The sequence below is a fragment of the Pinus tabuliformis genome, chromosome 9 (genome assembly GCF_031772625.1).
Source record: "Pinus tabuliformis cultivar Carrire ecotype Pingquan chromosome 9, CPIR1, whole genome shotgun sequence".
NCBI lineage: Eukaryota > Viridiplantae > Streptophyta > Pinopsida > Pinales > Pinaceae > Pinus > Pinus tabuliformis.
This window is the reverse complement of record NC_142307.1, coordinates 190,617,250-190,689,338: the sequence shown is the minus strand read 5'-3', so window position 1 is coordinate 190,689,338 and position 72,089 is coordinate 190,617,250.

Here is a 72,089-nt window from a genome sequence, read left to right as displayed (position 1 = left end):
AAGTATCTCCTCCTTCCAGACTGTGTAGAATGAATGTATTGTTCTGCTGAATTTGAGCAATGATAAAAGGACCTGTCCATAAGGAGTCAAACTTGCCATGATTACCTTTCTTTTCCTTAAATGCATCCCATTTAAGCACCCAATCACCCACTTGGAAATTGTCCACCTTTGCCTTCCTGTCAAAAGTTTCTTTTATTTTCTTCTGATGAGCTTTTGACTTCTCAACCAACTACTCTCTGATCTGTTGTAGTTCAACCAGGTTATTCATTCTTCTTACCATATCATTCTCTTCATCTTGTTCTTCTTGCAAGAACTTAGCCACAGGAAGAATGAGCTAGATGGGGAAAACAACATCAGCACCGTAAACCAGTTTGAATGGAGAATTCCCTATGGATTTTTTGATGGTAACTCTGTTAGCCCATAGTGCAAACTTCAACTTGAAATCCTAGCTCTTTTTGTTGTCCTCTACCAGCTTTTTGATTACCCTTACCAGACTTTTGTTATATGATTCTGCTAGGCCATTTCCTTGAGGATAATATGATGTAGAATGCACCATTTGAATGCCCATGGATTCAGTCACATCCATCAACTCTTTTGCCTTGAAAGCTGCTACATTATCAGTGACTAGTATGGTTAGGCAACGAAATCTAGTGAAAATATTCTCATTCAAGAACTTTATGACAACTTGATGATTGGCATTCTTAGTGGGTATAGCCTCAATCCACTTGGTGAAATAATCGGTGGCTAATAAAATCCATTTGTGTTGGCCACTGGAATGTGGGTTGATCTCATGTATAAAGTCCAGGCCCCACTGCTGGAAGGGACCATTAACATGTATTGGCTTCAAGGGCAGAGATTTTAGCTGTTGTCTTCCTGCAAACCTTTGGTATTTGTCACAAGCTTTTACAAAAGAAAATACATCGGAAAATAGAGTAGGCCAATAATATCCAGCCCTCAAGATTTTGTGAGATGTGGTTTTCCAATAATGATTCCCTCTACAGATGCTAGAATGGAATTGGTGTATGACTCCCACAGATTGTTCTTTATCTAGACACCTCAAGAGGATTCCTGATGGGTCTTTCCAATAAAGTAGATTTTTATCAATATAGAATTTGGTTGATCTGAGTTTAATGGCACGAGCTTGACTTAAGCTAAGCCCGGGAGGGACTTCTAGATTTTGCAAAAAAAGAACTATGTTGTAATACCATTCAAATGTGGCTAGATTTTCAGCCAAAGATTAATTCTACTATTGCTCTTCCGCTGCTCCATCTCCCTGCTCATAATTTAAATTTAGACCCATGGAATTTATATCTAACAAGCTACAATTTTCTTCAGCCATAAGTTTAGCCAAGCCCTGGCCTTTGACAAGTTTAGTGGGCTTCACCTCTATGTTAAACTCTATGAATTTGGCAATCCATTCAGCCCTCTTCCCATCAATATCCGGCTGAGTTAAGATATATTTTACTGAAGTTGAAGGTACATATGCAACTACTTTGGAATGCAGAATATAAATTTTGAATGCCTTTAAAGATTTTATGAGAGCATAAGCTTTCTTTTCAATAAGGTCATACCTTAGTTCAGCATCCCTTAAAGTTTTGCTGAAAATGGCCATGGGGTGCTTTATGCCTTCATCGTTTTTCTGCAACAAAACTGCTGAAAGTGTATCATAAGAGGCAAAAGAGAAGATACAAAACTCCTTAGTGTAATCCAGGCTGATTAGAGTGGGAGCTTCCATGATGGCTTGCTTGATGGCTTCAAAAGATCTTCTTGAAGCCTCTGTCCATTTTATTTCTGATCCTTTCTTCAGCATGGAAGTGATGTGTTTTACTAACTCTGCAAAGTTTGGAATGAACCTCCTTACAAAGTTAATCTTACCCAGGAAAGATTGAATGTCCCTTTTTGACCTTGGGATGGACAATGTCTAGATGGCTTGAACCCTTGCTAGATCGATTTTTACACCTTCAGCAGAAATGATATGTCCTAGGAGTTTGCCTTCTTCTAGAGAAAACTGTGACTTCTTTGGGTTCACTAAAATTCCAAACTATCTGCACTTTAGGAAGACCTTCTTCAAATGTTGTAAATGGTCTTTGTGGTTGCTAGAGAAGACTGTTATGTCATCAAGATAAATAAGGACAAATTTTTCCTTCTCTCCCACAAAGGCTATGTCCATGGCCCTCTGAAAAGTAGCCCCAACATTCATCAGTCTGAAAGGCATCTTGGAGTACATGAAAGTGCCCCAAGGAGTAGTGAAGGTGGTCTTTTCTTGATCTTTAGGATGCACAAAAATCTAATTGTAACCTGAAAATCCATCTAAGAAGGACATGACTCTAGCCCCTAGAACTCTTTGCAGCAAGTGTTCAATCTTAGGCAGGGGATAGTTATCTTTTTTAGAGAACTTGTTCAGATTTTTGAAGTCAACACAAAGCCTGATTTCTCCATTTTTCTTTCTCACTACCACAAGATTAGCAATCCATTTTGAATACCTTAGGGGCACTATAATTTTGGCATCCAATAGCTTCTTGATCTCTTTCTCAATTAAAGGCAATAATAGAGGGCTGATAGGTCTTAGCTTCTACTTAAAAGGGGTGGTATTCTTTTCCAGTGGAATCTTATGCTGTATGACGTCTGTGTCATAAGTTTTAAGATCACTATATTCCCAGGCAAAAATGTCATTGAATTGCTTCGTAAGGGTGCAATACTCGGAATTTTTGGCAGAGGACATTTGCATGGATAGATTTATGTTTTTTGGATGGGCTGGGATCCCTATATTATGTTTACGAACAACAGACTCATTTTCTGTTTCGACAGGCTTATAGGGCACATCGTTTTGGTCAAAAAGCTTCTCTAGAGGCACCAATCCTTTTGGTATGTGATCACTGGGTAGCTGAATGATGCTTCCTCAGCCGATCTCACTTTTTAGCTTGGGTTGACCGCATTCTCCCATGGCTTCGTTTTCGTGATCGATATGTGTCTCAGAAAATTCCTCAACGACTTGCAAAAACCTGTTAATTTCCTCATCATCTTCAAAAACCCTCCAATATTTGACATTGTCAGGCAGAGACGGTCTGTATTTTACCTGAACTACATATGTCAATTTAGGAGGCAAAGGAGGGACAAACATGCTAGCAGAGACAACAAGGGAGTCGGCAAGCTGATTCTTCATTCTTGGAATATAAGAAATGCTGAAATCATTAAAAGAATCTTTGAGCCTCCATACCTCATCCCTGTATGCTTTCAGCCTTGGATGCTTAGCTTGGAAAGTTTTATTTACCTGCTGAATAATGAGATCTGCGTCCCCAAACACTTTCAGGCCTTTGATACCCATTTCTTTAGCAGTGTTCAAGCCCAAAATCAAAGCTTCATACTCTGTGATGTTGTTTGTGACCTGAAAGGTTAATTTGAAAGACAAATGAATGTATTCCTGTGTTGGGGACACAAGGACTACACCTGCCCCTGCAGCTTCTTTAGAGCAAGCCCCATCAAAAAACATATCCCAAATCTGTGGGTCTCCTTCCTCAGCAATTTGGCAAACTGGTTTTTTAAGCTGCGCGGTGGCCAACTGGGATTCTTCAATATGAAGAATACATGCTCCGAAATCAGTGTCAACAGCATATATGGGATGATTGGCAGGATTCTTTTCATCGTTGATTATATAAGCCAACTGCGCCTCTCTATATAATCTCTTGCTCTCACCTCTGAAAACTGGGACAATAGCATAAGACAGATCATTTTGCAATGATCCACCTAATCTCTTGATCCAACCTCTGGAAAGTAACATGCCAAACTTGGGAGGTACATCAGCTACCACAATATCCATGATCATACTTTTCATAGGCAGCTGAGACAAGGTGATGGCTAGGTCCTTGATTAATCCTAGACATTTCACTTTTCTAGAGTCAAAAGAAAACAGGTCATGATAAGGCTTAGTGATGTCAAGACCCAACTCATCCATGACAACCTTGGGCATTAGATTATGGCTGGCTCCAGTGTCCAGAAGGTAGTTGTGAAGGATTTTATCATGAATAGTCAGAGAGACATAGAATGATGGGGAGCTATCTTCACAATTTTCAATCATTAGGCTGAGAATAACAGTTGGCTTGTCATCTTGCAAATTCTCATAGTCAGTGAAGGCTTGGATGGATATTTTGAAGGACTCATTCTTCAATAGTTCAATCAGAGGCATGGGTATCTTTAGCTTCTGAATTTCAGATTAAAAATTGAAAGGAGAAGGAGACTTTTCAAGACCGCTTGCCTCATGAGCTAGAGCTGGGAGGATGATGGGATCAACTGCTGGTTGTTTTTGCTTATTAGCTTGCTGTACTGCAAGGACAACAGCTCTTTGAACAGGATTTTCCTTGGCATTATTTATCTTTGACCTCAAATTATATCTTTGCTGATCTATAGTTTGTAGAATAGCTTTACCATCCCATTCTTGGCTGATCTTGTCATTGCACAATGACTTTTATAGGCAACTGAGGTAAAAAAGGAAGCGTTGCCTTTGTCTTCTAGACAATGGATATCATCCTCTTCTTCAAACTGCTCTTCTTGCATGACTGCATTTTGAAAAGGAGCCCTCACCCTTTGGTCTTCATTTGCATATTTGTTTCTTTGAAAGTCTGCAACTTCTCATTAGCTCTTCTATATGGATTTGGATTTGGATTTCTAGGACCAAAGGTATTAGGCACTCTTCCTTTCCCTAAGTGCTTCTAAACCTTTAATTTGGAGAGTTCAGAGGCTAATGACTCTATCATCTTAGTCATTTTATCAATCTTGGGATCTAAGGATGATGAAGACTCGCCCCTCTGTCTTCTCCTATCAGTATTACCTTTGAGCTTTTCTACAGCCATGATGTTTTATTCTACTTCCAAGGCCGCATCTTGCATATCAACCAAAGTAGCACATCGCCTCTCCCTCAGCCGTAGGCAAAAGTTAGAATCAAAATCACTAGCATAGGTGAGTCTAGGAGAGGTAGTGGTGGGTTTTACTTCAGCCGATATCTTGCTATACATGCGGTTAAACCTCTTATTAAAATCAGACAACAACTCACCATTCTCCCTCTTTAAGTTGCCAAACTCGGTGTGGTAGTAGATTAGATCCTTCTTATCCCCCCTGTGCTTTAGGAATGCATCATCTAAAGCCTCAATATCTGCTATATATCTTGGGGTTAGTTCTCTGAACCATTTTCTAGCCTCTCCATCTAGCTTTGGACAAAGACTCTCATCCAGACATCATCTTCAGTAATGTCCAGGTTATCAGCATAGCTATAGAATGACTCAAGATTCTCTTCAGCAATAACACCTTCAGTCCCAGTGAACTTAGGCATATACTTTTGATATTCTCCAGTGGGCATGGCATTCAAAGGAGTGGGCAGTACAAGAGGACCATACCTAGCAGCTATGATTCTGTCCATTTTGGTAGGTGCTTGTGGACCTGCCATAGCTATGGTGGCTATAAGAGTACTGGCAATTTGAATGGTAGAGGGTTGAGGGGTGTCTGATAGGACTAAAGGAGTTTGATTTACAGGAGGTGATGTTTCCTTAGGGCTTAAAGCAAAAGGATAACCTAAAGAATAAGGAGCTTTGTGAATCTCTAAGAGCTTTTATTCATACTAGTATTCGATGCTATACTCTCAACATGTATTTGCTCTATTACAAGCCTTTCTTGAAGAGATATAGAAGATTTTTTAGGTTTACCTAAAACTGATGCTCCTTTCTGCAATACCTTTTTCTCTTTGATAATTTTTTGAGGGTCAGGCACTCGGTCCGCTTGTAGCTTTTGAGGATTTCTCTGAGTATGCTTGACAAACTGAGCCAGAACTATGAAGTGGAGTCTCCAAGAGGTTCAGACTCCAGAAGAGTCACCAGATAGATGATTACAACCAAAAAGGTGCCCAGAATTTGTCTATCATCAAATCTAGATCTATGTCATTTCCCAGGGAAGCTGAGCTTCAGTTTCCTCTCCCCGACAATGGCACCAATTAAGTTAGCACTCCAGGAAAATCTCCTAGGTTGCAGCTCGGAGATGCCTGGTAATGTTTAATCTTCAATATTGTTCTCAAAACTATTGGAATGGATGATGGTTTGGATCAAGTTAGATGACCATTTCAGCTCTATTCCCACTCAAGGCATGCATAAACACTCTCAACAACAAAAGGCTTTAAACCACTAATGATCAATAGTTTATAGATTTAATGGATAGATGGAGAATACTAACTGTATCAATAGATTGCATGTATAAACATAAATGAATGACTAGCTACAGGCAGTAAAAGAGAATACTGATTGTACTGGAAGATGCATATATGACCACATATGAATGGTTAGCTACATGCAGCAAAGATGCTTGCAAATGTAAGTTATCAAAGCAGAGATAATACGATAGTTATCTAGCCTTAGACACAAAGGAAACATGAACAAACTGTTCAAGTGCAAGCATAGAACGACGAAGAGAATGGATGTTGAACATATAATGGCAAAAGAGGCTTGTATTTCTAAAATGAAGATGAGAAGCTTGAAGGAACAGAGGAGGAATAATCTCCAAAAGTTGAACCCTTGTTACATCTTACTAACAGTTATTTATAGCCTGTTTATAATGATCCTAATCCATTTGAGGCTTCAGGGGTCTTAATCTATCCCTCTATCTCTTCAACTAATTGATTCCCTCAATAGGCAGCATGGTTCAGAGGTTTCTCCTTATGAAAAAAGACTAACCATATTCAGATATTTTGGGTAGCTTACTGTGATATTTGGGAGCTCTCTCATGCCAAAGACACCCCATAATGTTTGTTAGGATGGCTGTTGTGTTGTCTATGCTGTTGATGCTCCCTGATCTTGTATGATTTGGCTGTGTGGCGTACTGTGGCTCCATGACTACTTTGTCGTGGATTCGGCCTCTACTCTGTGGTGAAATGGCTCTTTGGGCCTATTATGTTAACACTACAAGAAACTCTCCTAGGTTGTAGCTCGGAGATGCCTGGTAACATATAATCTTCAATATTGTTCTCAGAACTATTGGAATGGATGATGGTTTGGATCAAGTTAGATGACCATTTCAGCTCTATTCCCACTTAAGGCATGCATGAACACTCTCAACAACACAAGGCTTTAAACTACTAGTGCTAAATAGTTTATAGATTTAATGGATAGATGGAGAATACTAACTATATCAACAGATTGCATATATAAACATAAATGAATGACTAGCTAGAGACAGCAAAAGAGAACAGTGACTGTACTAGCAGATGCATATATGAACACATATGAATGGTTAGCTACAGGCAACAAATAAGCTTGCAAATCTATGTTATCAAAGTAGAGATAAGATGATAGTTATCTGGCCTTAGACACAAAGGAAACATGAACAAACTGTTCAAGTGCAAGCATAGAACAACAAAGAGAATGGAAGTTGAACATATAATGGCAAAAGAGGCTTTTATTTCTAGAATGAAGATGAGAAGCTTGAAGGAATAGAGCAGGAATAATCTCCAAAAGTTGAACCCTTGTTACATCTTACTAACAACTATTTATAGCCTATTTACAATGATCCTAAGCCTTTTGAGGCTTCAGGGGTCTTAATCTATCCCTCTATCTCTTCAACTGATTGATTCCCTCAATAGGCAACATGGTTCAGAGGTTTCTTCTTTTGACAGAAGACTAACCATATTCAGATATTTTGGGTTGCTTACTATGATATCTGGGAGCTCTCTCATGCCAGAGACGCCCCATAATGTTTGTTAGGATGGTTGTTGCATTGTTTGTGCTATTGATGCTCCCTGATCTTATTTGATTTGGTTGTGTGGCGCGCTGTGGCTCCATGAATGCTTTTTTGTGGATTCGGCCTCTGCTCTGTGGTGAAATGGCTCTTCGGGACTAAGAAATCCCTTTAAGATGTGGATAGTGACTGTTTTCTGTTATGAATAGAAAACACAACAATTCTGAGAATTTCCGCCCCTCTTTGTCCTTTTCAGACTTAAGAAATCCTTAGAAATGGCTTATTTATCTCTAGGGTCCACCCCTGTCGCCAACACAAGTCGCGTTTTTCCCTGTTCCTGTGTATTTCGTTTATACAATGAAAACACTGAAAAATGCATGAAAAATGCTTTGGGCGAACTTCAAATTTCATATATTCCATGAGAGGGTCCGAGCTTCATTGCTATCAGTGCTGCTAGGCTTCCTTTGTATTTTCGTTATATAACAAAAATATAACAAATACATTGAAAGCTGCTTGGGCACGGATCCCAAAATATATGAATTCCCAACTATAATGCCATCGGGTCTTGCTCTTCGGGTCGCCCATATGTATGTGCATAGGCCCCACCCCTTGGTATATCGCCGATGCGATATAGCAATGCGATCCCATCGCAATTGTTGATCGCTCAATACCCGGGACTTATATATATATATATATATATATATATATATATATATATATATATATATATATATATATATCACCGCATATGTTCCCCACCGATGCGACCCGTCGATCCGATCATTGGAGATCACTGATCAGTAATGTCAGGTGCCCGACTTATGTCCGTCCCATCTGCTCGGTCGATAGCGATTAGCCGCCTAGATCTGGGCCGTTGATTGGCCAGATCTAACGATGGCTGTTCCTTCTCTTTTTAAGCCTGCGTTTGTGGGATTTTCACTATTTTCCTTTGGTTTTTGCCTCCCGATAGTGATTTTCGGCCCTTCCAAGGGCTTTCCTCCCTTGCTCATTTCGATCGATGGATGATTTTTGAGCATTTCTGAAGACTAAGGGAGTGCTTTGGCGTATATATGGATCCCTTGGGATAATTTTTAAGCAACTTTGAAGATTTTTACGACATGTATGGACCCAATTTTTGGCCTTTTGTTAGCGAAGCTAACAAATACCATATAACCTGATTGGGTTCTAAATATAAAGTTGCAATCTGTAACTTATGTGTGTGTTGCACATCGTGGAAATCAAAATATTGTTCCATTTGTTGTATCCATGTTACCAGATCCTTGCCATAAAAATTCCTCATATCGATCTTTGGAATGTGGTTGTTCTGAAATCTAACTTTAAGTCTCTAAAATCATAATTCATATCCCTTTTGTCCTCATCATGATTTTCATGGATTACCTTTTCACCACTGGGAAGTCTTTCTTCTAGAAACTTTTTCAAACCTTCCTTCAACCCATCTATATTGACATTCATTATTTCTTCCATGTTTGATTTTAAACCATCATTAAAAAATCCCATGTACCTTTTTATACCATTTATCTTAACATTCATCATGGCTTCTGATTCATTTTTTCTTACTTGGTTTCATTAATTCGATATATCATGTTGCATTTCTTCCCCTTCTTCCTGCATCATAGAAAGGCTTTCTGGTTGCTTACTAGGTGTGTCCATTAATTTTTTCAATGCATTTTGGAATCAAACAATGATATCTATGATTCACTATGCCCATTGAATCATTTCAAACTAATTTTTCAAAAAAACATTTATGCAAATTAAAAAATATATACACACCTTTTTTGGTTGTTTGTTGGATCTAGATATTGGAATTGTTGTATTTCTATAATTTGGGCTCTCTGAGATCTAAAATTTGGTCCTCTTGTAGTCCTCTAAGTCTTCTTTCCAATGCCATAAGTTAGACCAAATTTGGATTCTTTAGGATAATGTTCTTCCCAATCTCCTATGATGACCTAATTATGGACTTGTTCAGTAGAGAAAACTTGTATGAAGTTCCACATGTCACTATTTCGACCTTCAGCCCTGAAAACAATATAGGAAATACTACAGTCCGTGAAGTTTTAGTAAATTTTTACAAAATTTAAATTTGATGCTCGTAGCGAAAGTTATGACGATTTTCCCAAGGTCACCTATTTGAGACTGAATTCCGGTGATGAGGCTCAACATCGGGTAAAATATATGGACCTTAATACACCTCCAAGATTACTAAAATCAACTCTTCTCATAATCCTTTACATTTTTTTAATTATGTTTTGCTTAATGAGATGAGTAAAAGTTAGATGTCATGTCTAGTGGTCTAATGTGCATTGATTGCAGGTTTTGGGAGAAACATATGGCTAATTAGGGTGGAGGAACTCGAATGAGACAAGAAGAAGAGATTATGGGAGATAGGATCTCCCTCATTAAATCCTCACTCACTCAAATATCCCTCAATCAAATCACACCAGCTCAGAGTTGCAGGCAGCCGAGTCATGAGGATCATTGGCAACCAAGCTAATGATAGTTAAGAACTAGTTAATCTCAATATTAGGAGCCAAGCCTCCGTAGATTTAAGGAAGTTGTTGGCAACTTTAGTTGTATAAATAAAGAGGTCGAGAGCGTCATTAGGATTCATATGTTTTATGCAAAATAGCTAAGCAATTTTCGAGTTGAAGGATTGTGACCAAACACTGTTATGTATTTTTTGATATCTTAATGAAAATTAGTAGCATTCCCTTGATCCAGCACTGACTTGACTCAAAGGGTTGAAGCTCTTGGGTTAGGGCCCAACCCTAGCAGAAAAGGTCCCTCTTATTGTACTTGTATACTTAAGTTATCACATAGTTAGTTGTTAAATTCATTTGGTGTTGTTACATTGCAAGTATTGGTAGATTCGATTAGTTTGCTTCCATTTGTGCATAGCTTTAACAGTGGCATTATAGAGATAAGAAAATATTCAGAAAAGGGTGATAACAAGTGGACCTTACCTCATTCCTCCCTTAGGGACCATGGCTTGAGGAACAACTCCCATTTAGCCCAAAAAGACAAAATTTTGATTTCTTATGAAATTTAGGGTTTTTCTACTAATTAGGTCATCATCTTTCAGTTTTAGAAGATAGGTTGAAATTTTCATTTATGATATCTTATGTTTTGCATTAGATTTCATGTTGCTTTCATAATAGGTTTCAAGCATTTCCATGCATGAACTTGGAAAATAAATGATGCAAATTCTGTTTTCTTATATTTTTGTAAACCCTTCTTGTTTTGAAATGATTTATGGATAAATGCCAACAATGATGTATATGTTGCAAGAGTTTCTACATTGTAGGAAGACCTTATGTCATCAGCCTCAGCCAAACCATATCCACCCATGATCGCCAAAGGCCACTAAGTTCTCAATTAGAGTTATCATTTTGCAAGGACAACTTTCCATGCTTATTGAGCAAATCCAACCATCATAAAGCTTTGGTTTAAGTTATGAGTGAGTGCCTACCACTCTATTGTAGCGGCTACAACCACCCTCCAAAATTTTGGCCTACACCAATTTCAGAACCTCCCTTGTGAGTTTCACTTGATGACTGCACACACACTCGGTTTCACTCCGTGAGCTCGTGTGAGTCGTTACATCCACCTTGCATCTTCATTTCATTCAAGTTTTTGCATGTTGGTTGTTATCACTCCAAAAACCAACTTTGGAGATTAGGATCTAGCCTTCCTAATTCTCAAAAAGGGCTCTCTCTTTTTTATTTAACTTTGTTTAATTATTTGATTTTAGGCTAGTTATGATTGTACTTTGGTTTTGATTTAGATTTGGTGGTGGGATCACTTAGATGAAAAGAGGGGTGTCATTTACCATTGGGCTATGGGGTCAAATTTCAGGGAAACAGGAATGGATCAAGTTCTAAGAACAATGTCTATAGGGCAAGATAACAGAGTTACTTCAGAACTCAAGGCTGGATGTTGAAGTGGTTTTCAATCGGATCCAAAGAGAAATTAAGGGTTCCTTAGGCCGGATTATGAAGAAAGTGAAAAAGGTCAACCGGGATGGGAGAGCAATTAAGGATTCTCAAATCCAGATATCAGAATAAAACATGTAAATGATCAAATTTTCAAAACAAAGTGTACTTAAACAAATTCCGAGATAAATTTCCAGTTAATTCATTCAACTTTAGATAACATTTAAGTTTGTGGAAAACATAAGAAAATAAAAATTTTGACAAAGAAAATACTTTAGTGTAATAGCTCAACACATGAATCCTGTAGTGCAATCTCTTTATTACTTGGTCCAATCTGCTGACTCGAAAAATTGGTACAATAACCCTTAGGTTTATGATCAAAATAACTCTACAAATCTATAGAAATCCACCCTCAATACTTTGAATTATGAAGTATTTATACAAAAATAATTTACAAAATATCCCAAACTGTCTTGGGAATTAATCTAGGAGAAAGAAATATCTTCATGCAAGAAGATAGAGACAGCTATTGAACTGTTGTTTGATGTCCCTGTTTATTAGGTTGTGCTGTCTTTAATCTTTGATATTTTTCCTTTTAATCTCTGCTTTGTTGTTTGGTCTTCACGTTGGATGTTATATTCACTCTGACCTTTCAACTGATACACTTTCATCTGGGTGGCCTGTCATTTATCCTTTTACTGTGCTTTTCAATCTTACTGTAGATTTTTACATTTTGACTGTGTATTTCTACAGTAAGTCATTTAATTTCTCCCATGTTTTAGCATCTAGTAATTGGATATTTATCATCTTCCTATAAATCTCATCTGCCTCCGTGTACTTGGTAAAAGTAGGCTTATTCACAAAAAGGTGTTTTACCTCATGCCTGAGGTAAAACAAGTTCTCAAAAGTTTGGTATAGGACCTTGCCAGTTGGCACTCCTTTCATAGATGAAATGTGCACTTGATCTCTGGCCACTTCTTTGATTTTTCTATTGTAGTCCTCCTGTGTCATTAACTTTTCATTTATTACCAAGGGATTGGGCAGACCCTTTTGCCTCAAAACTTCAAACTTAACCATGAATCTGTCTATAGCTAGTTGCATGGTTTGGCACTTATCTTCAAGTTTTAACATTAAATCCCTCTTTGCAAGTACCCTTTTTACTTCTAATATGGTACCTATCCCGTCAGGTATCTCTAATTCCTGCAATTCATACTTAATTTTGGAGTTGAGGAAGTGAATGATCCTTGCAACTTCCTCTGGCATGTCTCTGTAGAATTTTCTCTACAAATCAGCTAGCTCACTGATATCATGTAGAAATTTCACCTGCAGATCAAACTGATATATGCAATGTACTAAAGCATAATACTAGATCTACATCTACCATAAACTTTGTGGAAGCTTAATTGAACATGAGCAACATCAAGCATGAACACATATAACTGATAAGAAGGAATCAATCACACATAACACAGAATATATCACTGGGGAAAGCACCAGCATAAAACCCCAACACTGTATTATCAATCAAGTGGAAATCCTCAACAACATACAAAAATAATCAGCTCAAAAGCTATCCTACTCTCTCTGTACTCTGATGATAAAGCTCATGGACTACCTAGCCCTGTATATAAAGGCTGCACCTCAGGTCCAAGCTCCTATTTCCTTGTGCAGTTTTGATTGGGGTCCAATTACAAAACACATGTAAATTGTCCTGATCATACCTGCTATCAACCTCAAGTCCAACTACGCAATACTTGACGACTCTAGTTCCTCCTGCATGCAAGGAATACTTAATAGAAATATCCTAGCAACTGACAGAACACTGTCCCACCATCTGATCTCAACTAGGTCTCTATCTGAACTACCATGCATCAGTTATCCATGAGAGAATACTTAGTTATCTGAAAATAATAGTTGTCACATGCATGCAAGCATCAACAAACTATATCTCATTAATTTAACAACTTGTTAAATTAATCTAACTGAACTTGACTAAGTTAAACTAAGTCAACTGATCCTCTCAATATAGAACTCATCCTTAATTCCTTAATTAGTGGAGCAAATCAAGGACACATTCCCCAATCAGTGGAGAAATTATTGCATGTTCTCACAAGGACCTCAAGTTTGATTTTCCTTAACTAATTAACTCATGGAGAATTAATTAATTAATTTTCAAATTGTTGTTAAGACCAAATTCGAATTTTACTTCCTATTTTAGTCCAGGGACTGACTAAAAATAGGAATCCAACCTGAACTGATAAAAATAGAAGTTCTATTTTTAGCACTTCCATTTTTCATTCCCTGTTGCCCAATCCAGCACTGGTACTCAAAATGCTATTTTTAGCACTTCTATTTTTAGCAATTTCTTGTTGCCAATTTTCAACACTCCCTCTCAACAAGAAAGGCTTCCTCTCGAACCTGATCCTATACCTCTGGAATTTTCTGCATGTAACACATCTACCAAGTGTGGTTGCTCCAGCAACTCTCGAAACAAAAAAAACTCCCAACTGACCTCTCTGTTGGGCTAGAAACATACTCTGATGCTGAATCTCTACCTGTTGCTGACAAGTGCTCCCTCTCTGACCTCCGTGCTACTGCAACATCTCCATGCATCTCGCACCATTGCACCCTTCTCTCTACTACCCTACACTGTGCCACACACTTGTGCCTCTCGCATTGCTGCACCCTGCATGCTTTGCGCTGTCTTGGGATTCCCTGCACTGTAGCTCTCTCTGCTGCTCCATCTGCATTTATCTCTACCCAATCAATCAGTTCCTGCTACTCCACATCGGGGCTCCTGTAGCAAAGTCGAATCAAAGAGGTTGGGTACCTCAAGGATCTTCCCATGGAGGCTCGAGACAATGTGATCTCACACTCCCTCCAAGAGAATTCTCCTAGCTCTAGCCACACATTTCTTCCATTCCGCCAAATGAGTAGCATCAGTAGGATTAGGGACTTCTTGATCAATGAAGTTCTTAAGGCCATTATCTTCCAATACTGCCTCCATGCGATCCTTCTAAGCTATATAGTTTGAGCTGCCATCAAGGGCATACTCAAGCCTCAAACCATAGAATGCCATTGGTGAAATAGATGTGATAAGAACTTGAAATCTATATCCTGAATAATAAAATTCAAATTCCTTCTTCTATACTGTTCTTCCTTGATCACCTGTGCTCCGATACCATGTAGAATTTTCTCTACAAATCCGCTAGCTCATTGATATCATGTAGAAATTTCACCTGCAGATCAAACTGATATATGTAATGTACTAAAGCATAATACTAGATCTACATCTACCATAAACTTTGCGTAATCTTAATTGAACCTGAGCAACATCAAGCATGGACACATATAACTGATAAGAAGGAATCAATCACACATAACACAGAATGTATCACTGGGGAAAGAACCAACATAAAACCCCAACACTATATTATCAATCAAGTGGAAATCCTCAACAACATACAAAAAGAATCAGCTCAAAAGCTATCCTACTCTCTCTGTACTCTAATGATAAAGCTCATGGACTACCTAGCCCTGTATATAAAGGTTACACCTCAGGTCCAAGCTCCTATTTCCTTGCGCAGTTTTGATTGGGGTCCAATTACAAAACACATGTAAATTGGCATGATCATATCTGCTGTCAACCTCAGGTCCAACTACGCAATACTTGAGGACTCTAGTTCCTCCTGCATGCAAGGAATACTTACTAGAAATATCCTAGCAACTGACAGAACACTGTCCCACCATCTAATCTCAACTAGGTCTCTGTCTGAACTGCCATGCATTAGTTATCCATGAGAGAATACTTAGTTATCTGAAAATAATAGTTGTCACATGCATGCAAGCATCAACAAACTATATCTCATTAATTCAACAATTTGTTAAATTAATCTAACTGAACTTGACTAAGTTAAACTAAGTCAACTAATCCTCTCAATATAGAACTCATCCTTAATTCCTCAATCAGTGGAGCAAATCAAGGACACATTCCCCAATCAGTGGAGAAATTATTGCATGTTCTCACAAGGACCTCAAGTTTGATTTCCCTTAATTAATTAACTCATGGAGAATTAATTAATTAATTTTCAAATTGTTGTTAAGACCAAATTTGAATTTTACTTCCTATTTTAGTCCATGGACTGAGTAAAAATAGGAATCCAACCTGAACTGCTAAAAATAGAACTTCTATTTTTAGCATTTCCATTTTTCATTCCCTGTTGCCCAATCCAGCACTGGTACTCAAACTGCTATTTTTAGCAATTTCTTGTTGCCAATTTTCAACAGTCCCCCAGTTCGGCTTTAACTCTCTGTACGGAACCTGTAGCCTGTTTTATTAAGTCAATATGCTCAAAAATTACTTGGATGGATGGCCAAATATCATTGACAAAGTCAATGATATTGGCCCACAATTTTCCCTTAGCCTATCCAAGGGGTTCCTTTAAAGTTAATTCCTTGTCCAATTTTTTTATTCTTTCATTCATCCTAGTGGCTTTTTGCACTTCTTCCTTGTGCATAATCTGGGCAAGCTTGTAGTCAGTCTCTAGACTAGTCACCTTTTCTTTGATCTTGTTCATTTCAGTGGTCTGAATGGACATGTCTTCCATTGCCTTGACCAATATTCTTGCCTCATCACCTGTTGACCCTGTTGGTGTTGACCTTGTTGTTGATGTAGACACTACAGAAGCTAGCAGTGCTGTAGCCATTGGAGCTGTAGGAGATAATGATGCTGCCATAGTGGAAGGTACTTTAGTAGTAATTGTTGGGATAATAATGGTAGGGGTAGTCTCTAGACTAGCTTGTTTTACCTGTATCAAGCTATCTAACTCTTTTTCCATTTCCTTCAGCTGATCGTTTAGTTGTAGAACCAAGTCCATCATCTCCTCCTCATTTGTTTGGCTCTTTAGGACCTCTTTTATCTATGGGTGCTCTGAATGAGGAAGTTTCAATTATTTTTTAAGAGTTGCAATGTCCTCATTCTTCTTCTTGATAAACTTCTTGGCAACTTTGATGTCACTGGGATCATGTCCTAGCTTAATTACCAAGTCCTCCAATGACTTGATCCTATTGTCCTTGGCTTGTGAGGAGGCCTTTTCCAATTTATATTAGGCTGTAGTTTTGTCTAATGAATTCTGCAGCTTATGTGCAGCCATGGCCTTTCCTGTCAAGGTGGATTAAATCATCTCTCCAGCCTGCTTGTGGAATTCTAACTGGTCAATGGGATGAACATCCCTGGCCAACACCTCAAAATCAGTTTTCCTCTAGTCAGCTGATGTTTTTGGCTGTTGAACAATAGGTTGCATGAAGGACACCTGCATTTTCCCTGCTTTGATGTCAAAATCTGACATCAACCTGCTCTGATTAGCTGGTGTGTGCTTGAAGTATTAGGCATATGTCTCAGCCTTCAACTTCTCATTTCATAACTTGATCTCCTTGTATATGTCCTTGATATGTTTTTCCTTGTCTACTGGCCTGGTGAAAGAAGAAACCTCAACATTGAGCTATCTCTCAATCAGTTGAGTGCTAGATGTTGATGGTTGTTTTGTTTCTCCTAAAGCAGTTGTGGCTTTGCTTCTTTCCACCATTGTAGCAGTGTCAATTATTTCCGTTGATTCAATGGTTTCTTCCTATTCAGTTACAGGATTCAGCTTGGGCCTTTTCCTGAGCTCAAAATGCTCATCTGTGGTCTCCATAGTAGAACTGGAACCCTCCTCCCCATTTCTATTTGGGTTTCTCTCCTCATTTGCTGGGGTCTGTAAAACATGAGGAATAGTCATGGGTTCCCCTAGTTCTGGAACCTGTAGCAAAGAACTTTCATCAATTTGTTTCTCTACATCAATCAGTGTATTTTCTACATCCAATACTGTGCTATCCATGTCAATTAATGTGTTTTCTAACCATTCTGATTGGTTGACAAACCTCTCAATATTCGGTCTAGGATGGTGGATGAAAGGTCCCAATTTGAACTTTATTCTTAACTTATTTATGACCCCATGAGGGTCATACTGCTACATAAAGCTGTTCTTGAATTTCATTTCCTGCAATATCTTGTCAGCCTCCAGTCCAGCCTCTCTGTTATTACAAATGAAGGGGCCCAATTGATTTTTCATTTTAAACTGGGTTTTCTTCCTAGCTTCTAGGAAGTTGAATTCATTAGAATTGATGATCTGCCTAAAATATTCCAGTGCAAATATCCTCATAGGGAGGTATTTGGGCAGTTTGTAAGGGGCAAGTTGGCATCCATAAATTCTAATCTTTGTGTGGTTCTGGTACAAATACCAGTCTCCCACCTTGTTGTTCTTGGCCAACTGTAACACCCTTTTGATGTCTTGGTTGATTCTGGGCTTAGGGCTACTAGTCAACATGTTCATGACTGGATGGAAAAATGAATCGATGAAGTCCTTATAGGTGGATGTAGTGGAGTATTTATGGATCAAGGGTGTCCAATAAATAACTGACCTTGGATTCCCTTTGGTATCAAACATCTGGATGCTGACAGGGAATTTATCTAATTGATCATATAAAAACATATGAAATAACACAGAGGAGTACTTGAAGACTCTCTCAGTTGGTAGTCTGGTGAACTATTCATGCATCATGTCTGCAATGAACTGAGCATAGTTGTAAATGACAGCAGGAGGCTTGCCTGGGCTAAAAATGGAAAGAAAGGCCAAGAAAACCTCATCCACATGCTCATCTGAGGTATATCCTAGGATGCAAGAGAGCATGGTAATAATCTGTCTACCTCTCTCTGAAAAAATGGTGGCAACATAAGGAGGACTATTTGTGGGAGTATGGCGGTCCTCTATAATGAAAGTCTGGAATATTTGGGCTATTTTGGCCAGGTCTAACTTGACATATAGGTCCAACAAGTCATGAATAGACAGTGGGGTCTCATTAGGGCTTGGTTGGACCTGCAACATTTGGTTGATAGACTCTACAGTGATGGTAAATAACAACTGCTGGTTAGGGGTGATAATAGCCCTTTGGCTAGGAATGTAATAGGCATGACAAAAGTGGATGATGTCAGGGAATGGGTGTACTTCTAGGAACAAATACTTGGGTAAATTAGATTCCCAAAGGTGGATGTCATCATTCTGGTTTAGGAATTTGTCCTTACTCCAGTAGTGGAGCTTTAGAAGGTAAGCTAGGGAAGTAGTATCCTTTATTTGAAAATCTTTGTCTACTAATGTTAGGTGGTTGATGTCTAGGTGAGGGGTTGACAGAGGTCTCATGTCCAGAGAGGTCTGGGAAGCCATGATTAAGTTTATGGATATGAACTAGGCCTGTAGAGATTCTAGAAGTGAGGTTTAGACACCTTGGAACAGTGGGATGGTAGTTACAGTCTGTAAAAGAGGGGTTTGGGGTATTCAAGTAAATTTCTCTTCAATTTAGGAAAGTTTATTGATTAATTTCAATTAATTAAGCTTTCAATTGGACTGTACGTTTTCAAATTGAGAGGGTCGTTCCGGTTTTTCTCAAGAATACCTGGAATTTGGTGGTCTGGCTTGAAAACTGGGTTCAATGGTGAATGCAGAGGGTACGATAGCTTGAGCTGTCAACTGGTTGCTTGAATTGGGTGTCCGGAGCTTCTTTAGGTGGCAGACAGTGGTTAATTTGGTTGTAAAGGTTCAGGGTGTCGCAGAACGGCTTGAGCAGCAGTTTTAGTGAAAACGAGCGAAAAGAGTGAATTGGGGCTTTTTCGGCCTTTTAACAGGTAACGGTCACATTTTGGCATGGAAAATATGAATGAATAGTGGGAAGTTTTCGGCTTTGGCAGGGAGGCGATTTTCTGGGCCATCACACCGGTTTTAGAGGGCAGGCAGTATTTTTTGTGAGAACGCAATCTAGCCTGGGGCTACCATGTCACAGAAAAGTGGCTAGACAAAACCACGAATCTCGCGTGCTCTCGGGCTGCTATTGGTTGGACGGTGAACCCACGCAATATGGATGCGCACTGTCGGATATGGGGGTAGGAGATTGGACGACAATCACATGGTTAAGCTGCATGGAGGGAATCGGGGAAGGGATTTGCGGGGTGCAGGGTTTAATTACAAATAATTGTAATGAATTAGTAAATAAGGTAGGTATTATATATAAGCAACGGATTTAATAAAGTAGGACTAGGGGTTACGTGGTGGGTTTTTTTAACTGCACCGAGGGTTAGTGGGTTAAAAGGGTTTATCGGGGAAACATGAAGTGGGGAGTTAATTAAATAATGCGGGGGGATAAAACTTAGGATAACAGGGTATTTTGGGTTTTTGAAGGGAAATAGGGAAATTAATAAGGGGGGAAGTTAATATTTGCAATGGAGAATGGGTTTCACACTAGGGAAAGGGGGTTGTGGGTAGGGAAATGATTTTTGAAGGGTAGTTACTAGGGAAATGTGTGAAAAGGGGATTCATAAATGATAAAGTGATAATGGGGAAATTAGCAAATAAGCATGTGGGGGCATAGTGAAATGAAGGGAAATTAGTTAAACCAGCTTGTGAACATATTTTGTTTCTCGTAAACACTCCTGCACATGAAACATAGGATTAAGCATGATAAATGTGCTTTTGACTCAGCAACCTTGTACATTTGCAACCTTTCTTCTACCTACCCTTTATTTATCCTAACATTTTTTTCTTCATTTTATTGGGTGCATTTGACCTTACTGACCCTTTATTTCCTTTTCTTTTGACAAGAAAACTATCTAATTCTAACCTTATAACTTCCAATGGCTCAGATTAAGCTGATGAGCTCATTTTTATTCTCTACCTAACTACTAACCTGCCAATGTTAAACAGTTTGGCTAGATCTTTATTCTCTATTTGTCAACATGAAATTTAAAGCATGAATGAGTCAAGATTAAGCTATTTGACCATCATGGATTGTGGCAATTTTGACAAGCTGCACACAACCTTATTTTTCATAGTAAAGTAAAAAGTAGTGGCATTTTAATTTGCACACTTTCATGATCTGTTTTATTTCTTTTTGGGGTTCATATTTTTCAATTCTTTGATCTTTTTCTCTTTCTTTTTGTCCTTTGATTATTCTTTTAGGACATACACTCTTTACATTTTTTAATTTTTAATATGGAAAACATTTTGCAGAAAGCAAAAGTATGTACAATATTACAAGACTAACCATAGCCAATTCAAAATTATGAATCCTATTATTATAAGACCCTAACACTGGTGTCTAGGTCATGTTTGCAACCATGTTCTAGTTATGCTCAAAGTCTTCGCTTTGTATGTGCTTTTTGTGTTCGCTATGAAAACATCTGTCGCACTCACACACGAAATCACATGCACTATCGTGCAATTGTTGTCTCGATCAATGAACGATTGATCATGAGTGTCGTGCTTATCACTTGCATCGTCAGCCAGTCATGTTGAACATGTGTGTCTGGATGGTTTGGGTTGTTTCATCGTCAAGTCATGCGAGTGTGTGTTTGTATGATCACCTATGCATCTTTCAATCACTCACACACTTAGTGACTTTTTCTAAAGTTTTGACAGCCATACCATCAACCCACTTTCGACTGTCAACCAGAACAACGCAAAAGCACCAAGCTAGTCTTCTAAAGTTGTGCTACCTGCAAGCATTTCAATCAACCCGCATGGTGGCCACCTAGACAGTCGGACCCACCAGTTACCTTGGGACTGACTCCCCTCAAAAATTGCACAGAGGCTACTGACCTTACTTGCTCATCTAACTGAGGAAATTGTGCAGATAGGCTGGACAGACACCAAGTGCCCGTCCATGTCTCCCTCAAAAAATTATGCAGTTTTTCAAGTTAGTCATCCCGACAGTCAACCGAATGTTCATCTCAGAAATTGTGCAGTGTTCATGAGCAGGCTTTCCGCTACCCATCAGTCAGCTCAGCTCAGAAATTGTGCAAAGATGACCAGTAGGCTGGCCTCTCGGCCTTAGTGTAGTTTCCCTTGCTAGTAGCCCCTAGCAGCAGCCTGCCAGTTCCCTCTAGGAATTATGCAGTTTATGCTGCCACTATCTCCAGCAGCTAACTGGAAGTTCCCTCTGGGAATTGTATAGTTTTGGCTACTAGTAACCCTTACATCCATCTGCCAATTCCCTGTAGGAATTGCACAGTTTTGGCTGCCAATCTCACGGGCAGTTCCCCCAAAAAACTACACAATCCTGCCTATTGACCCTTCATGCAGCCCGGCCCGCTCCTCTAGAAAATTGTATAAATCTGGATGTCCATCTCCCGCTTCCCATTCATTCTGAAAAATGCGCAGAGTAGGCCTGCCTTGCCTTCCTGTAACCTAGACTGTCCCTCCAAATATTTGCACAATTTTTCCTCCTAGGCGAGCCAGACCTCACAGATAGTCATTGTCGACTTAGATTTCCCATTTTCATCACTCAATGGCATTTCCACAATTTTCATCAGCAGTGCCCAGATCCATCATCCTACTTCATAACCTTGCTACCTCTCTCGGTCACCTGCATCCGAATGATCATGTTTCATGGTAGACTAGGAGGTTTTGGATTTGATGTCATCTCGTCATGAGTGACTGCAGGTACAGGGACACCAACAAACATGGCAAGATGATGAACGAAGGGATCACATGTAGAAGGACAGGTTCACCAACTGATGAACAAATGATGCATGTGAAACAGGCAAATGCAACGAACATGCACCTTTGTGAATAGATGAGCATGTCAAGCCTTCCAACATGCAAGAAAGGAAAAAGATGCTAAAGCTTCATCTAGCGAACCAAGGACCATTGAAGACCCTACGCACTTCGCCATGCAGAGGTGAAGCTACGATAAACCATGAAGACATCCATCACCAACAACACTGTAGCTCGACATGCACTCCAGCAGCAGCATGAATGTACTAGCACTGTCATGTGAAGCCATGTCGAGTCATGTTGTGAGTCATGTCGCCCACATCTCCACTATGGGCTATGTTGTCAATCAATGTGATGTAACATGGAAGTCCAAGAGACCCACTTGTTGAAAAAAATGTCATGTAAGTCGAAAATTCATGGAAGTCAAATAGTCATGAGGGTAGTTGAATAGCCACAAGGGTCAGTTTCACCCTTGGCTATAAATACCCCCTCTTTTGTACATGTAAATGACTTTTCACCTCAATTCCTCCCACATAGACAAGAGAGCCTGTAATATTTTCTTTGAGGAGTAAGCAGTGGCTCCAATGCCCCACACTCGAGGTTAGTGATGTATGGTGTAACAATATGTCTTGGAACTTTCACTTAATTTAGAAGCCTCCTATAGGCCAGCACGTTTTCACACATTTATTGTATATGTTGTAAGACTGGTCTTTAACACTTGTAATGCATGTTGCTTTAACCTGTGTTCTACATCTGAACTGTTTCATTTCTTGTAATGCATAATCTATTAATGGAAATGTGTTGTATATGCTGTTAACGATGTCTCGCCCATGTAGACTGCTCTCCCAGACATCAGACATACCTTTCACATGAAGATTGTTGTAACAACCATTGCACTCATTCGGAATGATCCATTGAGTATTGTACATGTTATCTTACCTTGTATGTTGTGACTGCCACATCCGTGTGGAATGCTCCTCTGGAAGCTATGCATGTCCTATTGTGTTGTGTGTTCCTAGCTGAGTTGGAACTGCATCCCATCCAACCTTGAACTCAATTTTACCATCTTCCCATTTTATAGTGAAAGAACCATTGACATGAGTACACTTACAGTCACCAGGCACATGAAACTTACTTCCAGAAGACAAATCAAACCACTCTCCTGTGCTCACAAGCAAGAGTTGAGACAAGTCCTTAAGACAATGGGAACCGGGCCATCATATCGGATGGGAATCCCACACCAAATGATGTGAGGTATAATTGGGACTTCATACCAGGGTGATCCCCTGAATGTTGCAGGTCCAGCATCGTCAACATTTATGGTGTTAGAACGAGGGCAACTAGTTCTACATGGTTGAAATTCCCCTCCCACTCATTCATCAACCATCTGGTTAAGGGAGTAACTCACACTCCCTCTCACATGACTCTGCAGTTGGTTACTCCTCACCCCCTAGGATTGAACACGAGATTTCATATCAACCCCTTCGCTTTGTCCATCCCATCACCTACTAGTTCGCGAAAGCATTTAGACTGATCAGAGGCATACAACATCTTCTACATGCATCTAGGAAGCCAAAAGCCACTCCCACAAGAATTTTTGTATGAACGGTGGAAGACGTAGTCCTTGCCATGCTTGAAGGTCTAGAAGAAGCTATTGAAGATAGAGAGGAACCTCCGATCTTCCTTGAAGATGATTAAGGCACTCTTTTGATCTTGGGATTGAACTCTGGTATAGGAGGCGGAGGGGAAGGTAGCAGAGGAGGTGGAGGCAGAGATGAACCGACAGACTCAAATCCAAAACCATCAGACTCTGAAGGAGAGGAAGAGGATGAAGAGGGTGAAGAGGACAAAGAAGATGAAGAGATAGCTGACCTAAATCTTGAATGGATGACTCAGGGACCATTAAATCTCCCAGCTATTCTACACAAGATGCCAAAGCAATCAGAGAGAATGAACGTCAATTTCAACCTTGAAAGCACGGTGAAGGTAGAAGACCACTTAGACAACTTCTACCTACAAATGTATACCCTTGAGGTATTTTATGACGACGTAGCATGTAGATTGTTCCCATGTACCTTGGACGGCTGCTTAGCTGCTTGGTATCACAGCCTTCCACCCAACTCCATACAGAATTGGGGTGCTTTCAAACATATGTTCCTTGAAAAGTTTGTTGATGACAAGACCCCAACCATACTACTCAAAGAATTGGGAAGCCTCAAGATGGAAAGAAAAGTGAAAGTGAAAGACTTCAATCAGAGGTTTATGCGTATTTTGAACAAATTTGCAGTAGACACTAAACCTCATGACTCCATCACTATTAACTATTACACGTCTTCACTACCGACCACCATTGTGCAATTCGTAAAGCGAGCTTTGAAGCCAACACTTTTAAAAAGTTGCGAAGAGGCTATTATTGTTGAAAAGGACTTGCATGCAATTGGAGTCATCAAGGATGACGAATCAATGAAAGACTCCAATGACATAGGCAGAAAGCCCCAAGCAACGGTGAGCAAGGGTAGAGACAAGGAAGCAACTGATGTTGAGACCCTCACTCGCCTTTTCAAGAACTTGACCACCAAAATGTCGAGCTCAAGCAAAGGAAAACGAACACATTCACAAGTAGTCATCCACCCAAACAGAGATAGGCAAACAACTCATCAACCGGCTCATCGAGCAACAACCGGTTCGCTTCCAAAATTGTGCAGAAACTTTTGTTCCAACTCGATCAGTGCGTTGATCCTAAGTTCTATTCCTTCCATAAAGAGTTCCACCCCGAGAACTCTTGTTCAGATTGGAAGTGAGTCGTTAGCTTTGTTTGTAGTCATACACTCGATGCGAAAGGCGATATGCAGGAGCAGCAGGAAGACACTGATGACGAAGAGGAGGTTGCACCTAATGAAACACCAAGTTCTGGGCATGTGGTGAACGCATATCACTGTTCGCAAGTAATCTTGAAGACAAACACCAAGAAGTAACCCCAAAAGAAAAATGATCATTACAATCTTAGGAGTAAAGGGACTCCCCCTACACTTGGGTAAATGCAAGAGAAGGTGTTGTAGCTGATAAAGAAGGTCGATTCACTAACCGCCTCAAAGCAACAAATGAAAAGCAAGTCTGGGAAGACAATGATGGATAAGAGCACATCCATGAGCAGCAAGTTATGAAACACTCCTCTAGATAGCACAAACATTCATTCCACCCCCAGACACCTCGGTGAGTCTACCACCTTTGGACTACAACATAGTTGATGACTTGAAGAAAACTCGAGCGAACATTAGTTTTTTCGAGTTAGCCAAAGTCAAGAGCCAGTGAGATATCCTGCTGCGTGTGTTGGGACAAACGAAAACAGACAACGCAAACTCTACCAGCAAGGGAGCATGCACACCTCCCAGATCACTATCCACTGTGCTCAATACACTTCGGATGGAAGAAGAAAACTTAGGCTGCCCCCCATTCCTGATTTCATTTCAAGTTTTTAGCTACAATGTTCACAACTTCTTAGTTGATTATAGCACGAAAACCAATGTCATGCCGCTCTCCATTGCTAAGAATATCAATGCACGAGGGAGCGAAACATACGCGAGAATCACCCAACTTGATAGAACATCAATACCAGCCATTGGTGAACTACGATAAGTGATCATCCAACTATCTCATGACAGTTAAGTCCACCAATGCATCAACATAGTTGTTGTGGACATATTGGAAGCATATGGCCTGCTACTCAGTAGAGATGGGTCCAGCAAGCTAGATGGATATTTTGCTACAGACTGGTCTCACATGTGGCTTCCGTACAAGGGCAAATGCAACCAAATCCAGGTGTTATCCGAGAGGTATATGAAACACAATGTCACTCCCCTTAACAACGAGAACGAGTTGTTGGCCTTCGAAAAACTCATGTTTGGAAACTTCCTCTTGGAAAGACGTTGGAGTGTTATCCTGCACAACTAGCTGCAACCTCATCAGATAAGGAGTTGGGACTCCTTCCTCACCCAACTGATGGTAACGAAAATTGTACAGTTTGTTTTTCCGATAGTAGCTGTAGTAGCAGTAGTACTAGCACGCCAAATGACCCATGTACAGACAAGCTGTGGGCCATGAGTCTTGCAAAATCGGGAGCACATGACGCCTCAAGGATCGAGTGTATCTCAGTCATCCGAAACAAAGGAAAATGCACGATTTTGAGCTTTTTGAAGTTCGAATGCACAAAAAACAATGTTTAGTATGAATTTATCGTGTTAAACACATGAAGGACCACTGCTACCAACAAACAAAGCATTCTGGGAACCTATCATGATCCGAAGATGGCCAATATCGGTTCAAGCTACACATCATTGCAACGACAAATCATCGATCGCTTGACCAAGCAGTACCATGATGGCTCTACATGGGTAGATGATGACCTGAGTACACACTACATGTGAGCAATCCAACATGATATTCTAGTTAAAGGAGGAGACAAGCCATTGCAGCAAAGACCAGGTAACACGTACTCATTGTTTCCACTCCTTTTACAGAAAAAATTGACCAACATTTTAAGTGATTGGACTACTTGCAAAGTTCGTCATCATACCTGGTTTTCTAATTTAAATCCCGCACATAAGAAATCTGGGAAAATCCGCTTACGTATTGACTTCAAAAAATTGAACCCTTCCCAGAATAAAAACAACTACCCCGTGCCATCATTCGAGCCCATGTTGCACACAGTACGGGAAACAGTGGTGTTGTGTTCACTTGAAGGTCTTCTAGAATGCCACCATGTTCCAGTAGTGCAACCCGGTGGACTTGCACTGGTCTACGAGAAGCTTGGCCCACACACATATCATTTGCAATCACTTGACAGGAGGATTGACAACCTTCCTGTCAATGTCCAAGACCTCAAGCATTATTTTCATTAGGTCGGGCCGCATCCATGCCCTGTACATAGTCTGCTTGCTACTTGTTGTATTCATCTTTTTTGTTTTTCTTATTATCTTTTTTTTTCTTTGTTTGAATTTGCTTACTATTTTTGTTCATGTTCGTTCATTTGTTTGATATATTAGTATTTTTGTTTCTAGAAATAGGTGTTGCTAATTACTACATTCTAGCTTTTGAATAGAGTATGTGGCTAAAATTTGAAGAGACTTGTGACACTGCAACACTTGACCAGTCTTGTGTCCGTCTTCTCTGTGCTTGGTTATAACCTTCGGCCAATGAAGTCTTGATAGAAAATACCAACCATCTGTAAGGGAATTTTTGGTCCAACCATGAACCTGTGTCCACTGGGAAGCCCCATGTTTGTACTCAGCTTTCTGCTCTATGTGTTCAAGATCATATAACTAGTAGAAATGGAGAAGGGGAAAATCTAATCAATCAAACCTATGTCAGAGGTCTTACATGCCTCTCTGAAGGAACACCCTCTTCTGCTCTCAATAAGTCAAGATCCCTCTTCCGCCCCAAAAATAAATAAGTGTCTGGGCACAGTCCTCTTGAAAAATACAAACGTGAAAGAAGAGAAAGGCTTCCTGCACAGAGAGGTGAAGCATACAACTCCACCGAGGTACTGACCAGGCTCACTGGCAGTGGAGAAATGTGTGTGTTCCTACGTGACCCCACCGAGGTACTATCCAAGCCTGCCGAAAATGGAGCAACACCAGAGATGAAAACTTATACTCTGAAAATCTTCAACTCACAAGCTAAACTACCCTTCCCGGATTCGAAACACTGAGATATAAGATGAATATTTTATTTTGTTTGATTGAGTTGGCGAAGGGTGAATCATGTATATCCATGGGGTAAGTGGGGAAACCGAAGTGACCCGCAAAATGATTCAATACTCCCCGAAATACCAAGGTCCTGTGCTAGCAATGAACCAAAACAGAGAAGTTGGAGTTTGACTAGTGTGTCTCCAAGTGTTGTAGCAGCTACAACCACCCTCCAAAATTTTGGCCTGCACCAATTTTGGAGCGTCCCTTAAGAGTTTCACTTGATGACTGCACACACTCGGTTTCACTCCGTGAGCTTCTGTGAGTCATTACGTTCACCTTGCTTCTTCATTTCATGCAATTTTCTGCATGATGGTGCCTAAGTCATGTTTGCGACCATGTTTTGGTTATGCTCAAAGTCTTCACTTCGTATGTTTTTGTTGTGTTCGCTATGAAAACATCTATCACACTCACACACAGAGTCACATTCACTGTCGTGCAAGCGTCGTCTCGATCAATGAATGGTCGATCATGAGTTTCGTGCTTGTCACTTGCACCATTAGTCAGTCATGTTGAACATGTGTGTCTGGATGGTTTGGGTCGTTTCGTCGTCAAGTCATGTGAGTGTGTGTTTGTATGATCACCTATGTGTCTTTCGATTGCTCACACACTTAGTCATTTTTGCTGAAGTTTTTACGACAAGACTCCCCTCTGATAGTCGGGCCATCACCCCACTTTTGACTCGATCGACTATCAACCAGAACATCACAGAAGCACCAAGATATTCTTTTCAAGATGCACTGTGCGCAAGCATTTCAATCAGCCCTCATGCTGGCCACCCATGTAGTAGGACCTGGGAATCACCTCGGGACTGACTCCCCTAAAAAATTGCACAGAAGCCACTAACATTACTCACTCAACTGACTAAGGAAATTGTGCAGACAGGCCGGACAGACACCAAGTGTCCGTCCCTGTCTCCCTCACAAAATTGCACATTTTTCCTAGTCAGTCATCCCGACAGTCGACCGACTGTTCGTCTCAAAAATTGCACAATGTTCATGAGCAGGCTTTCTACTACCCATCAGTAAGCTTAGCTTAGAAATTGCGTAGAGATTATCCGCAGGTCAGCCTCCTGGTCTCAGTGCAATTTCCCTTGCCAGGATCCCCTAATAGCAGACTGCCAGTTCCCTCCAGGAATTGCACAGCTTTTGCTGCCAGTGTCTCCAGCAGCGAATTGGCAGTTCCCTCTAGGAATTGCGCAATTTTGGCTACCAGTGACCCCATCAGCCAGCTGCCAGTTCCCTATGGGAATTGCGTAGTTTTGGCTAATAGTCTCTTGGGTAGTTCCCACAAAAAACTGCACAATCTCTGCCTACTGACCCTTCATGCAACGCAACCCGCTCCTCTGGAAAAATTCACAAATTTGGTTGTCCAGCCCTCGCTTCCAATTCGTTCCGAAAAATGTGCAGAGAATGCATGACTTGCTTTCCAGCGTCCCAGAGTGTCCCTCCAAACATTTTCACAATTTTGTCTCCCAATTGAGCTAGACCTCGCAGACAGTCACTGTTGACTTAGATTGCCCGTCTTCATCACTCAGTGACTCTTGCGCATTTTTCATCAGCAGTTCCTAGAGCCATCATCCCACTTCACAACCTTGCTGCCTTTCCTAGTCACCTAGATCTGAAATGATCATGTGTCATAGTTGACTAGGAGGTTTTGGATTTGATGTCGTCTCGTCATGGGTGACTGCAGATACAAGTACACCAAAAAACATGGCAAGATGACGAATGGGATGAACGAAGGGAGCACATGTAGAGGGATAGGTTCACCAACGGATGAATGAATGATGCATGCAAAATAGAAAAACATGACAAACATGCACCTTTGCGAACAGATGTGCCTGCCAAGCCTTCCAACATGCAAGCAAGGAAAAACATGCTAAAGCATCACCAAGCGAACCAAGAACCATCGAAGACTCTGAGCACTTTACCATGTGGAGGTGAATCTACAATACTCCATGACGACATCTTGCCCACATCTCCACTATGGGCTATGTTGTCAATCAATGTGATGTAACGTGGAAGTCCAAGAGACCCACTATTGAACAAAGATTCATGTAAGTTGAAAAGTCATGGAAGTCAAATGGTCATGAGGGTATTAGATTTGAGACTTTTTTTATCCATAATGTAGATAACTGTCTTTCAGATTAATCACATTTTCAGGATTTGGTTGATGTTTCAAACCAACTAATTTTGTTCATCCTCAGGACAGGGTGAAAAAATCATACAATCATCATGAATAAATAGTAAGGATGCATCATTGTCCATGGTAAAAACTAGTCGCTGAAAACTAGCCGTTGAGAACTAGCCGTTGGGGATTAGGTAACTAGAAATCCTAGAAAGGAATTATTTAATATTTATTAGTTGTAAATTTAATAAAGTATTATAAATATAGTTATAAAATTGGTTATAGGATTATAAATAATAATAATATCTTTAGGAAAATTAATAAGGGGAATATTAATAAGATTTAAAAAAGTAGTTGTTAGGATATAATATTAAATCATAATAAATTATAATTATATAATTAAATTTAAAATGAAAAGGGTATAAAGAGGTTAAGCGAAAGGGTCATGAGCGTAGTTGAACATCCATAAGGGTCAGTTTTACCCTTGGCTATAAATACCACCTCATTTGTACATGTAAAGGACTTCTCACCTCAGCTCCTCCCACATAGCCAAGAGAGTCTGTAATCGTTTCTTTGAGGAGTAAGTAGTGGCTCCAACGCCCCGCACTTGGGGTTAGTGATGTATGGTGTAACAATGTGTCTTGGAACTTTCACTTAATTTAGAAGCATGCTACAGGCCAACACGTTTTCACACATGTATTGTATCTGTTGTAAGACTGATCTTTAACACTTGTAATGCATGTTGCGTTAACCTGTGTTCTACATATGAACTGTTTCATTTGTTTTAATGCATAATATATTAATGAAAATGTGTTGTATATGCTTTTGATGCTGCCTCACCCATGTAGACTACTCTCCCGGACATTAGATAGACCTTTCACATAAAGCTTGTTGTAACAACCTTTGCACTCTTTCGGATTGATCCATTGAGTGTTGTACATGTTATCTTACGTTGTATGTTGTGACTACCACATCCGTGTGGACTGCTACTCTAGAAGTTGTGCATGTCCTATTGTATTGTGTGTTCCTAGCCGAGTTGGGACTACATCCCATCCAAAATAGAACTCACTTTCACCATCTTCCCCTTTTACATTGAAATAACCATTGACACGAGTACACTTACACTCACAAGGCACACGAAACTCACTTCCCGAAGACAAATAAGACCACTCTCCTATGATGACTAGAAAGAGTTGAGGCAAATCCTTAAGACAGTGGCAACCGGGCCATCATACCGGACGGGACTCCCACACCAAATGATGTGAGGTCTAGTTGGGACTTCATACCGGGGTGATCCCTTGAATTTTGGCAGGTCCAGCACCGTCAACACACTCCCTTGTCTTATTTCTCCCATTCCTCACCTTCCCTTAGCTCCATACCACCTTCCAACCCACTCACTATGATTTTGGCTTGTTCCTGTAGGAAAACAAGGGATTTTATAGGTGAACTAGGACATCCTGTAGTGGCCTGGTTTGATCCGGATTTGTAAAAAAGGCATCACGAAAGCTAGGAGAAGACCCCTACTTTCCTCCCGAGACATCTGATCCATTGAACTCATCTCCCTCCACACCTATCTCACCTGCCATGCAACCAAGAAGGATTAGCATTTATTTTTTTACCAAAGGGTAAAAAAAAAGGTTGTTATATTTATTCATGCAAACAACAGTTAAGTGCTTGTTTAGATCAAATTTCATGCTTAGGTTAGTTAAGATTTCACATGTGTTAAATTAGAATTCTTTTGAAAAGCAAGGTATATTAACAAATAGCTAGATGAGTTATGTGTTTTGTAGGCATCTATTTCAGTCTTTCATTACTGCAGTAAGTAGCATTTCAATTCTCTCAATTAGGGTAAAATTATCCTCTCTCAATTGGTAATCAAACTTCTTCTAAATCAATAGAAGGTTGGTTTGAGAAGCCCTAGTGGTCTATTGCCCCAGCTCAGCAGTGACAAAGAGTGGACCCATTACATATATTTGTGTATAGAACACTGTCACCTCCAAGTTTTTAATGAACCCTGGGTTGATGAAGTAAAGTTGGTAGAACCAATGCGGATGTCGGGATGAAAAACATAAGCCTCTATGATCTTCCTCACTTCCATGGCCTGACCTCAGAAGATCCAGATACTTTCTTGTTTGAATTTGTTGTCATATGCAGAACTTATGATTACACCTCTGATGATCAGAAGTTGAAATTATTCCCATCCACTCTCAAGGATGTAGCCCTACATTGGTTCATGGGTTTACCTAGGGATAGTATCACCACTTGGGCTCAGATGCAGCAATCTTTCAACAACAAGTATAGGGACTACTGTAGGTCCAAAGATACCAAAGAGGAAATTTTTAGAATGACCTTGGGATAGGATGAGTCCTTAGAGGATTATGAGGAAATATTCCAGCTCAGCTATAAAAGGGCCAGGTGCACACTTGATCCTGAGTCACTTAAGTTAGTCCTTCTCAGGGGGATCAGGGAAGATCTCCTAGAAACCCTAAACCTACTATCAGGAGGGGACATCTACCAGCTACCCTATGAGGATATCAAGACCATTTTTAAGAATCATTCTAGGGCAGCTAGAAAAATGGGTAGGGTTAGTCAAACAATGGCCAGTTCATCCTCTTCCATCACATCTATAAATGTGAAATTGGGAACATGTTGGAAGATTTTAAGAGTGAAATGATGCAAACCCTTTCCCTACAAATGGACACTATGAAAATCAAGAGGAAGCATGAGGAATCAGAGAGAGAATTAGCCATCTTTTACCCTAGATGCACAAAGAAGTACCCTAGGAATGAATGTCCATTAAACCGTATAGAAATTTGCTCAGCCTGTGAAGAAAACCACTCCACAAACAAGTGCCCTTCTCTACCTAGACTAAAAGTTGTGTATCAGGGAACTGAAGGGGTGATTGAACATCTTTGCTACATAAATCAAAGGAGGCCTCATGGGCCTCGACCATACCAGCAGGGCATGCAAGGGTCATCCTATGCATATTACAACCCTAATCAAAACACATCCATTCCCTCTTGGGGGCCCCCTACTCATCCCTCCTAGTCTACACCTTCTCCCTGGTCTTTTGCACCTCAATACCATTCCCAGCCGACCAACCAGCCATTTCATCCATATACTCCTCCACAACCTCAATGGAATGCACCACCCTAGGGGTGGAGGCCCCCATACAACAATTCTCCAGCTTTATTGCCTTCACCTCCATCTCAACCACAACTTTTACACCCTACTCCACCTAAACAACCTCAGATGCCTGCCCAACCAAACCTGAACCTGAACAATAGACAGGCACAATAGGTCTACAGTGGAGAGACATCCTACCCTGCTTATGCTGTGGAAATTCATGAAATCAACCTTAGGTCTGGGAGAGTGCTCCCAAATAACCAACCTCCATCTCCACCTAGGGAGAGTGAGGAAGAAAGAGAGGAAAGTATTCCTAAAGTAAATCCACCACCCTTTCCTGAAATATTAACCCATCCAATCCAGCATACACCAGAAGAGAATGAACTTCTGGGTGAATTGAAAAATCTGTGTCAAAGTCCCACTTCTCCAAGTTATTAAATATGTACCCATTTATAACAAGCTAATTAAGGAGAAGTGTTTCAAACATCTAGGGATGTGAAAAAGAGACACCCCTACCATTAATGTCATGGGACAGTTGTTTGACTTAATGCTGGGGCAGGTAATTTGCCCAAAGTATTTAGACTCTAGAAGCCCTATAGTAGATGTACACATCAATGGTACCATTGTCCCCCATACCTTGATTGATCTTGGGGCTGCCATTAATGTAATGACTAAGGACACTATGCTCAAGCTGAATCTCCAGGGATCATTAAGAAAGACCACGACAATCTTGCATCTTGTAGACTGATCCACAGTAGCCCCTGAGGGGATTGTTGAGGATGTGATGGTCTCCATTGACTCCTGGGAATACCCTGCAGACTTCTTAGTTCTCCAACCTAAGACCAAATTTAATGGTTATCCTCTCATACTTAGGAGGCCTTGGTTAGCCACTACCGATGCCTACATAAGCTGTAGGGCTGGAAATATGACCATAAAAAATGGGCATCTATACAAGCAATTGTTCATGTACCCTCCCACTCAGCCATCTCTAGATCATGACTTACCTTTATGGATAGAAGAGGAGTAAGAAGATGAAGCCTACTCCTCCCAACTCTATACCCTAGAAACTACAATAGGAGGAGGACAACCTGATGAAGATGATTTGATTGAACACATACTCCAAAATCCAATTCCCAACACCATGTATCTGGAGGAAGTAGTGAAGGAAATCAAGGACAATTATCAGGTTGATCTATGCTTAGCTGAATAAAACCCTACTCGTGTCAAGAAAATAGAATTCGGTCCTGAAAGAGAATTCAAAATCAACCACTCTCTCTCTGTACACCAAGAAGAAGAGTTATGTAATATGCTAAGAGAGAATTTGGATTCCTTTGCTTGGAATTACAAAGAAATGAAGGGAGTGCACCCCTTGGTGTGCACTCACCACATTTACATCAAAGAAGGTTGCAAACCAGTCCGATAACCCTAAAGGAGAATGAATCCAACTCTCAAGGATATAGTCAAAGAAGAGTTGCAAAAGCTGCTGGATGCAAAATTCATTTACCCTATCTCAGACAGTGAGTGGGTGTCTCCTCTGGTGTTGGATCCAAAGAAAAATGGAAAGTGGAGGATTTGTGATGATTACTTAAAGCTAAACAAAGCCACACAGAAGGACCATTTTGCTCTACCTTTCATTGACCAAGTGCTAGATGGTCTAGCAAGGAAGAAGTTCTTCTCTTTCTTTCAGCAGGTACAATCAAATCCAGATCAGCCCAGAAGACCAGGATAAAATCAACTTCACCTGTCCTTGGGGTACTTTCTCTTATAGGGTGCTTCCTTTTGGTCTATGCAATGCCCCTGCCACTTTCCAGAGAGCAGTCCTGAGTATCTTTGCAGAGCTATTCCATGATGTAGTGGAAATTTATATGGATGACTTCACACCTTATGGGTGTGATTTCTAGGTGTTATAGACATATTTGGGCACATCAACCCCAAACTTATATGTCGATAAAATAGGGCTCATCAACCCCTAAAAGAGTTGTTTCATACCCTAAAAGAACATAGTCATCTGAATACATCATTCCCCAAAAGTTCCATCTGAGAAACCATCCAGAAATTGCCTAAATTGAACCATACTGACTGCTCCACTGGCAAAGTGCGATGCATACTGAGTGGTACACTACTAGGGTGTGATGCATATTGATTAGGCCTTCTATAGGGTGTGATGGGCAAGGATGGACAAATGTCCGAGACAGTTTGCTAGGTGGTTGCTCATGGAATCTTCTAGAAACTTCTCCTGTGCCACTTGCCTCTCTGAATTCACCCAAGGATGAGTAAGGGATCTAAGAAATCTCCAATCCCTTCTCTTATGGACTCAACTGTAACAAGTGGAATGGCACTAATCAAACCCCGTGGATGACTCACACCCTTGCACACATCTATAAATGGATCCCTCATATAAGAGATCTAGAGGCTGGAATGTTGTGAATTGCAAGGAAGTGCTGATAGTTTGTAATTAAGGAAAGAGCATTGCATTGTTGGTGTGATCTTGCTATTTCATGAGGTGAAGAGGGATTGAAGCTGGGAGGATGATGTTGGATCAGACAAATGGGTTGTAATTCTCCCTTCTATTAATAAAGTTCTTCAATTTTTCTTCCATATGATTGTGCAATTGTGAATGTTATCATTTGTGAATGCTATCATTTGTTCATTATATATCTGATTCTGTAATGTTTATGTTGTAATAGATTACGATGCTTTAACGGTTCTTTGTTGTTGTACTTGTGTAGGTACTCTCCAAGCATGTTAAGTACGGGGAGGAGTTGCAAGCTCTGTCAAAGGGGAGAAAGATCAAGCAAGGGATTAAGCAGAAGTTCAAGGTTGGTTCCATTATCTTTCTCTTATCTGTTACACATAGAAGAAGTCATTGGATTGCTTTAAACTGTTGTTTCTAGGGTAGATGCCAAACCTAGAGGGCAAGCATTCTATAGGAATACTAGTTTTCCCATAAACAAATTGGTGACTTGGCTGGGGAAGAATAGATGTTTGTTTGTTGTTATTGTTTGTTTTATAAACTATAGACAGAGTCTGAAGTTAGCCAAGTAACCTTCGAACTGCTCTTGCTCTGCAATTGCATAGTAGATGAATGCTACTTCAGTCAATCTATGGTTTAGTTTATGAATTAAACATTTGACTTAAAAGCACATCTAGATGCCCTTTTTGTAGCTCAGTAACCTCTCAAGACATTCCTTCATACTTTGCTCTTTATTGTTCATCAAAGCTCAACTTAACTCATTGAAAATAGCTACACATATGAGCCAAAACCCATTTCAGTTGCGCTCCCTAGACCATCGCATTGTCTTCCACTGTAACTTAGTATGCATCGCACTTCCCGAGTGTAGTAAGTGCGATGCATATTTGTTTCTGTGAAGCCCAGGTGTGCTGACTGACTGAACTCTTTTTCCATTCTAGAAATTGAGGGTTTTTGACCTTGTTTTCAGTTTTGTTTAGTTGTTTTGTTGTAAATGAACAGTGCCTCTTTACTGAAGCTTACTTGCATCACTTAGATCAACCTCAATTAGTTTAGAATTAGTGAATGTTTTTGTGTATTTGTTCATCATTTACAATCCTTTATCGAAAAGTCGTTTAAATCGATTTGTCGCTTTGGTACAAAAAGTGTCATAATTGTCGTTTTGTGTCGAAAAGAGAAGTGTCGTGAATTCTTCCTTCCCTTGATAATCGATTGAACTTTCTTCATGTATTTGGTTTGATTTGTTTATATTCTATGTGTTGAAAGCATTTTTATTCAAAATTGAAAAGTGTCGTTGAGTCTTCCTTTCTCTTTTGAAGAAGAAATTATCGAAAATGTCGCTTTGAGTGAAATATTTTAGATCTTTGCTGCATTTAGTTTTCCTTTTTGGCACTTTTTACATTAAGGAGAATGAAAACAAGTACATGCATTTGAATTTAGCATTTTTAGATTTGTGTGCATAAATATGATTTACGAAAATGCACTAGTGTGTGCTCTTTGCTCTTTGTCTAAAAGAACTGTTATTTTCTTTCCCTAATGGCTAGGATTTTCATTACTCAAAATAAAGAACGATTGTTTATCATTGTAGATTGCATTTTAGGAATTTCAGATCATCATCATGTGGTGAACCATTGAAAGGCAAACTCTAAACAAGATCAATTTTAAAATAAATTTCAATGAACCTAACAACGCTTTGGAACTTAACGCAACATATCTAGAGGTCTAGGCTAGAGATGTGTTCCAGCAAACTAGTGGCTATCATTTTCATTGAAGGTTGGGTGATTCCTCCTCCTTGATACGACAAGTGCTAGCACGGACTTGTGCTCCCCGTATCGTCGCGTATATATTGGGAGACCACAATAGGCTTAAATCCTTTATCCATAGGAAGCTGAGTCTGCCACCTTATTGATCGCAATGCACTGAGCACAACATTCAGGAAGATTGACGTTTGTACATAAGTCCTTGGTAATTTCTCTTTAATTTATCACCAAGGTGTATATTGCAGTTTTGCGATTGGTTTGGTAATCCCTCTGTCTAGATTTTCCAAAGTAGTCACTTTTGTTCCTTTTCGACTCTTTAAAAGAAAAGGTCCATCTAAGCACTTGTCCTTTTAGGCTCATTAAAAATCAAAGGAGACTAGAGTCATCTTTAGCTTTTTCTCGACTCTTAAAAACTAAAAAAGCAAAGTTGTGTCCAAGCATCATTAAAATTAATTGAATTTGGAATAACAACCCTATTCCTTAGTTGATCTTAGGTTGAGACATATGGCGACAAATCTGGAGTCCACCGATCAAGGAATTCCTTTTGACGGGAATCCTAGTCCTTTTCCTTCTTTCGGAAATATTGGTGCTCCTTATATGGCTACATTGTCCCTTCCGGGATTTACCATAGGCTTGCCAGTATGGCTGTTTTCAACCTCCTTGGTTCAAAATGTCGAGACTTCTCTGAAATCGAGTACACCTCCAACTGGACAAAATCAACCTCCAGTTGATCCTAAAGTTGACCCTTTTCCTTCTTCCTCATTTGTTTCTCCCTCCCCCTCTTCCTCTTCGCTTGGTGAAAGTATTGATACTAGTAACCAGGTGGCTAAGAAGAAGAAGAAAGGGAAGAAGAAGAAGAAGAAGCCAATTCAGCAAGGGGCCAACCAAGCAACCATTGCTTTGAATGCAACATTTGATGAAAATCCGTTCATTAAGCCACACAAAGTCAAATATCCATGCATAGTGTGTACAGGAGACCATTTTCATCGAAATTGTCCTTATTTTCCTTGGATCTTGAAAGAATGGTCTTCCCGTTCACACCATCCCATGTCATCAACCTCTAGAGATCATGTTGGTAACACACCATCAACTAGTGATAGTAAAGTTCATGGACAAAAGGGAAAAGTCAAGCTTCCATGTAGGTTATGTGAAGGTATACACCCCTTTCACCTTTGTCCTTTTTTGGATGAAGCCAAAAGAGTATTGGATAACTGTCCTGCTTCACCGTAGCGACTTCCATCTGGTTACAGGAAACTTTCCCTGAATCCTTCACTAGTTGATGAACCGACTGACTTAAATCAACCGTCGGTCGAAACCACTCTCTTTGAAAGTGAATCCTATGAGTCTATACCCGACCAAAATCAACAGGTCGAGGTAACAGTTGACCCGATTTCACCTTAAGCTAATCATACCTTTCCCAAAGAGAGTGAAAATGATACCGCTCAAGTTCTTTTTTCTTCAGATTCAAATGAGCTTGGGGGAAATCCACCTGTTCCATCAAGAAATAAGGAAAACCCTCCAGTTCTAGTAACTCAAGGGGTGAATCCTCCCATTTCTACGGTACCCCCTCCAAGTAGTCTAGTTACTTCCTTCGATTGGAATAAACTAGTAGGATCTTGCCTTCCTTCTTATGTGCCTTTCTAGATCATAGTACAAGTTTGTAAAATGATTGTATTTGGCACTATTATAGATGAAGGTGCATCAGTGAGTATCCTTGCCTCAACTACTTGGAAAGCGCTTGGTTCGCCACCGCTTGTGCCTGCTACACAAAATCTGTTGGCTTTTAACAGAGGAACGAGTCAACCATTAGGGATCCTTCCTCAGTTATCTATTACTTTGGGAGGAAAAACCATTTATATGAACGTGATGGTAGTCCTAAGACCTTTAGATTACAATTTACTTCTTGGGCGTGACTATGTTTATCACATGGGAGCTATTGTTTCAACACTCTTTCGAGTTATTTGTTTCCCACATGAAGGCAGGATTGTCACCGTTGACTAGCTTTCATTTCCCGGTCCAAATATGGCTCCTATTCAACCATCTTCCCTAAATGGTCCTTTTGTACCAATGGTATCATCCCCGCCATGAGTTAATTATGTGGCAATTTGTTCCATACCTACATCGACTAACGATCAATTCAATGATGTTGTACATTATGTACTGGGGGCATTGGAACTAGATCTCTCTTTCATGACCACTTATGAGTTGTGATCAAAGGAGCGAAGGATAGTTTGTTGTCTTGTGTCAACCTCGTTAAAAAAATGAAACCAAGAATGTGAGAATAATTCCTTGTCTTGTGTCAAGCTCATTTAAAAAAAAATGAAACAAGGTCCCAAGTTCCAAGTCAAGTCTTTTACTTGATTTCATAAAAGAACCTTCATTCCATCCACCTAATAGCCATGAGTAGTCTACTTAGGTGAATGTAATGAAGCTTGGGGGGCATGCACCTAATGGTAAAAGATAAGTTTCCCTATAGGTTATGTGATTGGTTTATCACACCATTCACCTTTGTCTATTCTGGACGAAGCCAAAGAGGTGTTGGATAACCATCCTACTTCACCTTTGTCTATTCTGGACAAAGCCAAAGAAGTGTTGGATAACTGTCTTGCTTCATCATGCTGGGGGCATGCAAACCATTTCTCAAGCATAGTTTTGTCGTTTCGAGCTTGTGTAAAAATGAAACTGACTTCAAGCATAATTTTGTCATTTCGAGCTTGTGTAAAAATGAAATTGACTTCAAGCATAGTTTCATCATTTCGAACTGGTGTAAAAATGAAACTGACTCCAAGCATAGTTTTTCGTTTTAAGCTTGTGTAAACATGAAACTGAATCTAAGCATAGTTCCCCATGGTTCAAGCTTGTCAAAAAATGAACCCATTTTCAATAGTTTTAACCCTTGTGATTGCCATTCTATCAGCCTTTTGAACCTTGGTTGTGTGCATCCCATCATCACCATCCCTTTGGCCAATCATACGCTCTCACTTGGCTATTTTACCCCTTTTTGAGGAACAATTATAATGAGTGGTCTTATTGGCCAACCTCTTCACAAAAATCAATATGTTTTGAGAAGTTCCAAAACCACCGGAACCAGTTGCTACCCTAGACACCACTCGTTCCTCAAAATAGAGTCCTCTTTAAACCCTTTTCAGACTCGTTAAAAATGAAAATATCGTCGAGCGCTTGTCTTTTTTAGCTCGTTAAAGAGATTGGAAAAGTCATCCTTCCTATATTTTTTTATCCTTTTTCGAACCTAAGGGATTATTTTACGAAAAAGAACTCATGGAGTTTTCTTTTCGTCCCTTTGCAAACTCTCTAAACATGAAAAGGACCGAGTTATCCTTGTCATTAAACTCATTAAAACAATAGCGACAAATTCGTCCATCTAGACAAGACTGAGTTTCATTGTCGCTAGACTCGTTAAAACATTAAATAGCAATAGGTTTGCCCGAAGGGAAAATTATAGAACAAGCATATGTTATCCTCCTCAAGTTTGACAAAAATGAAGAGGTACTGGTCAGCAATGACTGGGGAAAGAGGGAAAAAACTTGAAGAATTTATGGTAGCAAGTCGCTCTTGAACATGACACTTTCACTTCATCACCATTATTGAGTTGGGTTGGGTTATTCCGTTCACCAGTCATCTCACCATTGGTCTTTCATACCATCCATCTTTTGGGGTTAACGCTATCAATACATCTCAGTGTCACCAACGTTAGCGCTAGAATTTGCCTCAGGCTGAGGAAGGCGAAACTCAAGGCAACATCAAACCAAGCTCAGGAGAGGGCTCTCTCCGGGTCTATCTCAGAAAAAGGTATTCAAAGGGGCTGAGATGACCGATATGAATACTGATTTTAGGCCAGTAAATTGATAAAGATAGTTTGATTTAAGATTTTTAGGATTTTGTTGGAAAACAGGGAAAGGCAATTTTGGGTGCGGGGATGTGACACAGTTTTTGCAGAGGTCTTTTTGGGGCAAGGTAGGCAATCGTCCTGATGTCTTTAAAGGAATTGAATGGATAGATATGACTGGTGAGGAGCTAAGGAGAGCGAGAAACTTTCAGGAGTTCTCCTTAAACAGATGAAAACATAGATATTAAACAAACTTAAAGGCAGAGCATACAAGATTATGAATTCTACCTCAACACTTCATTTGTTTAATTTGCAGAAGAGAATAGTAGGAAAATGATACACATAACAAACTTAAAAGTACATGAGAGAAACACACCATCAACACAAATAACCACAGGAATCCCAAATAGTGCTGCAAAACCCTGGTCTTTCCTTTGCCAAAATTGCAGAGATACAATGTGCAATACAGTCTAAACTTATCCCTCCAGAGTCCAACCATGAAAATGACTAAGAAGATACATAATATAGGCAAGCTAACACATTTCCTTGCCTTTAGGGGTCGAGCTCATCAACCTAGGAGCTGTTTCAACCAATTCTAAACAAAGCACTACAATCTAGGCAATCAAAACAACTTGCTTCTATAAGCTAGGAAACCAATTCATTCATTAATTTTTTGCTATTTTATGAATGAATCTTCTAGAATAGGTAAATAAGTGTCATGTCAACATGAAAATACATTAATTACATCAAAGAGGGTGAAAAATCCCATCAAAAGTCAAAACTGGTCAAATAGCTGCGTTTTCCTGTGCTGAAGATGAAAAACTTAGAAAATACCCTGATGCGTAGCGCGCCAAAACCCTACGCGTAGCGCGCCTTTCAGCTCACTTTTGGGGCACTTCCCGGCATCCAAATTGGGCTCAGGTGGGCTTGTTGGAAAGGTCTGGATGTCTGCTTTCCAACCCAAGTGGAAGTTTTCAATTTGGTGCCCATTTTCCCCTCCAAAAATGCATTCTCCCAAGACTGCTACCTGTGTGTCCAAAAAGGGGCAGTGAGGTCATTTTTTGCATGTTTTTTGACCTTTTGGGGACCCAAACCTTGATGAAATGCCTTGGCAGTGGCTGAGCAGATGTATTTCATCATGAAAAATCCAAAAATGCAAACCTTTCTTGAATTGGACCTCCCCATCTTCAGGGTAGCGTGCGGCGCGCTACGCGTTGAGGGCAAAAACCTGTTTTTAATACAAAAATTTCAAAATTGACAAAAACTTCTCCAAATTTTTTGAGATTTGAGCTGGGGGTATTTCATCAAGTACCATGCTCCTTCAAAGAATCTTCGGCCAAAATTTGGAGTGGATCGGCCCTTTTTCTCCGTTTTAGTGCCTTGCTCAATCGCCCTTTAAGGATCTTCAGTTTCGCTTTGCAAACATGCATGCGAGCCCAGTAATGATTCTTCATATGGCGGAGCATAACTTTGTCTCTGTTTTCCTTGGCTAACAATTTCTCTGAATGAGTGTTCACCCGGATGAGCATAGACTCTCGCTCAATAGGTGTCAAATCACCGGGTCTCTTGCGGGCCAAGTTTCGGTCTTCTTGGATTCGCCGCAACTCATAAAGAGTGTGTTCATCTTCTAGCTGTTTGTTGCGCTGCTCCAAGTAGTTGATTTTCCAATTGGCCATTTCCAATTTCTGTTGCAACAATTGATTCTCAGCCTTTTGTTGTTGAATGACCTCCTTTAGCTCTAAGCTAGGAGAGCTGATATCAAGGTCAATAATTTCCGTGTCCAGATCTCCTGAAGGTCCCTCATCAAACATGGATTGCTTGCCTCTGTCCTGTACCTGTGCCTGTACCTGTACTGCAGAAGGCGAGACCCTTTCCACCTGATGTGGAGATAATACTCGCTGTGCCGATGAAGAAGGCGAGACCCCTTCCACCCTAGGTGAAAATAATACTCGCCGTGCAGATGCAAATAAGGCTCTGTGGCCTCTCTGATATGTAACATATGAAGGAGCGCTGACATGCTCGGGTCAGGAATGTCAAACTGATGTGAAGGCCCTCCCTCATCATGGACAATCTCGGGAGGTGGCTGTGGCACCGTGAAAAAGTCGCGAGAAATGAAATCCTCCCAAGCAATACCCTGCTGTGCCAATTGATGCATCACTATGATCTTAATCAGTGCATAATGATAGATGCTCTTATGCTGCTGTGCTGGGCTCTTCCTTTGTACTATAGGCACCATCCTCTCTATGTTGCGACACATGAAAAATGGAATGTTCATCATTCGTACCCTTGTGAAATGCATCAACAAACGGATACGGTACGAATATAGACGTGAAAATCTGCCCTCACAAGTGAAATACCGAATAATAAGTCTCATCAACGGTGCATATTCATCCCTTAGGAATCTGAAAGGAAAAACAGCAATTAAGTGCCTCATACACCCGGGTTTGATATATGGCTCATAGTGAAATCTGTCTAACTGCTGGCGCTTATTCCACTTCTCCCCTACATTTGGTATCCCGGTGGCCTGAGCAATAATCTCAGGTGACAAGGTGAAATCCACTCCAGCAAGGTTTACATGACCATTCTGCAAATGTAGGACAAATAAGCGAACTAGTTCTCGGTGATGTTGGATTTGTGAGATCCGCTCATAATATTCAAAACATGATTGGTACTGAAAACAGTTCATTGCAAGTGGACAAGCTTGCAAATGAGCCAAAGAAGTGGACTCCTCCCTGACATGCTGACCACCTTTGCCACCCTTGTGATACCTCCTTGGCACCTCTATTTCTGGTGTTGAATCACTGTCATAATTCTGCTCATAAGCTGATTCGGTTTCTGACATAGTTTTGAGGACAAGATGGCTGAAATGTATATGCTGACTGTGCACACAATTGACTGCTGTTTGACTTTTTCCGTTTTCAAAATGTTGTTGCCAAGGGGACATAAATACAAGGGAATTGTTAGGGAAAGGGAAACATGAGGGAATTAGGGGCAATGAAAATAAACAAGGAATTTAGGGAAGGGAAAGGGCATAGAAATTATGATATTGTAGGGTTTGGGGTGAAGTAGGGTTTGGGATTTTGTGGAGGCATAGTGTAGAATTTTATGGGGTTTAAGGGAAATGCTGGTGAATATGGGGGGGAAAAAGAAGCACTAAAATGGGAAAACCTTGGGCAGCATATAACTTTGAAACCCTAGCAAACTAGGCCTTTAAATCCACACAACAACTTAGGGTTTTTACATTTAATTTTCATGGCATATTTATCATAATTCTTTCATATTAATCTTGCAAAACCAAAACCATCCATGGAAATGAAGCCTACCTGTAGTTTGCTTGAGTTAAGAAAGGATTTGAATGCTTGCTGGCAAGTTTCTGGGTGAAAAACCCAACGTGTAGTGCGCCTTGCCCAATGCGTAGCGCGCCTCTGGTGCGTAGCGCACGAACAAATTAACACAGGAAAAATCGTGCTGATGCGTAGCGTGCCCTGGGTGCGTAGCGCGCCTCAGCTGATGCGTAGCGCGCCCCTGGAACTACCCGATTTGCTCAATAACTTGTAAAATCGCCTTAGCAGGGATGCACTTTTCTCTTGAGAGGTGAATGGGTTGTTTATGAAGAGGAATGTCTTTATATAGGCTCCCCTTTAATTTTTACTTGACCAAAACCCATTTTGTAATGTTTGGTTGTTGACACTTTTTCAAATTAATAGGCTCTGACTTCTAGTTTCCCTTTTTAAGAAAAATTGGTTGAAATAATGATTTCTTCTGATAATTTTTGCAGGGATGGCTCTGATATGCTTTGGCAATGAAGACTTTATTTACTTAAGCAGACCTGAACCAGCAGTGCCAAACACGAGGGGAATAAATGACACAAAACCATTCCATCAGAGTTATGGCATGCCTAACGAAATGCAGCTGATCAAACTGATGGGACACCTAATCATGAAATGCAAAGAGCTTTGATCTCTGATGGAGGGATACTAGACCAACTCTAACAACCGACACGTTCAAGAGAAGTCATTCAATTGAGAAATCACCATCCAGTCAATGTCTCATCCACTACAATACCTCCAACCTTCATTTTTTCATGACCGCCATTCCTGAACCTTGTGTCGTCAGTTCATTTTCACCTCCAGAAATCATTTTCTTCATTTCGTGTCGTAGATGTGGGATACATCAAGGCCCTCCTATGACGAGTCACTTCTTGTCAACATCAGCTCATTATCCAAGAAGTTGACTTAGAAACACCCCTTTCAGTGCTTTGAAGCTTGCATACATCAATGGCAAGTTTCTCACTTCCGATGACAGGTTGACATCAATGGCCTTCGATCGAAATATTTTGCGTGGTGTTTGACATCAGATCATATATTCACACCACGTGAATTGTACTATAGTACCTTGAGGGTCATTATCATTATTAGTGATTCCTCTCGCGTCTGTTAACAGCTTACATCATTGGCTGGTAATCAGGCGATGTCTTTCCATGTTCGACTTCAGAACATCTCTTCACATGGATTGACTTGTACATCGAGTGAAGATTGAACGAGTTTGAAGACCCCGGATCTAGTTTCATCCATCCAGGCTGTGATATATTCAGGGACATAAAAACATCAAATGTACAAAGGCTCTACACAGATGGTCATCCTAACCATGGATGATGACTCTATATCTGAAGATTCACCAGTCTGTATCTGCAGACGACTATCTGATCTATGTACATGAAATGAATTTATAAAGCTGAGCATGGGAATGCCTCCCTCAGCTAGATCATGAAAATTATATTATGATGATGTATTGTATTGTAACTTATGCAGGTCACCTTCTAGTTCGAAACTTCAGATCCTCATGATAAAGCATTTCACCTGACATCAATATTTACGACTTCATACTTTAGGGGGCAACTGTTATAGACATATTTGGGCACATCAACCCCAAAATTATATGTCGATAAACTAGGGCTCATCAACCCCTAAAAGAGTTGTTTCATACCCTAAAAGAACATAGTCATCTGAATACATCATTCCCCAAAAGTTCCATCTGAGAAACCATCCAAAAATTGCCTAAATTGAACCATACTGACTGCTCCACTGGCAAAGTGCGATGCATACTGAGTGGTACACTGCCAGGGTGTGATGCATACTGATTAGGCCTTCTATAGGGTGTGATGGGCGAGGATGGAAAAATGTCCGAGACAGTTTGCTAGGTGGTTGCTCATGGAATCTTCTAGAAACTTCTCCTGTGCCACTTGCCTCTCTAAATTCGCCCAAGGATGAGTAAGGGATCTAAGAAATCTCCAATCCCTTCTCTTATGGACTCAACTGTAAAAAGTGGAATGACACTAATCAAACCCCATGGATGACTCACACCCTTGCACACATCTATAAATGGATCGCTCATATAAGAGATCTAGAGGCTGGAATGTTGTGAATTGCAAGGAACTGCTGATAGTTTGTAATTGAGGAAAGAGCATTGTATTGTTGGTGTGATCTTGCTATTTCATGAGGTGAAGACGGATTGAAGCTAGGAGGATGATGTTGGATCAGACAACTAGGTTGTAATTCTCCCTTCTATTAATAAAGTTCTTCAAGTTTTCTTCCATATAATTGTGCAATTGTGAATGTTATCGTTTGTGAATGCTATCATTTGTTCATTATATATCTAATTCTGTAATGTTTATGTTGTAATAGATCACGATGTTATGACGGTTCTTTGTTGTTGTACTTGTGCAAGTACTCTCCAAGCATGTTAAGTACTGGGAGGAGTTGCAAGCTCTATCAAAGGGGAGAAAGATCAAGCAATGGATTAAGCGGAAGCTCCAGGTTGGTTCCATTATCTTTCTCTTATCTGTTACACATAGAAGAAATCATTGGATTGCTTTAAACTATTGTTTCTAGGGTAGCTCCCAAACCTAGAGGGCTAGCATTCTATAGGAATACTAGTTTTCCCAGAAACACCAGGAAGCTCTCTCTAACATGGGCAAGGTGTAAAACAAATGCATTGAAATGAACTTATCCCTTAGTCTTGAAAAATGTGAGTTCTTGATGACTGTAGGGACTGTTCTAGGTCACTCAATATCCTAGGAAGTACTGTAGGTAGACCCAAATAAGATAGCCATCATCAAAAGGGTACCGACTCCATAGAAATAGAGGGATGTTAGAAGCTTCTTAGGTTTAGCCGGATACTATAGGAGAGCTATAAAATATTTCAGTAATTTAGCTTCTCCCTTATTTGGGTTATTGGCCAAAGGCTCCAAATTTTTATGGTTAGAAAGCTGCCAAGAATCCCTGGACACCCTAAAGGACAAGTTGACTATTGTATCTATTCTCCGAGGCCCAAATTGGGCTCTTCCTTTTCATATTCATGCAGATGCTTCTCACAAAGCAATAGGAGCTGATCTAGGCCAGATATATGACAAGCTGCCTTATGCCATCTACTTCATGAGTAAGAATATGTTGAAAGCCGAGTTGAACTACACAGTGACTAAAAAAGAGCTCATGGTTGTTGTGCATTCATTGAATAAATTTAGGCATTAAATTTTTGGTTACTAGACATTTGTACATACTGACCATGCTGCAATTAAATACTTGATGAATAAACCTGATGTAAATGCCCAGATTATTAGATGGTTACTTTTATTGCAACAATTTTATTTAACTATTATTGATAAACCTGGCAAGGAGAATGTTGTTGCTGATTTTTTTATCCAGATTGACTTTGCTTGTAGGGGAGGAAGGAATGGTTGATGATTAGTTACCAGATGAACATTTATTTGCCATTTCAGTTCTCTCTCCATGGTTTGCTGACATAGAAAACTACTTGGTGTCTGCACAATTTCCACCAAATTTGTCCTACAAGGAAAAGAGCAGAATCATAAGAAAGAGCACCCCATTAACTTGGATTGAGGGCAATCTCTTCAAGCTTTTTCCAGATCAAATTCTAAGAAGATGTGTCAGGGAGGAGGTAGTTTTTGACATCCTCCTAGCCTATCATGATGGGCCTTGTGGAGGTGAATTTGCAGCCAAAAGAACAACATTCAAGGTACTACAAGATGGTTATTACTGGGCTACTCTTCACCAGGATGTGAGGAGGTATACCAGCCAGTGTTATCGGTGCCAAAGGATGGGGAAACCTACCCCAAGGGATGAGATGCCTCTATAACCAAGTGAATTTCGAGCCATTTGACAAGTGTGGCATGGATTTCATCAGTCCCATTGACACTCCATCCAAACAGAAGCAATACATCATTGTTTGCACTGACTAATTAACAAAATGGGATGAAGCCAAAGCATCAAAGTAGCAACAGAAGAAAAAGTGAATGAATTCTTAAGGGAGAATTTGTTTTATAAGTTTGGGTACCATAGCGAATTGGTCACTAATCAAGGTAGTCAATTTACATCTCACATCATGATTGAAAATATGTTAAGCTAGCACAAGATCAAGCACAGAAAATCCACCCCTTACCACCCACGAGCTAATGGGAAAATGGACGTAATGAACAGAGAATTGGAAGGCATTTTGACCAAGGTGATTAGTAGCAGCAGAAAGGATTGGTAGACAGATTAGTTGAGGCCACCTAGGCCTCCAATACCACTTGGAAGACCACCACTGGCTTCACTCCTTATGAGCTGGCCTATGGGAAGAAATTCTTGTTTTCCATTGAATTTGAATACAACACCTTAAGGATGGCAACACAACTGGATCTAGATATCACAAGGTCACAAAAAGAAAGATTGCTCCAGCTGAATGGGTTAGATTAATTTAGGATCCAGGTCCTCTTGCACATAGAAGTGACTCAATTTCAAAGGAAAATCTGGCATGGTTATAATATAAAAGACAAATAGTTTCAAGAAGGTGATTGGGCTTTGCCATATGATTCCCAATACAAATATTTCAAAGGCAATTTAAGGACTAGATGACTAGGGCCTTATGTAATATAAAAGTGTCATGATAATGGTGTTGTGCATATAAGAACCATTGATGCACAAGATATCCCTTTTCTTGTCAATGGGTACATATTAAAAATCTACAAAAAGCTCTTATCAATGCAAGAATTCATTAATAGCATCAGCAAGACAATGATGGTGGTAGAGAAAGTCTTAGCTTCCACCCCACCAAGTCCCCGGAGAAAAAAAAGAAAATAAATAAATAAATAAATGAAAATAAAGAGACTCAGGTAAAAACCTCCATGAGGCACCTGAGTCCCACTGTTGGGTTGAAAACCTCTTGAGGCGGCCCAAGAGTGTTTAAAAAAAAGAAAAAGAAAAAAAAGATTTTTGGGTGAAAACCTCTTTTGAGGCACCCAGGGCAGGTAACTAGGATGAAAACCTCCTTGGGGATAGACTAGTTGTTTAAAAAAAAAAAAAAGGGGGAGAGAAAAAGATCAAAAAATGACAATTCTATTTTGCAGGTCTGCAAGAGGAAGAGAAGCACAACATGTGGACGACAACAGGACCCATAAAAGCCATGTTTTACTTCACACATCTCATATCCTTCATTATTCCCCTACTCCATTATCATCTATACACCACTCCAGATCATTTCAAACAAGTTATGTGTTTTCTACAGGATTCCCTGTAATCCTACATGAGTTTCATGTAGAAATTACAGGAGATCTTGAAAACCACAAGAAGAGCAGTCTAATGGCAAGGTGGTGACACAAGCCTGTGTCTGAATGAAAAAAAAAAACCATTTACCTCACCACACCACAACCAATACCTTTCATGACCATGTCACCCCTGTATCCATCAAAGAAATCAAGTTCAAAAACAAAAAAATTGAAAAAGAAAAAAAAAAAGAAAAAAAAGAGAGAAAAAGGAAAGAGGAGGCATACCAAGAGCAACATCCCTCACCTACCATTCCATAACCCCCTTCTCCACTCATTTCAACACCCCTTCTACTTCAGAGCTGAGAAAAATGTGAGAATTTAAGGGAAAGGCAGCTACATGACATCTTGTAGACATCCTATAGGAAATCCTATAGCAGCCTATCCCACAAAAGAAACCACAGAGACTGCAACCATCTTTAGCACAGGGACTACAAGGATGAGGAAGCTCCTCTAGAGCTCAGCAACAACAGGAAGATCAACAGCAACAAGGTCCAGCACCTGTACATCATCAAAAGGAACAAAGCATCAGAAGAGGAAATATACAACAAAAATATGTAGCTTGAAAAGAACAACAAAGTGGCACCACTCTCCAGCATGCATCATCAACGAAGCAAAGGACCCATAGGTATGTCATATTACCAATTCTCTCTCATAAGTATGATATGATCAAAATTGTAGGAATAATGTGAGAGTTGATTTTATAAGTGAAGGTGGCCACCCTCGGCCAGTTAACTTGGTCACCCTCGATTAGATAACGAGAAGAAAAGGGTTAGACCACTACACATGTGGTAAGGTCAAATCAAAAGGAAAAGGGAATGAATCCAAAAATGGTTAAGTTACAGAGGATAAGAGTGGGAGATGATTACAAGGTAAGGTGAAATGATGGACTGGTAGTGGGACCAATGGTCCAAAAGAAGGTGCTCATACTCGGCCAACCAGCACACTACCCCACATGATCATCCATAAATAGAAATAAAACATTGAATCCCATACAAGAAAGGAAAAGGAAACTTTGAGGATTCATCGAACGAAGAGGTTACTCTCGACATTCCTAAAATACCACCTACAAGAAACAATCAACATCTACAACAAGCAGGAAACCTACAAGAAACCTATAGGATACATGGAGATTAGCCTACATAGATATCAGTGGACATTAAAGGAAATCAAATCAAGGGTTATCATCACCATGACATAACAGAGGGAGGTAGGTGCCATAACTTCTATATTTTCCATTTAAAAAGAAGAAATCCTCAATTTGGTTAGGAATTCGCAGTGCATATAAACATAGAAAGATTGTATTGCATGTCACTAAAAGTTAAATTCCAAAACTTCCTCACCTACCAGAAGTCTTGAACTGTATCCACACAAACCTCAATAATTACCAGGGAAAGATGACATGAGGTTTCAATAAGAGAGAACCTACCAGCATAGCAAGAATCAATTAGCACCCTCTTGTGGTGGAAATTTTTACATGGCATCAATGGATAGGGTTCTTTGAGAGGATGAGAGGATATGATGATGATGTGGCTAGAGAATTTTCCCTGTCACTCATACCCCTCATTAGAGCTAATGTCATTGTTGTAGTAAAGGGTTCATCAGTAGCCATTACCCTTGAGGTTATAAGCAGGATAACTACACTTCCCATAGGGTTACCATGGAGGAAAGAGGAAAAGACTAACAACACTCTTGTAAAGAAAAGGTTCTTTTTGTAAGGAGAAGAGCCAATAGAAGACAAAAATGGGGTAAGAAGGGAGAGAATTCCATACCCTTGGAATGAACTCAGTTACCACATCATCACATATATTTCATGTGAAGGGAGATACAATGTAGTTTATGGATACCACTTCAAACTCCTCCAAGAACTGAGATTTGGAGAGAGCACACCTCCTCATAACAGTCTGAGTATACCCTATTTTCTGCTACAATACATGATAGACATGAGCATCAAGGTGCAAGAGGGAAAACATCAAGAACTAGCCCATCATGGGTTGATCAAATTCATCCTTGAAGATGCTCTACAAAAATTAATATTCCCTATTGCATGGACAACATTTGCAAACATTCAAGAAGAAGGAGCAATTCAATCCATTGAGTATGACAGAATCCCTACTACTAGTGCGGGAGAATAAGAAACAAAAGAAGAAACAAATGAGAAGAATTAAGAAACAGAGGAATAAAAAGAAGAGGAAGGAGGAGACAAAGAAGAGGATGAAAAAGGAAGTGGAAAAGAGGATGAAGGGCAGAAGGATGAACAGAGTAGAGAAGAAGAAAAATCGCCAAGAGTGTCTCTAGAGCCTACGGAGACAGAGGGAGCAACTTCTCTAACTTCACTATGTACACTTGTCAAATCAAAGGTGAAGAGACAAATACAAACCCCACTTTACTTCAGGACAAGAAAGAGCACCAGAATTAGACAAGGGAGACCACAAACGACTACCAAAACTCCAATTGTCACAGAGGACTCACCAAAACAATAAGAGAAAGGAGTCCCTCTAGGGAAAAAGGAAGGAGAAGGAACACCAAAACAAGATTCTCCCAAGTCTCGAATCACCTATGTTAGGAGGCTTGTCACAAGGTCAGCCTCATCAAAAGGAAAAGCTCTCCTACAGGAGACACAGTCAGACCTACATGAAGTAGAAAAAATCCTACAGGAAACTCTATCAAACCTACAGGAAACTCTGTCAAACAAACAGGTAACAAAAAAAGACCAAGAAGGAATTACTCAACAAGAAACAAAGGAAGAGGGCCAAGAACTGAAGGAACCTAGCCTAAAGTGAAACCTCACCTCCTACTACAGTTTCATTGAAGGAGGTAGGGTGATACCATAGAATTTTTCCATTTCTTTATTCTTTTAACTTGAAAAAGAGAGGGAAAGGACACACAGGTGGATGCAAATTGCTAAATCAAAAGGGGTAGATGATGTCGGCCACATGGAGGCGAAATTGCAGGAGATGGGAAGAGAACTGAGCAGCATAAGAGACAAAGAAGAAATAATGAAATCTCAGTTAGAGGCTGAGAACACATGGATACGGAAGAAGCTACAATAAAGGGAAAGAAAATTAGCAACTATGGCGAGTTTATCCATGGAGGCAATCCAGTGCAGTATTCCAACAAATTCATATGCCTTATACCTCAAGGAATAATGGCTACAATTCCAGATAAAGACCCTATCACAAAGAGGAACTATGTCTTTCGAGGACCATAGAAAATTCATTTACCTCTATGATCAAAGCACCTTGGAGGATAAAGCAAAGATATCTGAATTCTACCTACACAAATTAGCTTTGACAGACTTCAATGTGTGGGATCCAAATCGAAAGCTAGGGGACTTGCAATTAATGGCCTTGGCATCTTGGGTGAATCATGAGGAGGAAATATCTACAGAGATGAAAAAGGTATTGGAAAAAGGAGAGGCAAAACCCCTTATGATCAGAGAAGAACTGTCTAACCTGATGGCTGTCAAGAGCACTCACAACCTCATTGCAAATGATCCTAAGCTTGCACCAAGGTACTTTGTTGTATAAGAACAGGAAGTCACACACTTTTAGGACATGCTAAGATTTTTAGGAGATGACATCTAGCAATCCCGCCAAAGGAGATCCTTACCATAGAGCCTAAAATCAGAGAATATCATTCTCCTGACAAAATGAGGGAGGCACTAAATAGAACCCCAATGTATAAGCAAGCATTACAAAGACTAAAAGTCAATTGGATTGGCTTGAAGCTTAGTCCACCATTGCTTTTAGGAATGTTGGAAGGAAGAAAAGAAGAAGGAAAAAGAAAGTAGTGGGAGACGATAGAGAAGAGTGCAGGGTTCTATTCACAGGAGGAAGAGACTACAGCAGAAGCATGGAATGTGAGGGAAGCCACTAGAGAAATGAAAGACATGGACATAGATTGAGTTGCTCAAAGGATTAGCAACACTTTCAGTAGGGGGTGATGATGAGGGCCATCGTTGGGTAAAATATATGGACCTTAATACACCTCCAAGCTTACTAAAATCAACTCTTCTCATAATTCTTTACATTTTTTAATTATATTTTGCTTAATGAGATGAGTAAAAGTAAGATGTCATGTCTAGTGGTCTAATGTGCATTGATTACGCGTTGTGGGAGAAAAATATGGCTAATTAGGGTGCAAGAACTTGAATGAGACAAGAAGGAGAGATTATAGAAGATAGGGTCTCCCTCATTAACTCCTCACACACTCGAATATCCCTCAATCAAATCACACCACCTCGGAGTTGCAGGCAGCCGAGTCATGAGGATCATTGGCAGCCAAGCCAGTGATAGTTAAGAACTAGTTAATCTCAAGATTGGGAGCCAAGACTCCCTATATTTAAGGAAGTTGTTGGAAAATTCATTTGTATAAATAGAGAGGCCTAGAGCCTCATTAGGATTCATATTTTTTATGCAAAATAGCTAAGCAGTTTTCGAGTTGAAGGATTGTGACCAAACAATGTTATGTATATTTTGACATGTTAATGAAAATGAGCAGCATTCCCTTGATCTAGCACTTAGCTGAATTATAGGGCTAAATCTCTTGGGTTACGGTCCAACACTAGGAGAAAAGGTCCCTCTTACTGTACTCGTATGCTTAGGTTATCTCATAGTTAGTTGTTAAATTGATTTTGGTGTTGTTACATTGCAAGTATTGGTAGATTTGATTAGTTTTCTTCCATTTGTGCATAGCTTTAACAGTAGCATTATAGAGATAAGAAAATATTCAAAAAAGGCTGATAATAGGTGGATCTTACCTCATTCCTCCCTTAGGGACCATGGCTTGAGGAACAACTCCCATTCAGCCCAAAAAGACAGAATTCTGATTTCTTATGAAATTTATAGTTTTTCTGCTAATTAGGTCATCATATTTCAGTTTTATAAGATAGGTTGCAATTGTAATTTCTGATATCTTAATTTTTGCATTAGATTTCATGTTTCTTTCATAATAGGTTTCAAGAATTTCCATGCATGAACTTGGAAAATAAATGATGCAAATTCTGTTTTCTTATATTTTTGTAAACCCTTCTTGTTTTGAAATGATTTATGGATAAATGCCAACAATGATGTATATGTTACAGGAGTTTCTACATTGCAGGAAGACCTTATGTCATCAGCCTCAGCCAAACCATATCCACCCATGATCACCAAAGGCCACTAAGTTCTCAATTCGAGTTATCGTTTTACAAGGACAACTTGCCATGCTTATTGAGCAAATCCAACCACCATAAAGCTTTGGTTAGAGTTATGAGTGAGTGCCTACAACTCCCTTTCCTTATTTACTCCATTCCTCACCTTCCCTAGGCTCCATACCACCTTCCAAACCACTCCCTATGCTTTCGGCATGTTCCTATAGGAAAATAGGGGATCTGGTAGATGTATTAGGACATGTTGTAGACATCCTATAGGAAACCCTGTAGTGGCCTGTTTTGAGCTTGATTTGTGAAAAAAGCATCATGAAAGCTAGGAGAAGACCCCTGCTTTCCTCCCAAGCCATCTGACCCATTGCACTCATCTCCCTCCACACCTATCTCACCTGCCATGCAACCAAGAAGGATTAGCATTTATATTTTTACCAAAAGATAAAAAGAAAAAGGTTGTTATATTTATTCATGCACACAACAGTTAAGTGCTTGTTTAGATCAGATTTCATGCTTAGGTTAGTTAAGATTTCACATGTGTTAAATTAGAATTCTTTTGAAAAGAAAGGTATATTAACAAATATCTAGATGAGTTATGTGTTTTGTAGGCATCTATTTCAGTCTTTCATTACTGCAATAAGTAGCATTTCAATTCTCTCAATTAGGGTAAATTCTCCTCTCTCAATTGGTAATCAAACTTCTTCTAAATCAATAGAAGGTTGGTTTGAGAAGCCCTAGTGGTTTATCACCACATCTCAGCAGTGACAAAAAGTGTACCCATTACATCTATTTGTGTATACAACACTGTAACCTCCAATTTTCTACGAACCTTGGGTTGATGAAGTAAAGTTGGTAGCCCCAGGTGTTGCAGCATCCTTGCTGCAATACTAGTGGTCATCTTCTAGATCATGCAAAAACCCTAAATTATTCGAACCATATCTCTGAAACTATAGCGAAAAAATATTTGAATTTTTTACAAGACGTTCATTCGGATTTAGAATCCACATGGTCAAAATTTCAGCTTCTAAACTTTCATAAAAAAAAAGATATAGCGAAAATGCCAAGATGTCATGTTTACAACAACAAAACCTTAGAATCCAAAGCTCTGACACCAAACGATATGTAACCAGATCACAAAAGAGATATATAAAAGACTTAAAAATTAGTCTCTTTGAGGGGGAAACCTCCTTTACATCACATAAATGAACAATTCTTTAATGATACAAATGGTAAGGCCTCCTTCGTATATAAAGGAGTCTAAGGGCTCACAATATAATCATAGCCTACAGAACAATAATAATGTAAGGGATCAACAATAATAATAGTGGGTTTCTATGGGATATAATAATAACAACATGGGGGATACATGGTCACAACAATAACAATAGGGTCTACACTAACAATCACAATAAGGGGAATACACTAGTATTATAGGGACCTAATACAACACCTTTAAACATCGTCATGAGTATCAAGGTCCAGGTCATCTCAAGAGTAACACCACAAACATTGTATACATGGATACCTAGTAGGCCAACCAACCATCAAAGCCATAAAAGCACCTGCAACATAAACATTTTCCATTGCAACCATATAAACCAATGCATATCATCTCTAGCACAAAACAACCATAGAAACTAATACCAACAAGAAATCAAATCATTTCCAACACAAGTCTAGGTTGACATCAAATCCAACCATCACTCATTGCAACACTCATCAAATATCACCTCATCACAATGTCAATGCCAACAACCTCCCCCTTTGGCATTGATGTCAACCCCAGCTGGGTCAACCAAAATAACCTAATGAAGAATTCAACTCCTGATTGTCTCCCCCTTTGACATCAATGGCAAAGGGTCAAACTCAACATGTGAAGGAAGCCAACATATCAATGAAAGAAACACTCCCCCTGTCAATCTCAACATCATGCCAATACAAATTTGATGCAATCCATTGAATAATTGCCAATACAAGCTCCCCCTAAACATATAAAGGGTCTGAAAAAACATATTTTGGATCGTTGAATGTGCTATCTCTGCTACTACTACTACTTCTTTGTCATATGCAAGAAGGTCACTCTTCATATATCAATTATTTGACCAACTTGTCCCAATGATGAACAATAAGATACAAGGCATGATACAAGGTTGAATGCATGATAATACAAGACTTTACAAATCCTCTAGCTAGCCGTACTATGACTCATCTTTCATGTATGAAAGACACACACATGACCCAACCATGACTCATAAGAAGGATGTGACAATACATGGCTACTCAAGGACTCCAAGAGCTCATACAAGACTGAAATACATGACACCAATTAGCCCAAACATGGTTGTAACATTTTCATTACACATACACTCTTGACATGACCCATGACTCTCTCTTTTGACTCTTTTCTCAATACATGCCTAACTCAAATACAACTCCATATGAATGAATAAAAATGATTACATGGCTATGGCATTGAGAGTACACAACTGTTATGAAACATTATGAACAAATACAACTCTCATCAATGCCTTCTAGGCATCAAGACCACCATTGTATAGTGTAACATGTGAGGTACAAATCTCATATATGAATCTTCACTTCAGTATTTCTCCATTCACTTCTAATGGAAAGCAATCAAACCATACACATTTCATGAATGAATGGATGTCATCAATAAGACCGAAAATCTTCAACATTTCATCCATATGTCAAGGAAGCAACAACAAATATATAATATGCCATGGAAGTTCTTTACCATTTGAAGAATCCTTGGTAGGAAAAATTAACATATAGATCCTTCTGCTATGAAAAGTATGTGAACTACATATAGGAAATATACTCCATGAAAAAAAAAAATGAGATGATAAGCAACACACATTTGATCCTCAACAATTAGGCCATGATGGAAAATTTTAGCAGAAAAAACAATATGTGAGCTCATAGGAAGATAAAACAATAAGCAACAATATAACCTCACTTCAACAACAACAATGATAATACTAGCAACTCATGATCTCTTTGACTAAACCATCAATAGCATCTAGTAGCAGCATGTGGACAATAATTAAAATAAATAAATGACATAACATCATAGAGCATCATCGTAACAACCTCCATTGCTAAACTTTATATGTAGCATGAGATCAATCGTCACTAGCAATATAATGTGTGAATCTGTCAAGAAAGAAATGAAGTATATCATAGCAGCAATAAACTCAGTAGCACCAACTATAGAAACATCACTCTCAACCAAAATAATCATCATAATCATCATAATCCATACCATGGAAATAGTAGCAACAACGTAAAATAGATAGTAGTAGTAAACTCCTCAATGTCAAATCAAAGCAACAACATTTTTCAATCAAAAACCTCAACACCATAGTATAACCATTAGCAAAAATATCAACAATCAACTCCATGTATACCATGTAAAGAAGGAAATCAACAAATAGGCCATGCAAAATATGCACAAAACGTCTTATGTACATCCTATTTGTCAATTGTCACAAAGGAAATCTCCATTGCATAACCGTAACATCTACCTTCTCATCATGATAATCATTGCATTAGTGAAAAATATGAAAGATAATACCATCTATGTCTTGATCATGCATATATTCTTCCACTTCTTTATAAAAGTTTCAACAAATTGTTACAAACAATCACATTCAACTGATTCAAAGAATGCCATAAATAAGCGAATTTCAAACCTCAATATACTTGTATCCATATGGATGCATTATCAAAGATTCAAAATGCTACCATATGCTCCCCTTGAGACCATTTGGGCCTCAGTTTTTGATGGGAGTCACTTGATGCTCCTTTTTCTTCTAGATTTTGTTGGTTTGATTCTTGACATGCATTTCATTTTTTTATCTGTTGTCTGATCTACTTTGAGTAGTCTTTTCCTTTTGAGTGAATTCCCTATAGCATGTAGGAATTTTTTTGTATTTGGCCTTATTTCCAATGTTGTCACACATGTAACACCTTATATGTCCAAGAAATAAATGAAAAGCTTCAAAACTCCTTTTCTGCACATAGTTCTTGCAATCAAAAGCCTTATGCTCAAATTATTATATGAAAAACAATAGCCATTAAACGAATTGTTGTACCTGGGCATGGATGATTTTGCTTGAATTTTCCCTTTATTCAACTACTTCTTTTGTTTCTTTCTTCTGCATTTTTTAGCGATATACCCATTCTTTTGGAACCTGAAACAACTTATCTATCTTGAGGAAGTGGATGATATGCATGGAACAACTTTTTACTTCTTTGACTTATAATGTTATGAAACCAACTCACAAAAAGATAGAAAAGATAGATGAACGCCTTAGAAATAAGCCTCTTCGAGGGGGCAACCTCCTTTACATTACACAAATGAACAATTCTTCAATGATACAAATGACAAGACCTCCTTTCTATATATAGGAGTCTAAGGGGTCATAATATAATCAAAGCTGACATAACAATAATAATGTAAGGGCATAATAATAACAATAGTGGGCTTCTATGGGGTACAATAATAACAATATGGGGACTACATGGGCACAATGATATAATAAGGGGGTTGTATTAATAACAATAAGGGGTTACACTAGTAGTATAGGGACCTAACATGCCCCTCTCCTTCAAAAAATGTTGTCCTCAATGCTTGAGTAGTTCTTGATGCTTCTGTATAAATTCTTGTCCTCCCATGTGGAATCTTCAGCGGGTAAGATCTTCCACTTAATGAGATACTCTGAAATTGATCTATTTCGTCGCTTTTGATTTCTCGGTTCTGTGATTGCTTTAGGTTCCAATATGATTTTTCCTTCCTTGTCAATTTCTCGCAATACTGTTTGAACGGGGATCTTCTGTAACTTTTGAATGAGTGGCCACACTTCTTCGTCCTTCTTCCATTCATCCCTTGCTTCATGTATCAAATCTAGTTGGATAATAGAAATAGCACACAACAATGCTTCCACATCCTCATCCTTTCTTGAGAGTGCATCTGCAACAAAATTTTGCTTCCCTTTTCTATAGATGATGTCAAAGTCATAACCCAACATATTTGTGACCCATTTTTTCTGTTCTTCTAAAGATAATATTTGTTCTAAAAAGTATTTAAGACTATCATGATCCATTTTTACCTTGAAATGGCTTCCCATTGGGTAAGGTCACCATTTCTTAAGTGCATGTAGTATTGCCAAGATTTCCCTCTCATAAATAGCTTGCTTGAGATGTAGCCGTAAAAATACCCAATCACCTACATCAAAACATTTTTCACTGTGATGTTGATCTACCTATTGTTTCATTCAACACTGCACCAAAGTGGCGTTATCCTTTAAAAGTTGGAGAACTTGTTGTTGATGCTCGATGTGATCTTTCACTGCTTGAACCTTTTTCTTCTTGATATTTCCTTCTATCTTTAGAGTTTGAGGAGTGGTAATTTCTTCTGATGCTTTACAAGATATGGTCGGATTCATTTCTTGATGCTCGATGTGATCTTTCACTTCTTGAACATTTTTCTTCTTGATATGTCCTTCTATCTTGATAGTTTGAGGAGTGGTAATTCTAGCCAATGCATTACAAGATATGGTTGGATTCATTTCTTCTTTCTCGATGTGATCTTTCACTTCTTGAACCTTTTTCTTCTTGATATTTCCTTCTATCTTGAGAGTTTGAGGAGTGGTAATTCTTGCCAATGCTTTACATATATGGTCTGATTCATTTATTCTTTCTCTAGGGTTGGTTCTTGGTGTATATACTCTTCTTTTGATGTTTCTTGATCCTTTTCTTCCTCCTCTTCATAATCTATGTAAAATAATTTCTTCTCAGCACACTTATGACCTTTAGTGCATTTGCTATCACAATTGTAACAAAGCCCTTTTTCTCTTTTTTCTTCCAATTGTTGTGGTGTCACCCTTATAGGTTGTGGAATGCTAGGAGAAACAACACTTCCATGTTGATAGTTGTGAAGGGTAGAATTCATTGTTTCCATAATTTTGCTTTCCACTTTCCTTTCCAACCTGAATGCCTTCTCCAATGAATCAGGTTCCCAAAGACAAACCTCATGTTGAATTTTATCCTTTAAAGTCCCTATGGAGACATCAATCCTCTGCTTCTCTAGAATATCATTTTCCCTTATATTCAATTTTTGAAAGTCCTCAATGTGCTCTTCCATTGAACACTTTTGTTTGATATTTATCAATTGGCTAAAGAAGGTGTTTCTCTTTGTATCCTCATAATGTGCTATCATTTCCTCCGTGAAAATTGACCATGTGACAAGTGGTTTACGAGAACAAATCCCTTTATACCATAAAAATTGATTCAGTTCTAAATAATTAGATGCAATACATACCTTTTGTAACAGTGGTACACCATGTAGATCAAAATATTTCTCCATCTGTAGTATCCAATTTACCGGATCCTTGCCATCAAACTTCTTCATCTCGCTTTTTCTTGATTTTAGGAGCTCGATCTTGAAACGACTGTAGCTTTGTAATTTCAGATATTCCAGTCTTGAAATCGCAACCTGCAGTAGTCCTTTGTGTACCCTTTCCAATGCCACCAGTATGATCAAAATTAGATTCTCCAAGAAAGAGTTATGCACAATCTCCCAAGATGACCTGATTATACACCTTTTTCAGAATAGCGAACTTGTATGACTTGCCATGTGTCACTGTTTTAACCTTCGGATCTAAAAAATACACACAAAAAACTATAGTCTGTCCTCTTTCTGTAACTTCTAACGAAAGTTCAATCTGATGCTCAGAGAGAAAGTTATGACGATTTTCCCCAGGTCACCTGTTTAGAATGTAATTTGGGAGTTTGCAAAAAGGCCAACTTCCTCAGATCATATCTCCACACATATAGTGCGAAAAGCTCTAAAATTTGGACCCGAGGTTCAGAAGAATTTCAGCCAAATGGGTTTTTGTTTTAGTGTTTGAAACATCGCAGAAACAAAGTTATAGCGTAAATTCCACGATAACCTGTTTCGAGTAGCGAAACCCTAGAATCCAAAGCTCTGATACCAAATGTTATGAAACCAACTCACAAAAAGATAGAAAAGATAGATGAACGCCTTAGAAATAAGCCTCTTTGAGGGGGCAACCTCCTTTACATTACACAAATGAACAATTCTTCAATGATACAAATGACAAGACCTACTTTCTCTATATAGGAGTCTAAGGGGTCATAATATAATCAAAGCCGACATAACAATAATAATGTAAGGGCAAAATAATAACAATAGTGGGCTTCTATTGGGTGCAATAATAACAATATGGGGACTACATGGGCACAACGATATAATAAGTGGGTTGTACTAATAACAATAAGGGGTTTCACTAGTAGTATAGAGACCTAACATTGTCACACATGTAACACCTTATATGTCCAATAAATAAATGAAAATCTTCAAAACTTCTTTTCTGCACATAGTTCTTGCAATCAAAAGCCTTATGCCCAAATTATTATACGAAAAACAATAGCCATTAAGCGAATTGTTATACACGGGCATGGATGGTTTTGCTTGAATTGTCCTTTTATTCAACTGCTTCTTCTATTGCTTTCTTCTGCATTTTTCAGCGATATGCCCATGCTTTTGGAACCTGAAACATCTTATCTATCTTGAGGAAGTGGATGATATGCCTGGAACAATTTTTTCCTTCTTTGACTTATGTTTTTGCTGATGTGATTCTTCCTTGTTATTCTTACAGCTGGAATCATATTTTGGTTTTGGTTTTTTAAAACTTGTTGTTGAACTCGTTTCTTCTTTGTGTAGGCTAGTATCTGGAGGCTTTTGATTAGTCATGACCAACTAAATGGAATTTGTCTCAAATTATTTCTCAATTTATCCATTTATGCTTCTAGAATCTGATATTGTTTCTCATTCCTTCTTTAATTTTCTTTGCTTCATCCAATTGGGTTTTTAATTTGATGATCTCTTATTTGTAAACACATTCCTTCTCATCAAGTATTTGCAATAATTGTTGTTGGTTTTTATTTTTAGTCTTGAGCTTTCTAACTTCTTCTTCTAGGGTTTCAATATTGCAAGACTCTTCATCTTCTAGATCTAAATTCTCAACAAAAGAATTAATACCACTTCTCTCCAAAGCATCAAATTGAATTGAATGATAATTATCTTCTAAGCCATTGGGTTTTTAATTTGATGATCTCTTATTTGTAAACACATTCCTTCTCATCAAGTATTTGCAATAATTGTTGTTGGTTTTTATTTTTAGTCTTGAGCTTTCTAACTTCTTCTTCTAGGGTTTCAATATTGCAAGACTCTTCATCTTCTAGATCTAAATTCTCAACAAAAGAATTAATACCACTTCTCTCCAAAGCATCAAATTGAATTGAATGATAATTATCTTCTAAGCCATCAAAATTAGGTAAATCATCGTTACTCCAAGAAAAAGTACTACTAGATGCAAAATGATCACAACATTAACCTTCACTATTTTTTACCAACAAGAAGAGGGGTTCTTCTAAATTTAAAAATTTCCTTACTTGTTTACTACTCTTCCTTTTATGGAACTGCTTCTTCTTATTTTTTTCCATGGCCCACAATCTTCTCTCAAGCGATCAAGCTTCACCGAGAGAACCCCGCTCTGATATCAATTGTTGGAAATGTGTTCAAATGTGTACTTTAAAATCCATTTTTGATTTACTGATTCACAATCACACATTATGCCATTCATATAATGCATTAACCATCAAAGTAAATACCATATGAAATCCATAATACAATAAAACAACCAAATGCATAAGGGACACAAGGATATTTGGCAAAAAACACCCCTCCATGGAAAAAACCACCCTTTGTTGTTGTTGCTGCTCTACTTCAAATTTTATTAATCAAGAAAATTGAACTTACATCGTCATAGTTGGCTATGTCCAGCGAGGAAATTTCTCATATGACATCGACTTTGTGAACACTCATCCAATGAATGTGTCTACCCCCAACAAGCCTCGACCAACACCCATTGGACTATGACAATTCTACTTCCTCTACTGAAAATATTGAAAACCATCAGCAATGATGCCTTATTCACCAAGCTATCTTGATATGTTGATCACCAGGGCCACATTTCATAATGTTTCAAACTAGACCCCTTAGTTAAGGAACAAAAACCTCTGCATTCAAAACAATCAATATATGGGCCACCTCTACCACAATCTATGCAACTCAACTTCAATAAATTCATCAACATCAAATCATCAAACCAATTATCAATCATTCACTCAAACACTCAGCAACTCAAGTAATGATAATCAACCAACAAAAACACATCTACATAAACAACACATTCAACAATAAGTATATGAATAGACTCATAACTGTGTAGCAAATCATGACAACACTCTCAAAGTCTAAAACAAAAAATATTCCCTGTAAACACAAATATCAGTGACATGACCATCAAGCTAGGTTGTGCTCCAATAGTCTCTGATCTATGTGCTCCATACTACATAACTTCTGCAATATACTTTGCAAACTCTGTGTATGGATGTAGATGAAACTTTCTTCTACAATATGGCCTCTCCATGCACCTCACTATTTTTTGATCTCAAAAGATTTTTTATGTGTGAGCATAACTCAATAAGTTCAACCTCTGTATCATTGTCTTCTATAGGAGGTCGCCCTTTGTTCTTTACACAAAGCTCTTCTCATTTCTCTCATTAAAACAATGGTCGATCTAGTATTCTTTAAAAAAAAAAATCCACTACTCCACTACTTACTCCATTAAAGAATTCACACTTGAATCTTCATTCTAACATATTGATTTATTCAATTAGTAACCTTTTATATTCTTGAACAAGATATATCATAAAACCAATTAAATCATCTGAGAAGTGCAAGGAATCTGGAGAAACTTGACCTACATACACAATCATTTGCAGAAAACTGCTTAAATTGGGCTAGAGCACCTTAGTCACTGCCATGCGCCTGTCTCTAATGACTAGAGCTTTTTAGTCGCTCTGATGACCCCCCATCGATGCGACTTGGTAGAGATGAAGGAAAAACACAAGATCTTTAACTCAAAACTACCTCCAACTTCCTTCTTAGAATCTTTGGCATCTGTAAATATTTTCCAAGCCATGACAAGCCTCAAAACCATCTCTACAAGCCCCTGATGAGTTTATGCATTATGTAGTCACCATAATTGCAAAAACCAACTCATGATTGTACAAATTGTATCAAGTGGCATCAAACTTGAATCTTAGTTGTAGAAGGAAACATGATACATCATAACAACTTCTACAACACCTTTAAACATCATCATGAGTATCATGGTCAAGGTCATCTCAAGAGAAACACCACAAGAACCATATACATGGAGACCTAGTAGGCCAACCAACCATCAAGGCCATCAATGTAACTACAACATAAACATTTTCCATTGCACCCATATAAACAAATGCATATCATCTATAGCACAAGACAACCATAGAAACTAATACCATCAATCAATCATATCATCTCCAACACAAGTCCAAGTTCACATCGATGCCAACCATCACTCATTTCAACACTCATCAACTATCACCTCATCACAACATCAATGCCAACAAATTCTTCTGTGTAGTCACCTGAGGCATGGCTACATCAATTAGAAACAGTGGTTGAAATTATATACCCATTTGAAAGGGACTTGTTGGTAGGTTAAATTGCTTGATTTTTTAACCCTTTTTCCCTTCAAAACCATAACCTTATACATGTGTTTTAAACTTGCAAACCCCCTTATTCCTGCACTAGTCCAAGAATCGTGTCCCTTCCTGCACTAGCTTTATGTTTCATATTTAAGGGTTACGAATGTGCTTAATTAATCATTTTCATAGATTTTATGTCTTTAAATCTTTGCAACTAATAATTCTCTTCCTAGAAGTATTTTATAGATAATTAATTAATCATCTTGGTAGCATGGTCGAGTGCAAGTAGGATTCCTGCACCGTTGGCGAATCTTCAACTAAAGTGACAGCTCACCACTCCATGCGGACACTGTGTCTTGGAACAATTAGCTCGAGTTGGGCTCAGAAAATAGAGGAAAATCAAGGATATGGTGGAGATTAGGTCGCCGTATGAATACTTAGAATAACATTTTGTTATAGCTGAAAGGCTTAGCACGAGCTGTTATTATTATTTTTTTATAGCCGAAAGGCTCAGATTGGAACACTTGCTGTAATTTGGTTACAACCGTAGGGCTGAATGAATGTATAAAATGTCGGACTCAGATGGAAAATGGTAGCGAGTGATAGATATAGCAAGGATATTGTGATTCTTTCCTTCTGTAATTTTTCTTGTATTGCCCTCGTTTTGGGCTGGATTCGAATTCAAGATGTATATTTGCTAATCATTAATAGAAAGGAACTACATCATGATTTCTCAATCTTGCACTGTAATTCTATGTTAATGTGTTGCTTAAAGAATTGAGTCTTTATGTTTCCTAAACAGGGAAAAGAGTTGGTTGGCTAGGGCCCAGCCAACCCAGCTCCTTCTCCCTTGTGTTCTTCTCTTTTTTTCGATTAAGGTGTGTTAATTACTTTTAATGCAAAGTGTGAAGTAAACATATGTTTCTTTTATCTTTATGCAAAGTTTGAATTTGATTTCATTACGGCGTGACGGATCTGTGGTGTGCGAATTCGATTGAAGTTTAATCTTATGATTTCCTTCTTTGAAGTTTAATCTTGTTTTCTGCCTAGATCATGCAAGCACACATTCCTGCACTAGTGCATTTACAGTTTCACATATTGATTCTTCCGGTTCATTACAGTAATAGTCTTTTATTTTTATTTGATAATTCTTAATGTGATCATGAAGAGCATGATTTTTATTAAGTCTTAATGTGATTCGGAAAAGCGTGATTTCTATTTTGAAGTTCTTTCGATATTTTAAATTAAACATGCTTCTGAAAATCAAAAACTGAATGCTGTTGTGACACATTGGTCTGTGCCTACACTTTATGCTATTCAGGAAAGATCTGATTCATGCATAATGATTCTTAAAGGAAATATTTCTGAGTTCAAAATGTTATGAATGCAAATCAGTTCGTGTGGATAGCTATTACAGGATTGAAGCCTGATGTCACAATTAAATGATCTCTTAGATTACATGCAGAAGTTCTTTAATTAAATAAGAGTGTGCTTTGACTTTGGGAATTCATTCTTGTTTTAGACATTAATATTATTTGAAGCAATTTTCGGTTTGAGGAATTTATTTTGAAGTTTTGTTCACCTTTGCAAGCTATTTTTCTAGTTAACACATTCTTTATTTTCTCAAAAGAAGTATTGGAAAACTTGGTGCAGTAACCTCTGTCCTGGTATAGGAATCAATCTCCTGATATAGGAATAGAGTGCTCTAGCCTTGGGGCTTAGAGTTCCTGCATAAAGACATAAATCTTCAGTACATGTGTAAAATATACTCCTAGCGCCTAAGCTTTTTTCTGGTACTAGTGCAAGCACATTGCAGAAGTACAGGAATAATAACTTAGTATAGGGAGTGAGATCTATAAGAGTCAGATATCTTCAAGGGTCCAATTATTAACCTGGAACACAACTATACTGAAGATAAACATAGATTTACATTTTCATTAATTAGAGATTGTTTGCAAGAGGTTTTGAGAATTCCTTTCATTTATTTTCCTACAAAAGTACTTTCTTTCATATTCCAACACTAGAATATCTTTGGTGTAAATCGTCGGGTGATCTTTTCTTTTTGATTTTGCAAGATTGCAATTAAGGAAGTAGGAATAGAGTTTGGAAAATTTCATATCATTTCTGCCATTTCCTGTGCTTCGTCTCTAAGTTTACGAAACCCCCGGGTTGACAATTAAGTGTTGAGGGATTTTGTTTAACCACAATTCATGCACCCAATATTTTGGCGCCATTGTCGGGGAGGAGATTTGAAATTGGTAAGAACTTTTCGTTTTCTACAATAGGGGTAAGTCTTCTATTATTTTTTCTGTAGTATGCTTTTGTTGTTTTGAGGATTTTAAGAGTGTCGATTTTCTTTTCCATTGTAGCAATTAACATATTATTTTTCTTTTATAAGCAATTAACATATTGAAGGTAGGGGTCCGAAGTCTAATAAGGGCCGAAAAAATATTGAAAGATCTAAAAACTCTTCTCATATTGGACCTTCTGTTGCAGGTAGAAAGTCCAAGTTAATGCAAACTCATCAGGCCAGAACAGTCCATGTGGATTCTGGACACTGTGATTTAGGTGTGACTCACCCCAAAAAGGGCAAGAAGGAGGCTAAAGGTGATTGGAAAGTTCAATTCAACATTAGTCAACCTTCACCTTCTAGAAGTGATCCGATTGGAGGCACAACAATGGTTGATCATGAAGACCATGTAGAGGGGTCTGGCGAGAACCAGGTAAATGATGAGTAGTCCACTTTTGGATTTCCAATAGTGAACTCAGAAGAGAATGTGCAAATGAAGAATATTTCACCTTCAGCTCTTCCACACTTTCATGGTAAGGTGCACGAAGACCTAGATTCATTTCTTTTCGAATTTGATATATTGTGTCAGAGTTATGATTATTCTTCTGATGCCTAGAAATTAAAGTTGTTTCCTGCAACTCTCAAGGATTCAGCCTTGTGCTGGTTCATGGGACTAGGAGGAAACATTGTAAGTTCTTGGGACCAAATGAAGAGAGTATTTTTGAATAAATATCAGGAATATTGTAAAACTAGAGAAATGCAAGACGAGATCTTCACTATTGTACAAGGTGATGATGAGACTTTGGAGGATTACTTAGAGAGATTTTTGTATATACTCCAAAGGTCTAAACACAAATTTGATTTAAGTACTATTCGAACCTTGTTCCTATGAGGAATTACTGAGGATTCTAGACATAATCTGAATGTGTTAGGATAAGAAGATATTGCTTAGAAAACTTTTGAACAAATTTGTGACTTGTGCAGGAAGTTCCCAGAGACCAATATAGATCCACTAGAGGAGGTCGAAGAAAAACTAACAAACTGGGATCTATAGATATTATGATCATTGGCTTGGAGAACAATATGGACAATATGAAAATTGAAATAATGAATACTCTTAGCAAGCAAATAGATTCTTTGAAATTTCAGCAAAAACTAGAAAAATAACAAGAGTCGTTGTCTATTTTTTGTCCAAAGTGTAGAAAAAAGTATCCTTTAAGAGAATGTCCTGCTGATATGAAAAGTGCTAATAAATGTGTGATTTTTGTAGAGAACCATGCCACCGAGGATTGCCCCTCCATGCCAAGATTAAAATTTGTACTCAAATGAGACCATTCCGAACCTGAGTCCTTACATGCCATGGGAGTAGGGAGGAACTAGCCACAAGTAAGTACATGTATGGCTCTTGAACCACATTTTTATGGCTATAATGCATCTCTATATTCCTATTATAATACTAATAATCACTCTCAACATTGCGAGCATGGGAACTATTTTCATCATGGACAATCCTCTCAACCTTGGCAACAAGGATGGAGAGGGCCAAACCATTCATATCATTCCTATCCTACTTAGATGTCATCATATCCTCGTTCATATGCACCACACCATATGTCACAACCATACTTTCTCTCTTTACCTCAGCAGAGTCGATCATTTCCACCATTGCCTTTGCCACCACCATTCAGAACACCTCAACTACCTACTCAACCAATACCGAATCCTAATAATAAGGAATTACAACTGATTCATTTAGTTGGACCATCCCCTCTCCCTACCTATCGAACCTTGCCGGTTGGGATAAATGAGCTTCAATTGAGATCGGGAAGGGTGGTTAAACCAGAAAAACAAAAACAGTCCACAGTGATTATTGAGGAGAAAAATGAGGAGGTAACTCTTGATCATTCAAAAAACAATATCACCCTTCAGCCCATTCTTGTACCTTCAGATTCACCATCTTCTTCAAACCAACCGCCTTATCCAGAGTAGTTGGCCATGGAGAAGAGTGACCCCGAGTCCACTTTGGCTTCCGAATTACGGAATCTTTGTATAAAGGTTCTGTTGGGTCCCTATAATACTAGTGATTACCCCATTACTATTATAGTTATACCCCTTATTTATATTGTTGTGCCCCTATTACCCCCTTATTGTTATTTCTGTGCCCCATAGAATCCCTCTTTTGTTATTTTTGTGGCTTTATATTATTATTGTTAGGTCGGCTGGATTATATTGTGACTCCTTAGACTCTTATATATAGAAAGGAGGTTTTGTCATTTGAATCATCAAAGAATTGTTCATTTATGTAATGTAAAGGAGGTTTCCCCCTCGAAGAGGCTGAATTCTAAGGCGTTGATCTATCTTTTCTATCTTTTCTTGAGCTGGTTTCATAACATTTGGTATCAGAGCTTTGGATTCTAGGGTTTCGCTGCTCCAAACAGGTCATCGTGGAATTTTCGCTATAAATTTTTTTCTGTGACGTTTCAGAAGTCGCAAAAAAAACCCATTTGAGAAGCAATCGCACTGAACCTTGGGTCCAAATTTTAGAGCTTTTCGCACGATATTTTCGGAGATATGATCTGAGGAAGTTGGTCTTTTTGCAGACTCCTGAATTACATTCAAAACAGGTGACCTGGGGAAAATCGTCATAAATTTCTCTCTGGGGATCGGATTGAAATTTCGTAAGAAGGTACAGAAAGAGGATGGACTGTAGTTTCTTTTGTGTGTGTTTCAGATTCAAAGGTTGAAACAGTGACTCGTGGTACGTCGTACAAGTTCGCTCTGCTGAACCAGTCTAAAAGAAAGTCACTGTGGGAGATTTCACATAACTCTTCCTTGGAGAATCCAATTTGGCTCAGACTTGTGGCATTGGAAAGAGGACGCAGAAGGCTACTACAGGTAGCAATTTCAGAACTGGATGATCTAAAATTACAGAGATACATCAGATTCAATGTCAAGCTTCTATAAAGTGAAAAAAGGTGTGTAGTTTTTTTTTTAAATTTTTGTGTAAGCTTGGTTTAACAGAATTCAAAGGGCATAGTAAAGCATTATTATCGGTAAATGATGCCCCGAGGAAAGAAAATGCAAACACCTAGTAAGAAACCTGAAAGCTCTAGCATGACTCATGAAGAAGAGGAAGAAATGCTACATGATATATCAAAATTACAAGAACAAGTGCAACAAATGTCACGCTCACAAAAGCTAACAGAAGCTAAGATAAGTGGCGTGGAATCTAAGGTAAATGGCGTGGAATCTAAGATAAAGGGAATGGAAGCTAAGATGGATGATTTGAAGATAGATTTGAAGACAGACATGGAAGAATTGAAGAATTTGCTACTAGAAAGGGTCACTAATGGTGAAAAGGTAGTAAAGGAAACTCATGATGAGAACAAAAGAAATGTTAATCATGATTCCATAGACGCTAATGTTGGATCGAAGAATCACCATATTCCAAAAATCGATATGAGGAAGTTTGATGGCAAGGATCCCGCCACATGGATATTACAGATGGAGCAATTCTTCGATCTCAATAATGTGCAAAACGCACAAAAGGTACGTATGGCAACTGTATATTTGGAACCAAATCAGTTTGTATGGTATCAATGGCTTTGCTCTCGTAAACAATTTATCACTTGGGCAATTTTTACGGAAGAATTGATAGCACATTATGAAGATACAAAAAGCAACACTTTTTTTAGCCAATTGATAAGTCTCAAACAAAAGGGTTCAGTAATGGAGCACATTGAGGAGTTCCAAAAATTGAACATAAGGGTAAAAGATATTCCAGAGGAGCATAGGATTGATGTGTTCATAGGGTTTTTAAAGGATAATATCCAACATGATGTTCGCCTTTGGGAACCTGATTCATTAGAGAAGGCATTCAGGTTAGCAAGAAAAATGGAAAGCAAAATTATGGCAACTAGGAAGCATACCACTCACAACTATAAAGACGGAAGTGTTGTTGCCCCTAGTCTTCCACAACCTACAAGGTTGACACCACAACAATTGGAAGAAAAAAGAGCAAAAGGGCTTTGTTACAATTGTGATAGCAAATACACAAAAGGTCATAAGTGTGCTGAGAAGAAATTATTCTACATAG